The 72,089-nt window shown below is 48.4% G+C and overlaps 2 protein-coding genes across 3 annotated transcripts; one reads left to right on the forward strand and one right to left on the reverse strand.

Annotated features, from left to right (window-relative positions):
• Positions 1-4,651: 4,651 nt before the first annotated feature.
• Positions 4,652-21,126, reverse strand: LOC142918288 (protein LSM14 homolog B-like). 2 transcript variants are annotated; one of them, XM_076062429.1, is made up of 8 exons: positions 20,423-21,126; positions 17,059-17,216; positions 15,298-15,505; positions 12,277-12,429; positions 11,407-11,559; positions 9,851-9,956; positions 8,397-8,646; positions 4,652-5,306 (listed from the first exon to the last, which is right to left on the reverse strand). In XM_076062429.1, exons 1-7 carry the CDS (start codon positions 20,541-20,543, stop codon positions 8,439-8,441), a joined length of 1,107 nt encoding a protein of 368 aa, XP_075918544.1. In that variant the 5' UTR covers positions 20,544-21,126; the 3' UTR covers positions 4,652-5,306; positions 8,397-8,438. The 2 variants fall into 2 exon arrangements, with proteins under 2 accessions (XP_075918544.1, XP_075918543.1); XM_076062428.1 differs by having other exon boundaries at positions 20,408-21,126.
• A 7,100-nt stretch (positions 21,127-28,226) lies between these two features.
• Positions 28,227-41,972, forward strand: LOC142918289 (hydroxylysine kinase-like). Its single transcript, XM_076062430.1, has 8 exons — positions 28,227-28,371; positions 28,678-28,824; positions 29,289-29,413; positions 33,436-33,763; positions 36,756-36,898; positions 38,317-38,497; positions 39,646-39,954; positions 40,632-41,972. The coding sequence occupies exons 4-8, from the start codon at positions 33,439-33,441 to the stop codon at positions 40,700-40,702; spliced, it is 1,029 nt and encodes a 342-aa protein (XP_075918545.1). The 5' UTR covers positions 28,227-28,371; positions 28,678-28,824; positions 29,289-29,413; positions 33,436-33,438; the 3' UTR covers positions 40,703-41,972.
• The last annotated feature ends 30,117 nt before the right edge of the window (positions 41,973-72,089 follow it).

A 72,089-nucleotide genomic window follows, 5' to 3' on the forward strand; every position in this document is an offset into this window, starting at 1 on the left:
TCATCCATAACAGAGGTGTGTGGGTTAGATCGCGTAAATATCTAAATGTCGTTAAACCCGCCACCACCCGACACAGCCAACAAGTAAGGTAAAACACCGTCGTACACGAATCCTTTAGTGATGGTCACATTAAAATAATATCAGAACGTTTATTTTGTTTGCCACCTTTGCTGTTGTTTTCCATTATTTCACGCCGTTTGTTTTCGACGTCACGGCAACGCATGGCGTGTGGCCCCGCGTCAGAGAAAGGGGCACCCGCAAGGTGACGTCCAGTGAATCGGCTTCCTGATCTACACAACAGGCACGCCTTTCGTACGCCCTTAAAAGGCGTCCGTCACAAGGCAATGATACCTTTGGAGCAAGAATGAATCAAAATGAAGTGAGACGTGCAGGAGAGCTCCATTCAGCGCATCCAGGGAGCCCACGGTGGGCCCTCCAGCCCAGGTCTCACTTCGGGTGGGTCCGCAGGATTATTTTGGCAATAAACATTTTTTTCTCTAGGTGCGGACCATTTTATTTACATGTGTATATTTACGCGTGTAGGGTGTGAAAGAAGATTCAATGTAACATGGGGGACTCACAGACGACCCGTAGACTTATAGATTCACCCATAAACTCACAACAGACACCCACACACAACAGACACCCACACACAACAGACACCCACACACAACAGACACCCACACACAACAGACACCCATGGGTGAGTCTATGAGTCTACGGGTCGTCTGTTAGTCCCCCATGTTACGTCGAAACTTCTTTCACACCCTAAAGCCGAGTGTGCGGTGCAACATCGGGGAGGTGATGGGGATTTGCCTCCCTGTGGAGAGGCAACAGGTGGAGTCCACGCCTCGTTGCCATGTCGTCATCTCCTGGCGAGCCAGGGGGGGCTGCGTGGCTTGTCGATTGACGCCCACGGTGAAGGGAGTTGGCACAGCATCATTTGTGGGGGTGGACGCCCACCTCCCCACTCCCCGTGAGCAGGCAGGGCGTGACGTCCACCCCCTCAACTCCCCCCTCCTCCTCCTCGTTGGCCACCTCTCGCCGGGCCCCCACCGATCGAGTGATCGCCCCCCCCCCCGCACCAGCTCCGAGGGACATCTCTACACGGCCGGCTCACCGCCGCCGGCGTTCTCCCGCGCACGCCGAGCGCTAAACAAAGAAATCGGCTGCTGCTGTCAGTAACACGCGCGCACCTCCTGGGATTAAGGCCTAATCCGCGTGCCCGCAATGCTAACTGAAAATAACTGGCGGCTGTATGAATATGTAGTGGAGCAGGAAGGTGTGTAGTGCAAACAGCGTGATTACATGATAACACAGACAGTACGGGTTATGTTGGGTCAGCCTGTAGCGAAGGCAAATACAGTGCAGGTTATGTTAGGGCAATTAAGCTGGGAGAGCCAAGGACGGCTGTGATTGTCTGGAGCTGTTGTTAAGGCTAGAGTGGCGCCTAAAGGTCTGGGTGAGAAACAGGTGCGAACGACGCGGAGCGTCGTTGGGGCACGGACTAATTAATTGGGGAGTAATGAGAGCGGGGATAAATTGGGGAGTCGGGAATTGGAGCGAAGTTGTTGAAGTTGGAGAGCTTGGAGTCAGCAGCGGGGAATTGAAGGGTGGAGAACTTGGCGACAGAGTTGGAGGGACAGAGTTGGAGAGACAGAGTTGGAGACGGAGCTTGGAAACAGCGTAGCGATAGCGGAGCTGAAGAGAAGCAGCCAGGAGTGGAGAGAGCGTAGCGATAGCGGAGCTGAAGAAGAGAAGCAGCCAGGAGTGGAGAGCATAGCGATAGCAGAGCTGAACAGAGACGAAGCAGTTAGCAGTGGAGAGAGCATAGTGACGGTGATAGCGGTAAATAGAGACGAAGCAGTTTGCAGTGGAGTGAACATAGTGACGGTGATAGCGGAGAGCAGAGGCAAAGTAGTTAGCAGTGGAGAGAGCATCGTGATGGTGATAGCGGAGAGCAGAGGCAAAGTAGTTAGCAGTGGAGAGAGCATCGTGACGGTGATAGCGGAGACGAAGAAGTTAGCGGTGGAGTAAGCGCAGTAATCGTGGGGAGTGGAGAGATAAAGGTGGCGAGCGAGCCGTGGCGACATGGATACTGTGAAATATTGAGGGCATGTGGAGAGTTGTAAATAAAGCAAGCGGTGTTCGAAGAAAGACAAAAGTTGGCCGAGTGAAATCGAGCACTACAAATATGCACACCCCCCCCCCCCCACCGTGGATAAGCCTTAATCCGCTGTGCACAGGTGCTAATGCAAGCGGGAAAGGAATGGCTGGGACCAGGCTATGGGGCACGCCTCACCGTTAACGCGAGCACGGCCGCTCCGTGTGCTGCAGTACACGGAGTGCCTCACGCGCACCGCGCTCAAATCACTCGCACGGCGCTGCAGACGCGCGTCTCACACACCACGCGAAACCCTCGCGTAAACCGTAGCGGGTCGTAGAGATGGCGATCTACGCGCACGGCGGTGGAGTGGATTTAGCGCACCCCGAACCCCACCTTAATCACTCACGCTGCGCTATAGATGCGCGTCTTCTACACACACACACACACACCGCGCGATACCCCGTGTAACCAGTGGCGGTCGTATAGACGGTAATAGATGTGTAGTGATGGTAGCATCACTACTGCGTACACACGCACACGTGTGACGTCACTATGCGGGGGAGCGTCACTACCACGCCGGTCTACACACACACATGACGTCATCCCGGCTGGAGGCGGGAATGACGTCAGGGCCGGTTCTGGACTCGGGAGGCCACGAGGGTGGTGTGAGGTCGTGGCCCTCTCTGTGACCAAGGCTGGACACGTGACTGGACCCCAGTGGGGGCCGGGGGCCTAGGGGGCACCTCGGGGGGCATGTGGACAGCAGGGGGGGGGGGGGGCTTCGAGAGGGTTCTTCGAAGGGAGGCGTGGCCAGGACGGAGCCGGGGCACGCCGAGGCCCATATAAGCAGCCTCCTCACGAGATTCGAGGCTGCCCGTATCAAGAATGAAGATGCATCGTGAAGACGCCAAGAGATCCATGTGTAGGTCCCAGCCGGAGGACTCTAGGATAGCGGTAGACGTGTAAGTCCCGCCAAGACAGGAGGCTGTACCTCCCTAGGGTATCTGAGAAGTGTGTGTTAGCTAGAGTAAGTCGGTGGTCACCACCCTATGCGTAATGTAAGAGTTAACTGTTGTGTTCATTAATAAAAAGTGTTGCCTCCCAAGAAGTTGTGTGTGCACCTAATTCGAATTCACTACAGATGCGCACCTCACACACCAACCCCGTGCCAACACTCTGCAGCCCTGCGCTCGCTCTCTCACGCACCCCGCCCCCCGCACGCAGTCGCTCCACTCAAAAATCACAGACACCACGCCGAAGTTCGCCCACACGCGCACACAGAAATCGCACCACACCGATCTTCTGAACTGAAGTTTATTAATGACGCGTCTAAAGAAAACCCTGTGCGGCCCTGTAGTAAATATTCCACGAGCAGCGTGTAGCCTATCCCTATTCAATCCCTGGGTGTACCCCCCACACTCTACTTCTCAACTCGCAGACGCACTCACGGTGTCGCACGGAAGCTGCGGGAGTCGGAGGGACGATGATCCAAGAGGTCTCCGCCTGGGGTCGAGTCGTAGCAGTGCTCGCCAGCGTCCCTCGGACGCCGCGAGCGGCCGGGAGTCAGACTGGGGTGGCTGGACGGCTGGAGGAGAACCACCTGAACGCTTTTTCACCTCCCTCCCTTTGACGCCCTGGGAATCCGAAGATCCAGGGTCACGTGGTGTTATCCTGCGCAGACCAATCGAGCGCCTACCTATCGATTTTAAACCGATGTCCCCGCCCTTACCTGGAGCGTGACTTTCCATTGCGCCTTGACCCATTGTCTACGCACCCCTCCTCCCCACCCCCTCCTCCCCACCCGGTCCTCCCCACCCCGCGGCGTGGCTAGGAACTTCCCTCCCACCTCCACGTCTGCGCTGCCAGCGGAGTGTTCTGCCCTCGAGGCCCCATCTCCCGTGTTGCGTGTGCTTCATTGCGGCCAGCCTGTAAAGCTCAAAGCTCTATGCGCCCCTGCGACTTTTTAAAGCTGATTTTAGGGGGGGCCGCCGTGTAATCCGGCCTGGGGGGGGGGGGGGGGTCAGCCAATCTCCTGGCAACGGGAAACCGGGGGACATCCCTGCTAGGGGCCCTTCGGATGAAAGCCCGTGGGCCAGGCACCCCCCTTCGAGACCCTACGTGAGTGTGTGTGTGTGTTTAGTGGGAGTGTGTGTACGTTCGTGTGGAGGGGTGCGAGGGGATGGTGGCGCCGGCGGAGTTGCTCCGTTGCTGTGGCACCACAGTATCTATGGAATCGATAGTCATATCTATTGACTATAGTATTATCAGCTGACTATAGCAGTGTCTGCTTACTCTATAACAGTATTTAATTACTCTAAAGTAGCATCTACTCTGCAGCAGTATCTACCGACTCAACAGTAATATATACCGACTCTATTGCAGTTAACTTCTTACTCAGAGTACCGTGGTGAGGCCTAGTCTCGTGCAGAGCCCCCGGCCTCACCTAGATTGCCCAGCCGGCCGAGGTGGCACCTTGGAAGGCTGTGGCTGGGCTGCCACACCACGCTGCATAACATACCAAGCACAGATTCAATTTTCAAAATCGGCCCTCAAGCTGGAACAGATGCCTCAATTTATTGAAATGCACTTTACTTTTTTCAAATACAGCAACCCCCCCCCTCCCACCATCCCCGATCCTGTTAAAGCCATGCATTGTACTACATTACGGACAAAGTTTACAGGAATCTAAAGCAATGCAGTAAAAATTCAACGAAGCAATGTTGTAAAGCTAACAGTTGGCCAACTTAATTATTTGCCGGCCATTTCACCACAGCGAATGCACCGATATAAATTCCGCAACATTTAATGCTGCCTTGTAAAATACAAACATAACTCAATTAAATTGTCATGTCCATGCTCATTACAGCTTAAGACCGGTCGCACAAAATAACCAATTTTAGGAGACAATTAAAGCTTTAAAGTTAAGTCCGACTTTACAGAAATGTTTTACCACACCCATTAGACTAAAGTTTAAAACTATACTTACAATTATAAATGTGTAAAGTGTTCAACTAAACGAGGTGTGTATCTTATTTACACACCATAGACATTAAAAGAATCGCATATCAATTAACACAACCCACATACAGTCCTTGCACTACCCCTCTACGTAACGTTTTTTCAGACCCAACAAATTTTAACTTTTTAAATCAAGCAAACCCCCAATATATGTACACTCTGGGAGGAAGTTCTCTGCAACCTGCAACAACAAAAGCAAGCATTGCCGACATCAAGAAGCAAAACCAACAGATCATCGTCGACCCCACAAAGGGCTCCATTCTCATTTGGAGAATTTGGTTTGCGTGGTCCCGATTTAGGCCAAGATTTGGTGACAAGGTGCCTCTCCAAACCATCCAATTCCCTTCGTCAATCTCTAAAATTGGGCACGAGAGCGTTGCCAACCAACTCCATTTGAAAGAAACTACTCTACATTTGTATTTTACCAGGTAAGGCCCACGGAGCTATGCAGCGCTCTTTCCGGAGAGACATGGCCACTGTTCTGCCCCACGGCAGATATGGGGCTGTGTTTACACAGGAACTTCCTGATATGATGGTGTCGAGTTTGGTCACGTGACCTGGAAGTGACGCGTTAAGGGTCTCGAAGCGACGAGGCAAGGCAGGGGTGTCAGTCATTACAAAGAGTACAAAATGGAGGCACAATTAGCATCTCAGCGAAGACGGGAGCATCTGCTCATTGTGGGAATTTAAGAATCATTGTCTGCAAGTTCGTTTATCTCCATATATATAAAAGGCAAAGTTGTGAATGTGTGCCTGTTCAAAATGTTTAGCGTACTTCCTGACTTGCAACCAACTGGAAATTGGCCATGTGGGTACTTACCAGACTGTACACCACGCAAAAATGATAAAAAATACACTTTTTTTTTTAGGGGGGGGGGCAGGGAGCTCAATAATGCATATTTTTTTTGCACGGCAAGTGAGCTGTGGCGTCAAATCTGTCACGTGACCCTCGCATGTGGAAGCGTAACGCATTGCAGTGTAGTGGTTAGCGCTACGCTGCGCTACGAACCCGGCGACCCGAGTTCGATTCCCGCTCGCGGCCACCAAACGAGTAACTGCTTGGGTGTCAACATCGCCACTGGGGAGATAAAGGCGGCAGGGCGTGCTGCTGGCCACCAAACCCCTTCGTGTTCTTATAATTACTGGGACTCGTGTTATGTTAGGATTGCCGTTATAATGCTGTAAATGCCTTTATAATGCTGTTAAATTGTTACGATAAATATGGAGGCCTGGTTAACAATGAAGCCTGCCACTTGCATTATTGTGGATAGTTGTTTGTAATTAGATAAGTCGAGCCAGACTTGTGCCCATGTAACTTTAATGCATTCTTGAGAGCAAGGATGAAGATGTATCTCGTCTACAGTTCAGTGTTATGTGCAGCAGCGCTGTACATTTGGGCTGCAGTATGGTGATTACACAAAGTGACCTTATTGAACATAGTAGCTTATTCTCTTGTTGTAGAGCTATTCAGTGCTAATGTAGGTGCCTGGTCCATCCAGGACCTATGATTGAGATTCATGTTGTCCAAGACAATGTTATGATGCTGCAGTGTTAATTAATTATATTGATATTGCAAGTATTAACAGATGCTCTATTTTGTGCTGTGTTTTCCCATGAGTTTTATGTCGTTCTATTCGTTAAATACGTTGGAGTCGGATGGTCACCCTGGCTCTGAAGGTTTACTACTCGGATAGTGATGCAACGCAGCGTAGTGAGGCCGAGACAGCCACCACAAATGGATAGCTCAACGAAGTGGCTTATCGTGTAGACATTTATAGCAGCAAAATACTCTAAAACGCATGCTTTTAAAAACATGGGAGGGAAAAAAAAACAGAGGACCCGGAGAAAAATCCACATGACCACGGGGAGAACTTGAAAACTCCAAATATGCAGCAGGCGTCGGGGTTGGGATGGAACCCCAGACCTCCTGCTGCATACCAGGCAAAGTGAGTTAACATCTCCTAGCCACCGTGGCATCCAAATAGAATCGTCAAGAGGACATTCTGACACTTGAAGAAAACCTGTACCAATCTTGGCCATAACCATTCTTGTACCTCTTGATCTTCCAAACATGTGTAGAGGTGTTACGGGAGGGTGACACGCGGTTGTATAACGGTGGCCACAAACACGTCCGCTACGGTCACCACCCTGGGGGGCTGTGGGGGATGCTGTGATCACTCCCAGCCCCGCCCCTCAGTGAGAGACAGTATAAAAGGTGGGACCCGGGGAGCTGAGAGGCAGTTCAACTCAAGCAAGATGAAGAGCCAGTGAAGAACGAAGATTGACTAGCCAGACCCTGGAACTCCTTTGATTTGCTGACCTTCTGAGGGCCGGGCAAAGCAAGCCAGGGTGCGACACCGGAGCCGCGAGGGCCGATGTCCCTCTGAGGGCCGAACTCGTGTGGCTGGTGATCGGGACCTGCGCCGAAGCTGGGCCAGGTCAGATAGCCTCCCGGGAGAGGAACAGGATAGAGGGAACCAGGGAGCTAGCGTGGGCTAAAGCTCGGGGAACGTTTCCCTCTATAAAGTACGGGTGAAGAGGCCGTTACCTCTTCAAGTATAAGACTCGCAACTGTAACAGAAGTATCTGTAATAAATACGTGTTGCCTCAAGTAAACAGTCTCCGACGTCAATAAGGCCACTACACATGTAGCCCTCCAGCAGGTCAGATCTAGTCATGTTTAAGATTTTATATAAATGATGATTGAGAAGTTGTTCACGATATAATACGCAAATTATATTACGTGAGCAAATGCGGTAGTGTACCCATACTCTTTGGTTCTATTCGGTAAAGTCACTCCAGCGCTGTCCTCGAGACAGCCTGATCCCTTCACCCAATGAAGGCCGCTTGTGTTGTGGCCAAAACGTCGTGATTTTTGTTGTTTTATTTTTTACCTACGTGACTTTACTGAATAGAACCAAAGAGTATGGATCCTTGCAGTCACGAAAGCTTTAAATCTAGAAGTGTACCCATGGCTACAACCACGAGAAGGCGAGTAGAGTCAAGGACGTAATGAATGGGAAGAGGAATAGAAAGGGGTAGAGGAGACAAATGGAAAAATGGGATCAGAGACAATACCTTAAAAGGGTCTCTTTATCATCCTCCACGGAGCAGGGTATTTTCACAGGGGGGGGGGGATTTTGGGGGCAGAGGGTAAGGGATTCAGCAGGGATGGCCACACAAGTCACGTGACTTCCTCAGGGAGGCACGAGCAGATTCTCGATATTGTTTTGCAGCTTAACGGGAGTGCAGGAACGGGAGCTGCCCTTACCTGCACGTGCTCCTCCTCCTCATCCTCATCATCATCATCTGTCTAGGCCTGCACCTTGGCCGGCAGAGGAGACCGCAGCCCTGCTTTGGGCATGCCCGGCCGCCCGTCCCCACCCCACAGGGTCCGGCGGTTGAGCCAGGACGCGTGGCCCCAGCTGTGCCAGAAGCGGCGAGCACGCGCGGCCGGGAGGTTCACCCCGAACGTCTGCATGTTCAAGCGCTGCTCCTCCGCCAACGTCATGCGGCAGTTCCTTACAAGATGGAAGGGGGGGGGCTGGGGTTGTGAGCACAGCTGGTGCATCTTGCCAGTCATCTCAGTCTATCCATGGCCACTTGAGGTCTGTCCCATGACCTCCTGTCAGCGAGCCTTCGAGATTCCACGTGTACCTTCACCGAGTAGTGAATGGCGCGTGTTGGTATTGGAGGTGGAGGGGAGGGAGGAGATAAAGACGCAGCGCTACAACTTCTTGCTCGTGCCACTACTACTGGCAGAAGGGCGACAGTAAGTCACTCATTTTCATTTTGGCAAATATCGCAGTTTTTACGCCGGCACACGAAAAATGCCTGCCACTTGTAAAACATGTCACGGGATTCTTTGAACGTTCTCTGCCAAGCAGCAGGCGTACATCCCTACGGTTAATGCGCCCGCAATATATAAAATCAGAGCAGCCACTAGATTTGCACCGCGAATAGTTTTGTTGTTATGCGACAACGACTTTGTCTGACGCTCCGAGCAGTGGCTCACCCCACAGCATGTTGAAGAGTGGCCTGTGGATGACGACAGATCACGGTACTACAGAATTGCTCGAGTGAACGTTAAACCCTACATTAGAGGTTCCCTGCACGGTTCCACACCATCCTGCGTTTTAGAGAAATGTTCGCCTCATGCCCAGTCAAATAATTACACGGTTCTTCCTCTTACTTTCGAGCTAGGATTTTTTCCCGAATCAAGCGCAACACCGCAATTCACGTGGCGTGCATTTTCTGCGCAGAGTAATTAAAGTTAACGTCACACATTTGCAACGCCCCAAAGTTTCCAGATATTCAGCAGGCGTAGTCAACCGCATACAAGTGAGAAGGCAGCCAGCAACGGCACCAACAATTGCCCGAGATCTGTCATCCTATATTGGGATGGTTAGGCCAACTCCATTTGTGAGTTTTTATTACACGAGGGACGAAACCAAAGAAAACCCACACGTGCAAAGGTGGGAGAGTGAAGGGGGGGGGGAACAGCAACCCCATCTCCGTACAGATGGAGATGAATCAACTTGCTGTACTGCTACCTCCTGGCAAGTCAGTGCACATGGCAGAAGATTGTGAACCACCAACCCGTTGCCTCCTCCAGGCGCTGTATATAAAAAAGGTGTGCCGCCACCACTGCCCGTCCGAGACCATCAACCCCGCGATGAGCAAGGAGACCCAATTAAAAATCACAGGTGGCAGAAACGCCATTACCTTGCGCCATCTATGGAAATGTTGTCAAAGAAGCATCTTGTTTTGTCGTAGAAGCATTTGTCAGGAAACACGGCAGAGCTCCTGCTGCTGGGACCCCTCTGCTTGTCTGCAGCACAAAGGGAGACGTCAATGTCAGAAACTAATTAAGGGATGGCCTGGACAATTAAAGACAAAGATCCCAACCCCGTTTCGCTTCAGACTATCAGGGCAAGTGCTCTTAGTGAGTGGCACCCCGAGGCCGGCACGGCACACGAAGGCATGGGTGGGCCTAGCACCATGCCCGGCCACCTTTGTCTCCCTCATGGCGATGGCTGAGGTGAGCCACTAGAGGGGGGCGACGGTACAGATTTGTTGAACCAAACTTTTCAACAGAAGACGCAGTGGCAGCAGTGGCAACAGGCCACCGTGATGGACGCTCGTGGAGATTGCTCCTCGTGAACAAAAATTGTCAAAAGTGCATCATGGTCCTAAAGGGAACAACATTAAGTACAGGGGAGTCTCCAAATTTTTTTACCATTTGTTAAAATACAACCATTCACCAATGCGAGTCAGGGCTAAAACAATACGACCATAAACTTTGCATTATATTTCAGGCCCATCAAGCTATATGGCTCTTTTTCAGAAGAGACCTGGCCACAAATGATAGCTCAACGAAGTGGCTTATTACATGAAAATTTATAGCAGGTAAACTCCAACAAGTGCACGTTGATTCTAAAATGTGGAGGGAAAAACCGGATGACTCAGAGAAAACAGGTTTTTTTGGGTTAGATCGTGATCCAACCCAAAAAAAAATCTATCATGGATATTGGTCGCAAAAGCCTACATGTTAAACCGACCCAGAGAAAAATCCACACTACCACGGGGAGAGAGACGCTTGCAAACTCCAAATATACAATGGTCAGGATTTGGGTCAATCCCATGAGGCAAGGGAGCCCCCCCCCCCCACAGCCGCCTAAAAATTTGTTGGGACAAGAGAGGTGGTGTAAGACAAATCCACTGTTGCACTGCACATCCATGCTGTACATTGTCCAAGCTCCACTCTTTCTGCAACCCACACCTGACCAGAGTGATGCGAGGCCCTCACCCACAAGTGCAGTGACAGCCAAGCTTACTAAAGGCTGTCAAATGCAGAGAGTTTCTCAAGTTATCATTCCTCATGATTACTCTAACTCGTATGAAAAAAAGGGCCTAATATAAATGTCCACATAAGCTACTTCGTTGAGCTATCATTTGTGACCTGGTCACTTCTGAAAAAGCGATTAGCTCAGTGATCTTTACCTGGTAAGACAAGATTAGTTGATTTTTATTTTTTCAAGCGATATGTTCACTTGACCTATAGACTGTGCACTCCCATCGTGTTTTTGTATTGTATGTTGTTACATTCTGACCCGCCCCTACTGAACATCTGTGGACAAAAAAACCTTTGTAGCGCATCGAAATCCCCCAGTGGACAAATAAATATTCTGATTCTAAAAGGAGACATCCCACAGGAGTGGTGGTGGTGGTGTGAAACCGGGTCCCTCAAAGTGCTCCTTTTAAAAAAAAAGGTCCACCACCTTCTCCTTGCTTGGCCTTGTTGTCCTGGAACTCCTTGTCCAGCTCCTCGCGGTCCAGCTGCGCGTTGCTGCTCTCAAAGTCAAACTCCGCCTGAAACTCATCGCCCAGGTTCAGGGCCTGTGCCTTCTGGGGGCGCCCATGGCGGCTCGAGCCTGCGGGGAGAGAAAAATAAACGGCAGCTCGGTTTGTGATCCACCAACGCCGTGGTGGTGGCGGTGGTGAGATGTTAACTACCTAGCCTGGTACGCAAGAGCTCGTGGGTTCTATCCCGACCCCCTGCTGTATACTTGGAAGTTTGCATGTTCTCCCCAAATGTGAAACATTTCCTGCAAACTTTCTCCATTGGAATAATGCATCAATGAGTACACCCTGCTGCAAAGAAAAAAAAAACCTTTGCTGGACCCTCATGGACAAATGTGAGTCTCTTACTTTCGACCCAGGTTTCCTGGGTAAATATTCACGACCATAAAAAAATAGCGCACCGGCTGCCCGGTATTCAGGTCGGCACCAGCGGCCAAGAATCTGTTATTCTCTCCGCCCTCTGCACATGTTCAAAAGGCCATTGCCAAAGTCCAGGCTAATGCACCGCGTCGCCTTTGAGGCAACGTCAGTGATAAAAGCGGCAAGGGGTTTTTGCCTTCCCACCGCGATTTACAAAGCCCCACGACGAATGCGTCCACAGAAGTTGTGCACGGTGAGCCTTCAATACGCAAACACATTAATTAGTCTCCGTCGGTACGAGACGCCGACTGTAAATTGGGACACGTTGCTTCAAAACGAACTTACAAATTTGATGAAAAGATGAATGACGGCATGGGGGGGTGGCGGGTGGGGAGGGCGAACACCACCCACACCACCCGTAGCCGTACCTGCAATCTGCTTCACGGGGGCCCTCCGCCACCGCCGCCGCCGCCGGGGCGCCGTCTGCACCCCCCGCTCCACCGTGCCGCTCTTCCTCGCCGGCTGCTGCGGCGTGGCGTTGACGCGCGCAGCGGGCGTGCCGGCCGTGGGCGCTGCCGCACCTGTGGGCGATGGGCACAGCCGGCGCGCACCCACCGGTCGTCTCGGTTCGTCAGCCCGTCGGGGGGGGGCCACGTGGGACCCTCCCGGTGCGTCCCGGCAACGACCGGCGACACTTCATCTGGCACGGGCGCCGTGGTGACGTCACCGTCACTTAGTGGCGAAAGGCGGCTGTTGGTATTATGGGGCGGGGGGGGGCGTTCTACAACAGCTGTGTGGGCAAGACACAAGTGCCATAGCCCTCCATCACCCATCGTGGTGTCAGTGTCATCATCATCATCATTACCACCACCACCCCTCCCCCCCTATCGTTCCTCACGACTGCAGGTCACACGTTTGTGTTGTCACCAGGCAGAGGGGCTCACCGCACACAAATCCCAGCGTATCCGAGCGTGCCATTTTTACGTCGCTTCGAGCGAGGCCGTCAAAACCGCACAGATCACTCAGCGGCCAAGCGCAGCGTTTGCCGACCACCCCGTTTGCGTCTCCAACATTTTCTAAAAGGAAACTCCGCTTTCATTTGCTCTTGATGCAACCAATTGCCATAGCCACGTAGGTAAAAAATAAAATAACAAAAATCACGTTTCGGCCACAACACAAGCGGCCTTCCTCAGGTGAAGGGACGAGACTGTCTGGAAGACAGCGCTGTCCTCCAGACAGTCTCGTCCCTTCACCTGAGGAAGGCCGCTTGTGTTGTGGCCGAAACGTCGTGATTTTTGTTATTTTATTTTTTACCTACGTGACTTCACCCAATAGAACCAAAGAGTATGGATCCTAGCAGTCACGAACGCTTTAAATCTAGAATTGCCATAGCACCACCATTCATATATTTTGTCAAAAATGATTATTTTGCACGGGTTTAAAATATAAAAATATTAGCACACGTTTGTCGTTAGGGGCGTTTGCGCGCAACTTTTATGGGTCGGGCAGCATTACATTGGGGGGGTGTTAACATTAATAAACGAGACGGTGGAACGAGGGTCACCGGGGCTCTTGTCCACAAGCCACGGCATACTTCACGACTCGTCCTCCCGCCTGCAGAGGGAGGCCTCGGCTGCACCAACACGGACGGCACGAGGATTCACGACGCTTCCGTTAAAGTCGGTGGCTGTTGTAACCTTTGCCGCAGCCTTGCAACCCCTTTGGTTCCCAATCGTTCACAAACAACGTGCAACGTCAACAGACGTAAGGGGTTTGATGAAACAAAGCGGTTGCACTCGGCCCGCGCGCCCGCACCCAATCTGTATTTCGATGATATACCTTCGAAAGAAATCCCCAGAAAGGGGATCTTGCAACCCCCAAGGGGTGCGTGCACCCCTGGGTTAAGAACCACTGGGCGAGACGATCGTGGGGTAACACAGTAATATCAATTTACAACTCACACCCCTTTCACGTCGTCGCTTTATTATGAACACCGCTAACACAATTTACGTCGGTGACAGCATCGATCCTTTCTCGTATCCCCATCGCCTCTTGCTTCACCTACCCTGTAAACTACCCTGTGGTGTTGCGCGCATGACGACATGTACTGTGCTTTCGATAACAAAATACATTATTGATGTACGGTATTTTGGGAAAAAATTGCTTAAATTTACGTCGCACATTTCAGGAACGCATCACCAATGTAAATTGGGGTACTGCTCTACAATGCCCAATGTTCTGCTACACCATCTGCCACCCAACAAATTAAATTTGTCACCTGGAGCACCACACCAATTTATGTGGTTTCGGCAAACCAGAATGTTGAAAAAAACCCAAAAAAACAATCATATTTCCGTACGACGTCTCATTGGACATTACAAAATCGGGCATCAGGTGTTTGGTAAAAGATGCAGGTGGAGATCCGATCAGAAATCCTCTCTTCTCTCAATACCCAGCCAGTGAACAGGGTGGCCACAACCTCAGCACCACGATAGCACCTCGTTGAGATCAATATAGCAAGTTGCCTCTGGCAACCTCGTTTCTCACAAAACCACAGATTTTAAAAAAGAAAGTCTTCGTTCATCATCGCCATGGAGAAATGCATCGTGCAGGACCTTGAAGCCGCAATTAAATTTTGTTGGTGCAAATCTTAATTGGGTTAAGTTGTGGAAGAGGGGTAATTTTAAAACGTTTTTATTTTTTATCAGGCAAGACACCGAGCTATATTTGCACTTTTTCAGAAGCCACTTTACCACAAATGATCGTTGAATAAAGCGGCTTTCTTGATAAACGCCGTTATTGCAAACAACAAAACCCATTTAGCACCACATTTGTATTATCTCGTGGTAGAAGAGTGGCTCTCGCACAACTACGAACCCAACGACGCAAAAAATAACTCGATTCTCAGCCATATCACGAGCGAATTATATCCAAATCGGTGGCTGGCTCCCCACCTTCCCATTCACCACAACCGCACAAGTGAAGCGTGGCAGGTGAAATAACCACCCCACCCCGCATGACAAGACAGCGCGGCCTTCGCCGAGCAGTTCATTGACAGGGCACCAAATAATAACGCTTTAAATGACGGGTTATTTTGAAAAGGCGACAATTTAAAATACAATCACTGGGTATCACCATCAAGCGCAAAGTAAAAACAAAAATGCTCGTCCGCATGCACTACACATTATCATCATCATCGAGCTGTCATACACAGAGCCTTTTATTTTCCTGCATGCGCTTACGGAAATAATTCCATGAAGATAGCTGTAACTCAACTGCGTTCAATTAAGATCGCATTGAAATCACGCAGTTGCCTCTAAACGAGCAAAAGGCGAAAACGACCCGAGGCAAGGCCACTGGGCAACGGAAACCACGTGGCATTAAGAGGGCAAAGGTGCAGCCCTGCAGTGCCGATGTTTACCGCACACCGCACCCCCCCCCTCCCGTACCCGCAGCTCCTCCGTACGCAGGCTGCACGAAGGGACGGTGCCCGACCGCTGTGGCCCAGGCGTCGTGCCGCGCGTGGCCCGGGTGGCCGCCCGTGGCACCGCGGGGGGGTCCGGTCGGCGTGCCCGGCGCGGAGTGGCAGCTCGCCGCCGCTCCGATACCGCACGTGTGGCAGCGAGCGGCGGCCCCCCCCGGGGTGCCCGGCGAGGACTGGACGGGGGGTGAGGGTGGGTTAGGCAGCGATTAGAACAAATCACGACGGACGACGTACGCATGTCAAACTTCTTATGCACCTTCTTGGTTCTTTCGGTAAAGTCACCACCACGTAGAAGGGAAACAATAAAATAATAAAAATATAAAACTTTAAAATTCTCACGACGTTTCGACTGCAAGACAAGCAATCATCATCAGGTGTAAAAACCACAGCAAGACATTTTTTTTTAAAAAGTGGCGGGTTTTTTTTAACGTTAGCACCACGGAGAGCGATTTGGCAGTTATTCAGATGGACAAGTCCATCTATGTTCGGAAAAGAGGGGGGAGACGAAAATGATGGATGCGGTCTGAAAGCCACCGTAAGCGTGAACAATCAATTAAGACCCGGAATGGTTTATCAAATCCTTCCAATGATTGCTAAGCCAGAATTCCTTCCTCTCGGTTGAAATTGTCTCTGTGTTTGTATATGTGGATAGCCTCATAAACGAATCTCTCATGGTAGCCAGATGGCTTACAGAGAACCTCTGCAAGCCATCAGGCTACCATGAGAGATTCTCCCGTTTCGGTCTTAGGAGGAGGGATAATTGCGATGTCATCACCCGAGAGCCAATCAGGTGCCAAGGGTTGCGCAATTCAGCCACTGGCACGCTGGCACCCGGGCTCGGATCTTGGTAGCCTCTTCCATCTCCTCCTCCTCAACCTGTAAAAACCCTCCACAGCTACCACTGTTAGCTAACTATTGTAACTCTCAAATGCAACTTTCATCAAGCCCCCCAAGTGTGAAGTGCAGTCTCCAACCTCGTATTCTCCACCATCTCTGGCTTCCTCGATTCCAGTGCCGTGAAGGGAAAATTTGCCCGAAATGCGGCCGATCAGCGTTGACTTTTTTTTCCACATTTTGTCAACATGTTGCCAAAGCTGTCCCTTAAAGGCTTAACGGACGTTCGGGGCAAGTGCAGTGCGAGCAACTACGAGGCCGGCAAAGCACACGGAGGAGGTGGGGAAGCCAGACCCACGCCCGACCGCCTTCTCCCCAGTGGCGATGTTTATACATCGCACCAGGTGCTCATTGGATAGACCTCAGGAAAAGCCCGGGACCGTTTCAGATAATCGTCACCTGGCGTTGGCCGTAAGTGGGAATCAAACCCCGGTGGGTCGTAGGCGGGTTTGTGGTGCAGCGCATCAACCACTGTGCCACCGCTCCCCTAAACCATGGCACTGCTGCAGTGGCAAGATGTTAACTACCTCGCCTGGAGTACAATAGGTCGTGGGGTTTGATCCAGACCCCCGACGCCTGCATATTTTTGGAGTTTTCAACGTCCTCCCCCGTGGTCACGTGGATTTCTCTGGGTCATCCAGTTTCTACCTCCACGTTTTAGAACCGACGTGCATTTGGAGTATTTGGCTGCTGGAAATGTCCACGCGATAAGCCGCTTCGTTGAGCAAATCATTTGTGGCCAGGTCGCTTCTGAAAAGAGAGTCAAGTAGCTCGGTGGGCCTCACATGGTACAATAAATAGTTTAATGGTAAAGAGCGGCTGCACCTCTCACCTGCACCATGGCCACGTCGTGGTGCAGAGCGGACAGCATGTACTCGCACGGGGTCAAGTCCTTGATCTCGCTGACGCGAAAGACGATGTATTCGAAGACCTCCTCACGAGGGGCGATGGGACGGTCGGCGGGGCGCCCCTCCGTCCTGCGCAAGCGCACTGCGCGCACACAAAGACGCCCGCCGCTGGTACAGACCTCCACGTACCCGTTTGGTCAAGCGTTGTTACGGTCGAGAGCACCTATGCAGGTCGGAGCAGGTGCGTGGTTGTGGGTTTTGGGCGCCACTGTGGTGAGAAGTTAACTACCTCGCCTGGTATATATCGAAGGTCATGCGTTTCATCCCAACCCTGACAACACCTGCTGTATATTTGGAGTCAGCGAGGTTTTCTCTTCCCATGGGTCGAGTGGATTTCCCCCCCCCCCCCTCCAGGTCCTTCGATAAGCCACTTCGTTGCGTTACCTACCATTTGTGGGGAGGTCGCTTCTGAAAGAGCAGTATAGTAAGTGGGCCTTACCCGCAACCTAAACAATTGTTTAAAATAGTTTCTAGCTGGTTCAGCTACCTTCATCCTCCCCAGTGCTGATTTAATCATCTTTTTTACTAACACACCGCACCAGGTAACTTCACTTGAAGGCAGTCTACCTACACGAAAACCAGAATGAGTTGGGATACAAGGCCACCACCGACGACGTTGTCTGTAGCCAGGAATCAAATCTAGCTCGCGGGGTTCCGAGCTGCACACATTTCTCAACTCTGCAAGCCAAAAATTGAGATTCATTTATTTCCTGCCAGAAGCTGTATTAAATATTCTTGTTTCTTTCGGTAAAGTCACGTAGAACGGAAATAATAAAAATAAAACATAAAATAAAAATGAAATTTATTTTATTTTTATTTAAATAAAATATAAATGAAATTTATTTTATATGTATTTTATTTTATTATGTCTTAGCTGTATTAAAACCAACCAATAGCCTGTCATCCATAAGCCATATGCCTGCAGGTATTGAATGTTTATGGGTATCAACATCACAAATCCCTATCATCACCGTCGCAAAGAAGTTCTCCATTGTGCCAATTTAATCCAGACAGGTGCCGTTGGCCCAGATCTGTGAACGAAGGCAAAAATGAATCTGGAACATTTCCAAATTAACTGTTTTGGGGCCTCTTCTTTGGTTCTTTCGGTAAAGTCACCACGTAGAATGAGAATAAAATAATAAATTGATAAAATAAAATAACACAATAATATTCTCACGACGTTTCGGCCACAACACAAGTGGCCTTCATCAGGTGAAGAGGTCGAGACTGTCTGGTAGGACAGCGCTGGAGTGTTTTGGGGCCGTCCAGAAATGACGTCACGCACCTGGGGGGGGGGGGTCAGACATTTGTGACGACGTGTGACGACTGGGGGGGGGGGGGAGTTTGATAAATGTGACGTCACATCAAAATGCGCAACTTTAAATATAGACAACACGTTCCACTTAATTAGACTTTTTAATGTTTTCTCCTACAAGATCAGAGTGCAGCGGCACATTAAATACGCACTACAATGACAACAATAGTTTAAAGCGATTTGAAGTGTGTTTTATTTTGGCGGGGGGGAGGGGGCAGAGCTTTGTGACGTCATATTTGAGGGCGGGGGGGGGGTCAAAAAAATCGTTCAGAATCGCGTGACGTCATTTATGGACGGCCCCTTAAGCGGCACCCTGCCGGGCTTTTTGGCCGGGGTCACGCGCCGTCTATGACCAGCCGCATCTCATTGCCCTGTGACTACCGACCCGGCTTCAACACTTGATTTTTGCGCGCAGCGTTTTAATACGTTGTTTTTGTGTGGAATTATTTGCTGGTTTATTCCAGAATGTTTCTGTTACGCGTCGTCGCTTTAAGATGTTCTGTGTTCAAATTTTGTTTGTTGCGGTTGCACCCCGACTTAAGATGCTCGCATGGCTCACAGGACTATACCTAATAAATGAAACTTGAACACGCGCACGCACCGAAACCACGAACTTGTTCAGGTCAACGGGGTTAATCGCGCGTTCGTGTTGGCATAGCTGTCAACCCCTTATCAGTGCCCCTAGATTGTTACAGATCGATTCAAACCCTTATTGGTCACCCCCTGCCCTTATAAATATCAACGTTTAGACAACGAGGTCCCGTCGCAAGGGAGAAACGCAAACAGACGGACGAAACAATGTGTGCCCGTATTGAAACGGCTGTGCACCCAATAACCTTCGTTGAAAAATACTTGAAACCACTGCGACCCAGAATCAGCAAGAACAACCTCAGAACATTCGTGATTAAGCGGGTGACGAGTTGAAGAACTTTGCCCCAGCACAGCTAGAGGCGCCGGCCATAAATGACGTCGCGCGATTTTGGACGATTTTTGCCACCCCCCCCCCCCCCCAAAAAAAAAAATATATAAAACACGCTTCAAATCTCTTTAAACTATTATCATTGTAGTGCGTATTTAATGTGGCGCTGCACTCCGATGTTGAAGGTGAAAACATTTATTAACAAGTCTATTTGATTAAGTAGAACGTTTCGATTTAAAGCTTTCGTGACTGCAGGGATTCATCTTATTGGCTCTTTCGGTAAAGTCACGTAGAATGGAAATAAAATAATAAAAATAAAACATAATAAAATAACATTTTATTTTATTAAAATAAAACATTATACAATTTTCTTAACAATAAAATGTTATTGCTTCATTTTTATTATTTTATTTCCATTCTATGTGACTTTACCGAAAGAACCAAGAAGATAAGTAGAACGTGTTCTCTATATTTAAAGTTGCGAATTTTCATGTGACGTCACATTTCTCAACTCCCCACCGCCCCTCGTCACACATCGTCACAAATGTCTGACCCCCACGTGACGCATCAATGGCTGTCATTTTAAACATTTCTGGGCAATTCCCACTGAGATTAAGGACTCTCTTACAAATCCAGGTTAATTGAAAACACAAAAGTACATACAGCAATCCAATACAATCATGATTTAATTTAGTTGTTTTCCTTTTTTTTAACCTACGTGACGTTACCGAAAAAAACCAAAGACTATCTTGTCGTTTGAGCATCTTAACACCTCCTGTTTGATTGCCCTGAAAAGGGTCAAACCCCTCCTTAATACCCCCCCACACATTGACCCCACGACACCCACACCAATCTGTCCAGAAGGCGACAACGTCGCCGACACGTTCACCTCCTCCTGGCAAACTTTCCCCAGCCCCAAGGCCTCCTCCTGCTGCTGCTGCTGCCCGAGCGAGTCGCCTGTTAGGACGACTCAAGCGGCTTCATTAAACCCTTAACCCGCAGCTTCGGGGTGTCCACAGTCATCCCGTGAACCACCCACCCCCCAGTGCGTAACCTTTCGCCAAGACGACGGTGGAGTCGTCCGTGTTGATGTCACAGAGGATGCCCTCGTAGCGGATGCCCGCCATGGAGAGCAAGCTCATCCTGACGCCCATGCAGGCCGCCCAAGTGGCCATGGTCGCCGGCTCTGGCTACGGGCGACGAGAGGGGCTGGTGGGGCCGCCTTGGTGGGGCCGGCCAGGAGGAGGGGGGGGAGGGGGGAACTTGGCCCGGATCGTGAGACGACGACGATGATGATGGTGGTGGTGTTGGTGGTGTTGATGGTGGTGGTGTTGATGATGGTGGTGGTGTTGGTGGTGTTGTTGATGATGGTGTTGATGATGGTGGTGTTGATGATGATGATGATGGTGGTGTTGATGATGGTGATGATGGTGATGTTGATGATGGTGGTGGTGTTGATGATGATGGTGATGATGATGGTGGTGTTGATGATGGTGGTGTTTATGATGATGATGGTGTTGTTGATGGTGATGTTGATGGTGTTGATGATGATGGTGGTGTTGTTGATGGTGTTAATGATGGTGGTGTTTATGATGATGATGGTGTTGATGATGATGGTGGTGTTGATGATGATGATGGTGTTGATGATGATGGTGTTGATGATGATGGTGTTGATGATGATGGTGGTGATGATGATGATGGCAACAACCCACCGCGTGGCCCCCACGTGTTCACGGACACGCCACTGGCACTGCAATGCACTCTGAGTAGCGCCAAGTGGGCGGGATTGTGGGGGGAGGGGGATTTGTTTCTCTTCCGCTCAACGTCGTGGGTTTTTTGCTTTGTGTTTCATTTTAGTCATTTTTTATTTAATTTTTATTTTCTATCTACGTGACTTTACCGAAAGAACCAGGAATGTGAACTGCATGAAATATAAAGTGGGTCACGTGCATGCCTCTCGACCAATAGAAATACGCGGCGTTTTTTTAAACCGAGGGGCAATTCCCCACCCCACCCACCCTGCCCCCCGTCCACCCCGCCCCTTACACCCCCACCCCGCCCCCTTACACCCCGCCCCCTTGCACCGCCCCGCCCTCTTCCACCCCGCCCCGCCTCCTTCCACCACGCCCCCTTCAAACCCCGCCCCTCCTCCACCCACGTCTCTCCGTGACGGTTTGAAGGCCCAGTTCAGTTTTCAGTTTATTTTAGCCCCGTGAGCGATTCGGCTCTTGAATCGGGTGCAACCACAACAAACAAAAAAAACAAAAACACGAACAAGAAAAACATCTTAAAGTGACTATGTGACTGTGCAAACAGAAAATCCATGAAAAAAACAGCAAAATATTCCTGAAAAAAGTAGCCGTACACCAACGCTGTGTGCAAAAAATCCCAGTGGGATGCAAGTCAAACAACAACCACAAAAACTTAGATTAAGGCCATCAGTTTAACTCCGTACTACAACAAAACAAACATGTCCAAACCTAAAAACGTTTTCCAAATCACCAAAAAATAAAGCCATAATTGCAGCGTAACAGTGATCACAGGGACTGTGACCGAATTTTTACAATTAACTACATAAATAACATGTAACACCAAATCCTAGAGCCATAGTTGGCTGCATGAGTTACTCCACAACAACAGATGCACCGGTCTGAGTATCAAATTACTCAATGTACCTTTAAGATCAGCACGCTAAATCAAAATACAGATAATACTTTGCAGCGTCATCCGGAGCGAAACATTTTATTTTATGTTACGCCAATGAATAGCAGTGGCAGCTAGGGGTGTACAACTCCTCGAGAGCAGTTTTGAGAGAAGATCTCATTGGTAGCGATTCAAGTTGCAGTTTATTGGCAATAGCATTCCAGACGCTGGGGGCATCAATAGCAAAGGCCCTTCCTACGGCAATAGGGAATGTGAAGCTGGTAAATGAGCGAAGACCTGAGGTCAAATTTGTTATTTGAAATAGAGTGGAGATCCAGCAGGTAGTCTGTGGATTTTTTTGTAAGTACATCGTGAATAAATAAGATCTGGTGCACAAGCCGTCGAACATTAAGAGACGTTAAGTTTGACCCAATGTAGAGATCACAGTGGTGAGTCCTATATGTGCAGTTCAATGTAAATTTTAAGGCCGAGTGATAGATGGAATCAAACTTCTTCAGTACAGTACTTGGGGCTGATTTATACACGATGTCACAGTAGTCAAGTAGAGACAGTATGGTAGCTTTTATCAATTCCAAACGGAACATTGGGGGGAAGCAGTGCTTGTGTCGATACAGAAAACCAATTTTTATTTTTGTCTTTTTACCAATATAATCAATGTGATCTTCAAAATTCAGTTTTGAATCCAGGATGACCCCAAGATACTTATAGATCTTGACTTGCTCTATTTTATAATTATTTAAGGAATGTAATTGGGGAAACATGACTTCCTGCTTCAGTCCTGGTGAGAAGCATAGCACCTTGGTTTTGTAGGTATTCAGGACTAGTTTAAGAGCAACTAGCTGATGTTGTAGTTTGTTGAAATCACCCTGTAGCTTAGCAATCACGTCATCCGGAGAGCGGCCAGCAGTAATCACTATTGTGTCATCTGCAAAAAGATTTACCCTGGAATGATCCAGGTCAGTGCCCAAGTCATTGACATAAAGAGAGAAGAAAAGGGGGCCGAGGATGGAACCCTGTGGAACCCCTTTTGTTATCTTAACACTGTTTGACCTCCAACCATCTGTGAATACAGTTTGGGTGCGAGAAAAGAGGTAATTTTGTAACCATTTTACTGTGTTTTCGGAAAAACCGAGGCAACTTAATTTACTAAGCAGGGTGTTGTGGTCTACTGTATCAAAAGCTTTGGACAGGTCTAGAAAAAGACAGGTACAGTACTGCTTATTATCAAGGCTACTGTAAATGTGATTCAGAGAGTCTAATGCAGCAGATGTGGTGCTGTATTTTTTTCCGAACCCAGATTGTTTCAGATGTAGTAGATAGTTGGTGGACAGGAAACTGCTAATTTGGTAGGTCAATAATTTTTCAAAAATTTTCATCAATGGGGACAAAATTGAGATAGGTCAGTAGTTATTTGGATCATCTTTAGGGCCCCCTTTGTGAAGTGGACGGACATAGGAATGTTTCCATTCTAGAGGAACTGATGCTTCTTTGATGGACAGGTTGAAAATATGGGCTATATGTTTGTATATTAGGTGACCAACAGTTAGTAGAGCAAAGACGGGAATACTATCTGCTCCGGAAGAGGAAGACCCTTTGAGGTAAGACAGTTGTTTCAGAACATTACTTTCGTGGATTGTCTGGAAACTAAATTCGTTTAATGTTTGGACAGGGGTGTAGGAATTTGCATGAGCAGAGGTGACTCCCAATACATTATAAAAAAAGATTACCAGCTTCAGAAAAATGAAGGTTAAAATTGTCAACTATTTTTTTGGGATCTGAAAAATATTCCCCATTTCGGTTAAGCTCAACGGGCAGATTGTCTGTTTTGGATGCCTTTTCGATATATTTGTTTTCAAGAAAATCCTGGCATTTCCATGTGATTCCAGGAGAGTGGAGGAAAAGTAGGCATTTTTTGCATGCCGTATTTTTTTGACGTATCTATTCCTTAAAATCCTGTATTCTAGCCAGTCATTGACCAAATTACTTTTCTCAGCACATGCCCAAGCCTTGTCCCTAGTTTTCATTAGCTTTGTAATCAAATGATCAAACCATGGTGGGCGGTTGCATTTAGTTTTAAATCTAACCAACGGAGCATGTTTGTTAAGAATTTGGAGAAACGTGTACCTGAAAGTCTCCCAAGCCGTAATCAGGTTGGGGATATCACAGACCTTGTCAATATCCGAGTGAAGCACATCATTAGCAAATGCCTGAGTGCTGAAGTGTCTCATAGAGTGCTTCTCAACCAATTTAGGGGGGCTTTGGGTCTGGCTGATGATCTCACTCCAAAAATGAAGGAGTGATCACTAAGGTTATTACCCAGAACACCAGTCAGTGTGAAATTGTGAGGGGCATATGTCAATAGGACGTCAAGCAGAGTTGACTGTCCCGAATATTTTAGGTTGGGTCTTGTGGGGACATTTATTAATTGAAACAGATTAAATTCATCTGCAAAATGTGTGGCCACGGCCGGCGGGTTTAGCCAATTCCAATTTAGATCACCCACTAAAACTATTTCACCTTTAGGGAGGTGCCCAAAAAGCTCTCTCAGTGCAGACGCAGCTTCAACATCCTTCCCACTAGGCGGTCGATAGCAGCACACTACCAATATCTGTTGATTATTTGGGAGCGTTATTTTGAGAGCGAGACCTTCAAAGCAACATTTTTTAAACAAGGAGTGAGCTAGTGAACAAGCTCCTCAGCCGCCACCATTTCAGTCTCCGACCGCCAGCGCTTCCTCTGCGTCTTCGCCATCAACAACTCCAAGTCCTTCGAGGACATCCACCAGTACAGGTGGGTCGGTGTGTGTGTGTGTGTCGGACTTAACGCATCCACAAGTACAGGTGGATGTGTGTCGGACTTAGTGCATCCACAAGTACAGGTGGGTCAGTGTGTGAGTGTGTCGGACTTAGTGCATCCACAAGTACAGGTGTGTGTGTCGGACTTAGTGCATCCACAAGTACAGGTGTGTGTGTGTGTGTGTCAGACTTAGTGTATCCACAAGTACAGGTGGATCGGTGTGTGTGTGTGTCGGACTTAGTGCATCCACAAGTACAGGTGTGTGTGTGTGTCGGACTTAGTGCATCCACAAGTACAGGTGTGTGTGTGTGTCGGACTTAGTGCACCCACAAGTACAGGTGTGTGTGTGTGTCGGACTTAGTGCATCCACCAGTACAGTGGGTCGGTGTGTGTGTCGGACTTAGTGCATCCACCAGTACAGTGGGTCGGTGTGTGTGTGTGTGTGTCGGACTTAGTGCATCCACAAGTACAGGTGTGTGTGTCGGACTTAGTCCATCCACAAGTACAGGTGTGTGTGTGTCGGACTTAGTGCATCCACAAGTACAGGTGGGTCGGTGTGTGTGTGTGTCGGACTTAGTTCATCCACCAGTACAGATGGGTCGGTGTGTGTGTGTCGGACTTAACGCATCCACAAGTACAGGTGTGTGTGTGTGTGTGTTGGACTTAGTGCATCCACAAGTACAGGTGGGTGTGTGTGTGTTGGCTTAGTGCATCCACAAGTACAGGTGTGTGTGTGTCGGCTTAGTGCATCCACAAGTACAGGTGTGTGTGTGTCGGACTTAGTGCATCCACAAGTACAGGTGTGTGTGTGTGTGTCGGACTTAGTGCATTCACAAGTACAGGTGTGTGTGTCGGACTTAGTGCATCCACAAGTACAGGTGTGTGTGTCGGACTTAGTGCATCCACAAATACACGTGGGTGTGTGTGTGTCAGCGGTGGGTGGCTTACTGCAGCTACCATATCATGCGTCTTGTGCTGGAAGAAATAAAGCCTCCAGTTAAATTTTTGACTTGTTACACTGGTCTACAGCCAAAATGCTTTCGAGAAATAAACATGTAGTCCAACTTTACTAATTCTGTGTCACTGAGCTGTCCACTTGACACCACCTGAAGAAGGAGACTTGTGTTGCCTCCTAAACGTCGTGATTTAATTGTTTTCTTTTGTTTTATTTTATTTTTCCTCCGTGACTCCACCGTACAAATTCTCAACATTGTTTCGTGAGGAGTCGACTCCTTTTTAATCGCATTAAGAATCGACTCCCATTGACTTGCACGGGGAATCGGATTGTTGAGTTGTGTTAGAAATCGATTGCTCATTGAATTGCATGAGGAATCGACTTAGGGTCTGAATCAATTCCTTGTCGACTTGTGTTTGGAACCGGTTCGTCGTGTGGAGTTGGATCCGGGTCCGGGGGGTTCAGCATTGCCTGGTGAGTTTACACTCAACACTCACCACTACTCACCACTAGTACACTCACCACTACTCACCACTACTCACCACTCACCACTAGTACACTCACCACTAGTACACTCACCACTACTCACCACTAGTACACTCACCACTCACCACTAGTACACTCACCACTAGTACACTCACCACTACTCACCACTAGTACACTCACCACTAGTACACTCACCACTACTCACCACTAGTACACTCACCACTAGTACACTCACCACTACTCACCACTCACCACTACTCACCCCTAGTACACTCACCACTACTCACCACTAGTACATTCACCACTACTCACCACTAGTACACTCACCACTCACCACTAGTACACTCACCACTACTCACCACTAGTACACTCACCACTACTCACCACTCACCACTAGTACACTCACCACTACTCACCATTCACCACCAGTCACCACTAGTACACTCACCACTGGTACACTCACCACTGCTCACCACTCACCACTACTCACCACTACTCACCACTAGTACACTCACCACTAGTACACTCACCACTAGTACACTCACCACTCACCACTAGTACACTCACCACTACTCACCACTAGTACACTCACCACTCCCCCACTCCCCCTCCCTCCCCCCCAGGACGAGGGACTTTGTCACCACCATGGCCAACACGGCCTTCCTGTCTCACGCTCCGCGCCCTGTCCCTGATGCTGCCCCTGCTGCTGTCCCTGCTGCTGTCCCTGCTGCCCCTGCTGCTGTCCCTGCTGCTGCTGCCCCTGCTGCTGTTGCTGCCTCTGCTGTCCCTGCTGCTGTCCCTGCTGCTGCTGTCCCTGCTGCTGCTGTCCCTGCTGCTGTCCCTACTGCCCCTGCTGTCCCTGCTGCTGCTGTCCCTGCTGTCCCTGCTGCTGCTGTCCCTGCTGCTGCTGTCCCTGCTGCTGCTCCTGCTGCTGCCGCACTGCCGCTTGGCTCCCCGCTGTGCCGCTGGTGGCTCGGCTTCCTGGGCGCTCTCAGACGCTGCTGCTGCACCACCAACACCACCGCCGCTGGCTGTGGTGTTGGTGGTGGTGGGGGTGGTGTTGGTGGTGTTGGTGGGGGTGGTGGTGGTGTTGGTGGTGGTGGTGTTGTCGGTGGTGGTGGAGGTGGTGGTGTTGGTGGTGGTGGTTGGTGGTGGTGGGGGTAGTGGTGGTGTTGGTGGTGGTGGCGTTGGTGGGGGTGGTGGCCGTAGTGTTGGTGGTGGTGGGGGTGGTGTTGGTGGTGGTGGCGGTGGTGGTGGTGGTGGTGGTGGCGGTGGTGTTGGTGGTGGTGGTGTTGTTGTTTGGCCGGATTGAGGGGGCTAAGCGGGCGCGGCACGGGCTAGAGAAGAGATGGAGTGATGTGGTACAGGAGGACGTGGAGCTGAGTGGACTTGCCGATGACTGGTACCAGCGGTGTCAAGATCGGCCTCTGTGGAGGAGGCTCGTGAAGGATGCTACTGGGCAGTTGGAGGCAGTCGCCCTCCAACAACAACGGAGGGCGGAGGAGCGACGCTCACAACAGCGAGCGGAGCGCCGGGTGGCTAAAGCACAGCAGGTTGGCACAGTAGGGGGCACAGGTGGTGCATCAGCCAGTCATCTCAGTCAGTCGACCCGTGGCACCTGGGTCTGCCCCGTGACCTCCTGCCAGCGGGCGTTCGACACTTCACGTGGCCTCAGGGTGCACATAGCCTGGCACAAGCGTCGTGGTGACGTCACCGCCACTTAGTGGCGAATGGCGGTTGTTGTTGTTGTTGGTGGTGGTGGGGGTGGTGTTGGTAGTGGTGGTGTTGGTGGTGGTGGTTGCGGTGGTGGCGGTGGTGGTGGTGGTGGCGTTGGTGGGGGTGGTGGCCGTGGTGTTGGTGGTGGTGGTGTTGGTGGGGGTGGTGTTGGTGGTGGTGGTGTTGGTGGTGGTGGTTGCGGTGGTGGCGGTGGTGGTGGTGGTGGTGGCGTTGGTGGGGGTGGTGGCCGTGGTGTTGGTGGTGGTGCTGGTGGTGTTGGTGGTGGTTGCGAGTAACCCGAGAAGTGGGCGGTGGGGGTGGTGAGGGCGGCTGGGACGCTGCGCTCACTCCTCACGCTGCTCACTGACCGTGAGGACGACGACCAGGTGAGACCACGCACAAGGATATGTGTCTGTGTGTGTGTAGGTCGACTCAGCCTCAAATGAGTACCTGGAGCGATGTGTAAACATCGCCGCTAGGGAGACAAAGGCGGCCGGGCATGGTGCTGGCCACCCACCCCCTCGTGTGCCGTGCTGGCCTTTAAAGGCGCTCGCTAACAGCACTTGCCCCTACAGTCTGTTAAGGCTATACGGGGTATCTTTGTCTGTGCGCGGCACGGGCTAGAGAAGAGATGGAGTGATGTGGTACAGGAGGACGTGGAGCTGAGTGGACTTGCCGATGACTGGTACCAGCGGTGTCAAGATCGGCCTCTGTGGAGGAGGCTCGTGAAGGACGCTGCTACTGGGCAGTTGGAGGCAGTCACCCTCCAACAACAACGGAGGGCGGAGGAGCGACGCTCACAACAACGAGCGGAACGCCGGGTGGCTAAAGCACAACAGGTTGGCACAGGAGGGGGCACAGGTGGTGCATCAGCCAGTCATCTCAGTCAGTCGACCCGTGGCACCTGGGTCTGTCCCTTGACCTTCTGCCAGCGGGCGTTCGTATTATGAAATAAAAGGCATAATTTTTGTATGTAAATATCTTATCTATAAACGTCTCCGCGCGCGTGCGCTTGCGAGGGATTTGCCTCTCGAACCGTGGGGTTGACATCGAAAAAAATGTGCCAGCCAGCACGCCCTAAGCCCCACGGTGGGAATAGGCTCTTCCTTTTTCATGTCCGTCACCTTTAAATTAGTCACAGCGATTTCGTGGGATTTCGCTATATGAATTTATTTACTGCGCGACATTGACCGTACCAACTCACGCCAATTGCTTGGGGGGGGGGAAGGGGGCGGTGGACCGCGCCAAGTGTTGTGCGTTCAGTGGAGCTCACACCGGACATTTTATTTCACGTGTTTAACAGAACACCCGGCAGCCGCCTCCCCCCAGGAGGGACCCCGGCGGATCCCAGGACACCCAACAGCCCCCTCCTGCTACGGGGCAAGGGATATTGCGACTGCCCCTACTGGACTATGTCAGTCCTTACAGGTAAGTTGTACACAGACCGTCGCTACACATAGCCCATACACGCCCCTCCCTACACTATTATCAAACAAATAAGTTGCCAAATATTACAATGATAATGTTCGTGCGCAGATAATAACTCGGGTTCATTGTTTACTATTCCCAAACAAATAAGTTGTCTGATATTACAATAATAATAATGTTTGTGTGCAGATAATAACTCGGGTTCATTGTTTACTATTATGAAACAAAGAAGGTGGCAGATATTACAATCACTTTCTTTGTGTGCAGAAAAATACTTTTTAAATTCTTAGGTTGCTACATGTTTCCTTTTTGAGCTGTGTTTTTATGACGCTGAGACCGTGCACTGCCAGTCTGTGATGTGGCTTGTTGCCTGCTGATTAATTCACGCCAGTGCACCGCCGCTATTATACACACTGCTAATTTAGCTTTTGCCCATTATGAGTGTATGCCAGTCTATAATCTGTTGCCTGCTTCTTTACCTCACTCAGTGTACTGCCAGCCTTTCATGTCGACTGTATCCTGATTTTTCAGCTGCTGCCCATATTGCCAGCTTTTTATGTCGACTGTAGCTATGCTTATGTCATTGAGTCGACATACTGCCACTCTATAATCTAGACTGTAGCCTGCTTCTCAACTTACCTGTGCATACTGATGCTCATTCATGTACACTTATTTCAGCTGATTTCTTCTATGCATTTCTACTATTTCGATTGCTCACGTCACACTATTTGCTGATACGTAGTACTGCGATGCTCATAGCTGTGCCATCATCGGGGATTGCTGTGCACGTCGATGTGTGTGTGTGATTTGATGTGGGGAGCGATAGTGTAGCGGTTAGCGCACTGCGCTATGAACCTGGCGACCTGGGTTCGATTCCCGCTCACAGCCAACACCAGTGACGATTATCTGAACCGGTCCCGGGCCTCCCCTAGGTCGACTCAGCCTCTAAATGAGTACCTGGTGCGGTGTGTAAACATCGGCACTAGGGAGACAAAGGCGGTCGGGCGTGGTGCTGGCCACTCACCCCCTGGTGTACCGTTCCGGCCTTCATAGGTGCTCGCTAACAGCACTTGCCCCTACAGTCTGTTAAGGCTATATGGGGGATCTTTGTTTGTGATTTGATGTGTGTGTTTGAGTCCATACGTGTGTGCGTGTAGGACCATGCGTGTGTCTGTCTTTTTCTAACGGACAACCCCCGATGTGTGTGTGTGTAGGTCGATGTGTGTGTGTGTGTGTCAGTCCAAGGGTGCGTGTCAGTCCATGTGTGTGTATCAGTCGATGTGTGTGTGTGTAGGTCGATGTGTGTGTGTGTGTCAGTCCAAGGGTGCGTGTCAGTCCATGTGTGTGCATCAGTCGCTGTGTGTGTGTGTAGGTCGATGTGTTTGTGTGTGTGTGTCAGTCCAAGGGTGCGTGTCAGTCCATGTGTGCATGTCAGTCGCTGTGTGTGTGTTAGTCGATGTGTTTGTGTGTGTGTTAGTCAATGTGTGTGCATGGCTCCATGTCAGTGTGTAAGTCAATGTGCGTTTGTGTGTCTATGTGTGTCAGTCGATGTGTGTGTGTACGTCCATGTGTATGTGTGTCAGTCCATGTCTCTATGTTAGTCCACATGTGTGTGTGTAAGTCCATACATGTGTGTGTGTGTAAGTCCATGTGTGTGAGTTGATATGTGTGTGTAACTCCATGTGTGTGTATCTAAAGTAGAGTCCATATGTGTGTGGGGCAATGTGTGTGTCAGTCTATTTATGTGTGTGCGAGTCTATGTGTGTGTGTGTAAGTCAATGTGTGTGCGTGGGTCCATGTGTGTGTATATATACGTCCGTGTGTGTGTGTGTCTTACTCGATATGTGTGTGTGTGTAATGACGTGTTTTTACGTCAATGTGTGTGTGAGTTCACCTTTGTCTGTGTGTGAATCGATGTGTGTGTGAGTCGCTGTATGTGTGTAACTCCATGTGGGTGTATCTAAAGTGGATGTCTATGTGTGTGTAAGTTCATATGTGTGTGTGTGTAAGTCGATGTCTGTCTGTGTGAGTCTATATGTGTATGTGTGTGCGCGTGTAAGTCGATGTGTTTCTACGTGTGTGGGTCGATGTCTGTGTGTAAGTTGATGTGTGAGTCTATCTTTTTCGCCCGGGCAACGCCGGGTACTTACCGCTAGTAAAATAATAAAATATAAAACAATACAATTGTAGTTTTATAAAACAATACAATTTTATTGTTTTATAAAATTGTATTCTATGCTAATTCCTTTGTCAAAGGGTACCTCTGCGGATGTGTATACTTTAACTTAGCTATTTCAATGAGCCATTTCAATGCTAAATTATATGATAATTCCTTTGTCAAGGCGCTTTGTGTTTTTCTTCTCACACAGCTTAAAGGTCGTGATCTGAGCGTGGCTTCTCACACTCCAGCGCTGTCCTCCAGACAGTCTCGTCCCTTCACCTGATGAAGGCCGCTTGTGTTGTGGCCGAAACGTCGTGATTTTTTGTTATTTTATTTTCACCTACGTGACTTTACCCAATAGAACCAAAGAGTATATTTTATACTTTTTGCATTGTTTACAGTCTGGAAGCTACCCACATGGCAAATTTCAAGTTTGTTGCATGTCGGGAAGTATGCTAAACATTTCGAACAGACACACATATTCACAAATTTCGCTTTTATATATACAGACGAAGGGGTGGGTGACAGCACCACGCCCGGCCGCCTTTGTGTCCCCAGTGGCGATGTTCACACACCACAGCAATTACTCGTTTGAGGCTGAGTCGATCTAGGGGAGGCCCAGGAGCGGTTGAAATAATCGTCACCGGTGGTGGCCGTGAGCGGGAATTGAACTCGGGTTGCCGGGTTCGTAGCGCAGTGCGCTAACCACTACACTACAATGCGTTAAGCTTCCACATGCGTGGGTCACGTGACATATTTGACGTCACAGCTCACTTGCCGTGCAAAAAAAATGCATTATTGAGCTCCCCCCCTCCTCCCCCCAGAAAAAAACACAAAAGTGTATTTTAATATTTTTTGCGTGGTGTACAGTCTGGAAAGTACCCACATGGCAAATTTCAAGTTTGTTGCATGTCGGGAAGTACGCTAAACATTTTGAATAGACACACATAATCACAACTTTGCCTTTTACATATGTATGGAGATAATTTCGGCCAGGGCTGCTCTGTGTCAGCGACTCTGAAAAATCTGCTGACACCCGGCACACCACGTCCAGTGTGTACCTTTCGCTATCGCCGTGGCTACCGGGGCTGTGCTGCCCACTCCACTCCGCACCAGCGACCCGGAAAATATTCAGTGACAGATTAAGCCCTGATTATTATTCACACAATTACACATCCAGTGGAATTTGAACACGTGATTTCGTGCTTACGGGACAAGGTGTTTACTCGGTGGGCCATAGCTGCAGCTCCCCAATGCTGCATAAACCCACGGTTCTTGTTATAATTCCAGTTACAGTAATGCTACTTTATCAGGCACTGGCTGTATTTCCACTGAAATACACAAGGATAATTCTCTGTTATTACGAATCTTATATCTGACATGTTTAAGTGGTGCTTTTCTGTTCGGTGAAATGTGTTGCTATTAAATGTGATGCGAGCAAAGAGACTTGTTTATTGATCGCTGATCGATCGATTGACTTCATGGCCGAGCGGTAGCGCGTTGCAGATGTTTGTGGTACGAGCCCCACGACCACCCCGGTTAACGCTGTGGGTGTATGAACTGTAAATATTGCGGACTGTCTGCTTCACAGTCGGATGCTAAAGATCTCGGAGATGTAATTTAAATCAGTAGTATGCCACGTGTGTCGGCACAATTCTGTAAATGCGACAACTACTGTGGGCTGTCCGTGAAGCGTAGCGCCTCCAGGGTGTAGCCTCGTGTGTACGCTGAGCTTGTTTCGCACCGTACGTAGCCAACCGTGCTCATCGGAGGCGCCTTGCGCTGCACGAATGGAGCGGACGCCAACGTGCACTTGCAAAACCCAAAAGCTTTTTGATTGCCCTCGTTTTGTCCGTTGAAGACGATGCAAGCCGCGCCGCAGGACGATGGCAGCGAGCACGAGAAGCCGTGCCTCAGCGAGTCCCGCGCGGCGGAGCTGGTGGAGCGCCTCTACGGGGTGAGCGTGGCGGGGGTGAGCCCGCTGGCGAGCTACGTCGACCAGAACTACCGTGTGCTGGCGCGCGACGGTCGCCAGTTCGTGCTCAAGGTCACCAACACGCGGGACAGCCAGCGGCCGCAGATGCTCGAGGTGCAGATGGCCATGATGAGTTTCCTGCGGGAGAGGGGCTTCCCCATGCAGGAGGTGGTGGACAACGTCAGCGGGAAGATCATGTCGCTCGAGAACATCGGTGAGCTGCGCCCGCGTGGGTCCCGGGAGCAGAGACATTGGAGAAGAGATGTACGTAATACTAAATCTTGTTCTACTTGATGTGCGTCTCCATCTCCCTTTGTCTCCCCCTACATGCTAAGGCCTCGGCACAGAGACCCTATCTCTCTGTGCTCCGTACGTTGTGTCTCTCTTTGTGTCTCTGTGTGAACTCCCTTCTACTTAGGTGTCTGTATATATATCTGCGGTTCTGTGTTTCCTCTCTCTTAAATTTAGCTCTTCTATGCCTGATGATGATTGCTTGCGTTGCAATCGAAACGTCGTATGCTATTATGTAATTTTATTATTATTTCTTATTTCTACGTGACTTTACCGAAAAAACCAAAGAGTCATTCCTGCAGTCACGAAAGTGACAAATCAAGTTTAATAGATGTACAGTGCAGTACAATTGATTTTGCTGCAACTGAACTCTGGCCCCCACAACATAGCACCACGCAGCAGCCTGTGATGCCTGTTTAATGCACGATTGTAACCCATAGAAGCCCTAATCCAGGCTCAACCTGCTTAGCTTTCAGATCTTATGATAGGGCACATTCCAGGTGATTTAGTCATAGGCTGATAGTAATCATACGAACACAGCATTGGTTTATACTTGCAAAGACAACGATCAATATCCGAGCATGAGGCGGTGGTATAATACTGGGTCTCACTCCACTGACGATAAGTGATGTAAAAGGATCGTACTTTTTAGTTTTTGTGAGGTTGGTGGATGTAACGCACTGCTTGTTGGTACTGGCCCAAGGTCCACATTGTGATATTTTGTAAATTCTTCATATATATATAAAAAAAAACAATGTTTGGTGTGTGGGATGAAACTGGAATGACTGCTCACAGCAAAGCCACACGGACGAGACGATAACATCTGTGGTGAGAGATCAGAAGCACACTTGCTGTTTTCTCATCTACTGACCTGCAAGTTGGTAGATATAATGTTTGTACAGTTCACCGACGCCGCCATTCGCCAACTGCACAGTGTGTTCCACCTCCCCACACCTCCGATGAGCACGGTTGGCTACGTACGTATGGTGCGAAAGAATTTCAACATACTTACAAAACCTAAATCGTAATTTTTGTTTCTGCTTATCTTCCCACGAGACCCTGAGAAGCAAACGTCAAACTCTTTGCATCGAGTTCCGGATTGGCTGACAAGGGGAACACGTCAAACCAAAACCATGTATTACATGAACAAGCATAGACGGGAAAGATATGTCACAAGTGATATATTGTAGAGATATGAGAGAGATTTATTCATGATAAAGGTTTTTGGGTGAGATCACGTTATTTATAAATGTGTCATAACCCTCCACCACCCGACACAGCCAAACAGTAAAAAATGTGTCACGTTGACAACACATAAAATAGTTCACTACTTTAGCCCACCGGTGTGATGAAGAGTGAATCCACAACATTTACAATATTTGAATACGACGTTTCGCTGGTAATTACATCCAGCATCATCGGGCAATTCGCCAGAATGGTGAAGCCCTCACTTGCTCCCGGTCTTAAATAGAGCAGCAGGGTGATGTCATCATTTAACTCATTCAGAGAGAGATTTAATCAGAAATATGATATTTATATGGAAGAGATAGGAGAAAGATCTATCCGCAAGAGGAGAGATTTAGAGAAATGCAAACATGTCGATACAGAGCTTATCTCTCCCCCACACCCACTCCGGCCTCCTGCATCGCATCACTTCTATTAATATTATTATTGTAATCATCATCGTTACACTTGTTTTCACAGCAGAGCCTCACTGAGTATCGGGAGGGTCTTGTCAAACTTTTCAGTTGGGGGGAGGGCGCGGGGGCGACGGTTGTCGTGTGTAATTTCAAGTGAGTATTGCTGACTGAGACATGTACTTAATTAGTTCTTGTAAGGCGTGGCGGGATAGTTGTCCTGTAGACCAGAATGAATTAATTTTGGTGGTTCGGGCTTGGCTGTAGTTGGGACAACACTGGGCTGCTAAACATTTGTAAAGCAAAGTGCTTCATAGCTCATCGGATTCCTCCAGTAAAAGTACATATTCTGATTATAATGCCTGGGCTAGCAGCGCTCCTTTAAACCCAGGCTCGGGGTTCATCGCATGAGCTGACATCGCCGCCCAACGCCGTGTTTGGAATGCGAAGATCACGGAATGCCGCTGACCCTTATATTTACGTGATGGAACGAGCGATAAAAGTCGCCTCCTGATGCAGATGGGGCCCCCATTCACCCTGCTCCTAAGTAATTTGCTCAAGCTGAACCCAGGGAATTCAGCTAGACTCGTGGTGCTGACGTATCCATTCTGGCCCGAACCTGGGCGAATTGCCCCCGGTTCCGGCCAGCGTGCGCTAAGGCGTGAGGGTTGCGTGCCACGTTGCAACTTTGGCGGATGCCTTACGCATGGGTGTGGTGAGGTATTATTCCTCTCAAATGCTTTATTTAGCTACAGCGGTTTAGACAACAAGGCCATATAGGAATGCGAATTTCGGAATGCGTTCTTGTTATTAATTTCTGCGTTAATAGTATCGTGAAAGAAAGTCATGAGGAAAAAATCACTCCAATTTACTATTGTTGGGGGGGGGGGGAACAGAAATACTCGATTCAAGTTGCTTGAGAGATTGGCGTTTTAAAGACTACACGAATTTTATGTGCGTTATATATGGGACTTAGCACGTTCATTATTGTTATTAACCATTTAATGCTGAGCAGCAAATTGTCGCTTAATTTCCTAAAAAAAGAATAGTAGCCTTGGCTATCAGTTGAGCAATTCATCAGAGACCCTGTGTAGTATAGCACGTGGGTAATGAACACAGGGCGCAAAGTGGTGAGTTGACACTTTGGCCAGACCTTGGAGGTTCCGATATCAGCTTCCAAACAGCTTTTTATGTTCCAGCAAAAGGAAGCGACGGTGAGATTTCACTAACCGTGGTGACCTCTTGACCTCGGTGGCGACTCCTGCTGTGAATTCTCAGACTGCGGCGAAGGAGAGAAGGAGTTCAACGTGCGGCTGCTCACGTACCTGCCCGGCGTGCCGCTGTCCAGGGTGCTGGCGGATGGCAGCCTGTACTACCAGGTGGGCAAGCTGGCAGCGAGCATCCACCAAGCCCTGCAGCAGGTACGAGCGCACGAGCGCCTCTTGACAGGTGACGTGAGACTGCAGGGATTCATATTCTTGTTGCTTTCGGTAAAGTCACCACGTAGAAGGGAAACAATAAAATAATAAAAAATATAAAACAATAACATTCTCACGACGTTTCGACTGCAACACAAGCAATCGTCATGAGGTGTGAAAACCACAACAAGGAAATAAAAAAAAAATTATTGTTGTGGTTTTCACACCTGATGATGATTGCTTGTGTTGCAGTCGAAACGTCGTGAAAATTCTATTGTTTTATATTTTTATTATTTTATTGTTTCCCTTCTACGTGACTTTACCGAAAGAAACAAGAATATGAGAATATTCGACAAAGTAAAGAGGCAAAAAAGAAATAACTCGCAAATTACTTCATTGGGAAATGCGGAGCGATAGTTTCCCCAACCCCTTACTGCGACAATCTTAAAAAAAAAGTCTTGAGTCTCGGCGAGCCTTTTCTCTCGGTAAGCAAGTGTAATGTGACGTAACGAGCCCACTCGCTCAGAACGTACGCAGCTGTTCATAATTAGCAATGTGAGAGTCCTTTCAAGTGATCGAATGGCTGGTTTTCAAGCAACGTATTTTTGTTTCCCCCCCCCCCAAATTTTATTCCAAGCGTCGGGGTGGAGCGGTGGCGCAGTTGTGCGCACACTGCGCTACGAACCCGGCCACCTGAGTTTTATTTCCGGCCACGCCTAACATTCGTGGCAAGTGATATCTGAACCAGTCCTGCCCACCCCCCCTTGTCCTCTATCCTTCACCAACCTACACTGACCAGTTTGGCGAAGTATGGTCAAACACCCTACATGACCAACACTGAATACGGCAGTGCCTTGATAAGGGCTGTATGAGTTGTGCTAATTGGTGCCATGTCATGAGATGGAAAAAAACATCTCATTCTGTGCATCACCTCTGGTTAGAGAATGGCCCGCAGAAGGTGATCTCACAAAACTACTTCTCAGATCCATTCAAGTGTCCTGTTACTCACAAATACCAATCAAACATTTGCCAGCCGCACGCAGGACTTGGGCAGCCCCACCCTCAGCTGCATAATAAGTCTAGATTTTTAGCTTTCGTGACTGCAAGGATTCATACTCTTTGGTTTTTTCGGTAAAGTCACGTAGGTAAAACTATAAAATGATAGAATTTTTAAAAATGTAGTTGTTTTTTCATTTATTCTTTTATTTTATAGTTTTACCTACGTGACTTTACCGGAAAAAAAAAACAAAGAGAAAATAATAAGTCAAGGAGAACATCTTTTTTGAAACGAAGACTATCCTTTGCTAGCTTGACGTTTTGCTGCCTTTAACTTACATGTGTACTCAACTGGCCAATGCGATGTTAATCTCGTATTGCATTTTTTGTCATCTTACCGCCTTCGTTTTTAAACATCTGCATAGTTTGAGCACCCGTTCCTGCACTCCCTGCAACTAGACGATTTCATCTGGAACCTGTCAAACACCCACCTGCTCGAGCCCTACCTCTTCACTCTGGACGGCGACCCCAACCAGGGTCTGGTCAGGGAGGTCATCGCCAAGTTCCGCGAGGAGATCCAACCCAACCTGCACAAGTTTACCAGATGTACGCTCGCCTCGCAGCTTCACCCGGGACGTAGCTCCATGCCTCAGGGGGCGAGGGGCGCTTCAGGCCACCGACGAGGCCTTGAAGCCACGACGGGTGCCGCGTACGTGTGTACGTTGAACTTCTTTCGCACCGTACATAGCCAACCGTGCTAATCGGAGGTGCGGGGGAAGGACAACAAACTAAACACAAAAAATCAGTTCAAAAATAAATTAGTGTTCAATCTAGGTTTAAAAGTGCATAGCTCCAGTGCTTCCTAATATCGGAAAGAAGAGCTTTTCAGACGGCCGCAGAAGTGCATCTGAAAGCGCGCGATGCGGTGACCGTCTTTGTTTGTTCGATGGTTAGCCAAAAGCCGCTGCGAGGATCACCCGAATTCGCGTGATGGTTTATGCTGCTTGACGAGATCAGCAAGGTATTGTGATTCATTTGTGGCAAGCATTTTCTTTGCAATGTGCTTTACGTGATTACTTTTACCCAGCATACACAGATGCATTACAAGGCATGCATGTAATGGGGGACACTCGCACAGACACTGATCACAGGTGAAATCAAATGACAGGGTTATTACATTCAGACGCTACTGTATATAAATCATAATTGTAATTTCTACCAAATCATTTTTCAATGGATGCTAAATCGTGTTCAACAGTTTTTGTTACACATATCCTCATAATAATAATGTACAGCCCTTTGTCAATGCACTATCTGGACGAAGGCATTCCCAGGCTGTGTAGGGTCATGGGGGTTGTTTTGCCTCCTTCACCATGCTGGTCGGTGAGGAGGTAGGTAGGATCCCAGGACTGGTTCAGATATCAGTGATGTTCTCCATGGCCGGGAATCAAGGGCTCGTGATGCGGTGTGCATACCACTACACACCGCTCCATATCTTGCCCCCGTGCAGGGTTGTACGACGCTGGTGGGTTATTGTAATTCTGTGCCTTTGAAGGCAGGAGAAGAAGTCGGTGATTCACTGAGACTCTGCGGGGGCCGTTCTTAGACTCGCACACGCGGCTTGCGCAACACCAATCGTGCGGCCGGAATAAAAACGGCACGGGCACGAACGATGACGACGGCGACGAGGGGAGGACGGTCAACAATAAAAGACAACGGACGAAATCAAATTCGACGTTTCCCCCTCGCCGCAGGCATAATCCACGGTGACTTCAATGACGACAACATCCTGGTGCAGGAGGTGGCCGCGGGAAGCGAGCAGCAGCAGCAGCAGGGGCCCAAGTCGGCGGAGGGAGCGCCGCGGCACCGCGTCTCCGGCATTGTGGACCTCAACTCGATGATGTTCGGCTACCACGTGTACGACCTGGCCATGGCCATCATGTACATGATGGTGGAGAGCGGAGAGGCGATGGAGGCCGGGGGTCACGTCCTGGCCGCTACGAGAGCGTGCAGGCCCTCACCGAGGACGAGAGGAGGGCCGTTTACTTCCTGGTGGCGTGCAGGTGAGAGCGGAGGTGGGGAGGGGGGCCGGGGCAGGTCGGGTCGGGTCTGCCCGGATCGCCGTTGGCCGCATCGGGAAACGTTGGCTTCAAAAACCTGTGGCGGTTGCGTAACGAGAATTAATCCAGGTCTGGCGAGAATCCGATAAACTCGATGATTGTGCGGCAAAAAAAAAAAACACGTGCTTTATTATTTATTTAAAGCTCTTCATCAGACCAATGATGAATGAAGGTCTTGCCAATGCCATGTCGATCGTCGCGGTGGTTGACCATACTTCACCATGCTGGTTAATGTGTATTGGTGAACGGGGGGGATCAGTAACAGTTTAGACATAATGCTGATTACCATGATGTTGCTAACAGCACTTCTACGGATGCTGCTGATGACGGTGATGATGATTATAGAAAAGACACTCATAGCAATGTTGTTTACGATCATGTTGCTGATCACGCTGCTGCTGCTGCTGCTGGAGACGAGGAAGATGAAGACGGCGACTTTCCTTCTGCTGGCACTTCTGCTGCTGACCACGAGACTTGATCCAACTATGACTGCGATTCCTGGACGCTAAAATCCCAGCCGATCAACAAGTCGGCAGCAAAAACCCTCTTGAATAACAAACGATATTAACCGTCACGACAGCAACGGCGACAACAACAACATGGTCTACTTTTCCCCGCAGGTTCTGCCAGTCGCTGGTCATGGCCCGCTACACGATCCTGCGATACCCGCAGAACGCCGACTACCTGCTGATAACGGCGCGCACCGGCTGGGTGAAGCTACGCGAGCTCTGGACCAGGGGCCTGGAGGACATGCAGAGGCTGTGGTCCGATGTTGCGGCACGGTACAGAAACTAGAACCGCGGTGGAGATCGAGACGGACGGCGAGGAGAGAGAAGGGGGAGTTTGGGGTGGGGGGGGGCCCACCGTGAGACACGTCCTCCCACTCGCCCCACCGGTACCTCCCGAGGCTTCGCAAGGAACCGGTTTCAACTTGAACGTGGCGCCGTTGGTTTTGGACACGTGCGATCTTTGAATACGGAATCTGAAAAATGTGAATTGCTCATGCCAGGCACTTAATGCATAGGGGAGGTTTTTCGTGGCTTCAGGTTAGGAACGTATTGTTGCTGCATCCAGCGCTGTTGACAAAACGGCGTTCACATGCGCATCCGTGGGTGATAATAATAATAGTACTGTCAGAATATTTGTTTCCCGTTCATTTACTCAGGAAATCCTGACTGTTTCTGAGATTTTGTATTCATGAAGTTCCAGCGTTCAGATGTTCGACCAATTCCTTTGTAGCTTGTTTGGCTCGTGAGAGGAAACCGGAGTAACTCGGAGATTACCTGTGCATACGAAAGGTGGTGGGGGGGGGGTAACACTCGACAACTGCATAGATGTTTTATATTTTTATTATTTTATTGTTTCCCTGCTACGTGACTTTACCGAAAGAACCAAGAATATAAAAAGCGTCACCGTACACCGACATCTGTTGGCCAACTTGCAGCGCAAGGCCTAAAACGTCTGCTTTTCCCAGACAGTCTTCAAATTAAGCACTCAACCCAGGCTCTTCCCCGGTTGAGCTTCAAAGATCTGACGAGATTTGGTGCATTCTGGGTTAATTTTGTTATTTTGTGAGTTGCAGTTGCATTCAGATATTTTTTTAATCTAAACTACAGTTGACCTTAGAACCCTCAGACATGGGCGTGGGGAGTCCTGGCCTCGTGAAAGATCAGTCGACTTTCTTGCGTTGCCATGACCTTCCACTCGGCGGACTTTGGGAACGGTAGTGGGGTGGGGGTGGTGGGTGTTTGATGATTTTGCTGTAAAGGTTTCCTCTACAAAAGTGGGACACTCCTGGGTTTTGCCACCAAGTACTAAGTCATGTTTTGCAGAGGGGTCAAATACTTATTTCCCTCATTAAAATGCAAATCAATTTATGAAATTTTTGACATGCGTTTTTCTGGATTTTTGTTGTTGTTATTCTGTCTCTCACTGTTCAAATAAACCTACCATGAAAATTATAGACTGATCATTTCTTTGTCAGTGGGCAAACGTACAAAATCAGCAGGGGATCAAATACTTTTTTCCCTCACTGTAAGTTCGATTACAGGGAATGACTATAACATGAATTGAAAGTGATATCTGGACCCCTTCAAACAAACCGCATTGACCAGTGTGGTGCAGTATGGTCAAGTAACCCATATAATATGGGGAAAGGCATCATCCAGCAGTGGATTGATCTGAAGCTGTGAAAATTGGCTAAGCCTCAAACGCAGATGCACCACGTATACACTGCCGCCTCCTGTCTTATGCCATTACCGACGAGAATGTTGCCCTCTCATACTAAATTAAAACTTTTTTATTTTACCAGGGCCCACTGAGCTGTAAAGCTCTTTTTTTTAGAAGCGACCTGGCCACAAATGATAGCTCAACGAAGTGGCTTATCGTGTGAAAATTTCTAGCAGCCAAATACTCCAAACACATGCTTCTGAATTGGGAGGGAAAAACCGGAGGACTCGGAGAAAAAGCCACACGATCAAGGGGAGAACATCCAAATATACAGCAGCAGGCATCAGTCGAGATCGAACCAATGACCTCCTGTATACCAGGCGAGGTAGTTAACATCTGGCCACTGTGCTTGCAGCCCATCTTACCCGAGTGAATGTGAGCTTGCATTCTGTGCTCTGGTAACCCGTAATTGTACACAAGCGAGAGTGAGAAAGTACACCGCCAGTTTTTCAGGTCGCCCTATCCGATGAGAGCGATCAAACACAATGTGCGATTCTCAGAGACAGCAATAATATAATCCCATTCCTCTAGAATTACTGTCAGCTGTGCCCCTATGATAGGAAAGGTTATGCCACTCTTCAGAGGTATGGGGTGCTCTCCTTTCCTTCTCACCTCATCTATGCCAACCGTGTCACGATGTATTTATTTCAATTGTGCCTCTCGTTCGCCAGTCTGATTCTTCAGCTTGTGTACGTCTTGTATCGAGTAGGTGGTGTGGCCAACACCACGCCAAAGGGGTCGTCCATAAATGACGTCACGCACCTGGGGGGGGGGGGGGTCAGACATTTGTGACGATGCGTGACGAGGGGGGGGGGTGAGAAATGTGACGTCACATCAAAATGCGCAACTTTAAATAAATATAGACAACACGCTCCACTTAATTAAATAGACTTGTTAATAAATGTTTTCTCCTACATCAGAGTGCAGCGGCACAATAAATACGCACTACAATGACAATAGTTTAAAGCGATTTGAAGCATGTTTTATCTTTTTTTTTGGGGGGGGTCAGACATTTGTGACAATGACGAGGGGGGGGTCAAAAATCGTCCAAAATCGCGTGACGTCATTTATGGACGGCCCCAAAGCCGCTTTTGTCGCCCCAATGCTGACGTAATCCACAGCACACCAGGTACTCATTTAAGTCTGAGCCGACATAATTGAGGCCCAGGAAGTCACCGTTGTGACCACATACACACGCACGAACATTCGCCAATGCGTCATCATCGCCACTCCGATCACTTAGCGGCCGACGACAACGACGACGACAACGATGTCTGGGGCCGCTCTACCCGATGCAAGGATTCTGCCGACGGCTAAAGGCTCCTCCTCCCGTGCGCCTCTGGCGATGCCCCCCGAACAGCGCTGTGCCGAGATGGCTGCGTCAACGGCGGGCGCTGCGCGGCTCCCTGGCGTGTGCACCTGCAGGGACGGCTACTCGGGGCTTCGTTGCCACAAGCGTACGGCCACCATCTGCTGCTGCTGCTGCCGCCTCTCAAATCCCCGCCGTCAACTCTTCGTAGAGAGAGATTGGGGGGGGGGGGGGTATCCGATCGGGATTTCCTTGGCATTTTTCCATCCAGTCCTCTGCATTCTCAAACTGAAGTTTGTGGGCCAGTCTTCCACGGTCCATTCGCATCTCCCATTAGTCGCCATTGAAGTGTAAATTGGACCGTATCGCTGCATTGTATTGCAGGCTGCTGATTTTGTGGGAAGTGAAAAGTGGGCCGCAGAAAGGTGTATCTACTGGCTTTACGAAACACCTGTTGTAGCCTATAGTTACCTGTGTACTAGAGGACATCGAAAGAACGGGTCAACTCCTTGGTAGGTCGGTAAGCTGTACAATGTGGTTATTTATATAAGCATCGTGTCTATCTGTTGATTTGAGAGCTGGAATCGAGACATTCTTCCATATAAGCTGGTATGCTTGATTTGTCACATCGTGTTCCCTGAGATATCACAAATAGTGGCATCAAATGACTGCATCTAACAGAGAAATCCATGTTTAGAAGTCTGTCTCCTTCCTGTTTTATTTCCTCGTAATGATGAATATTTCAAATTTTCAGATTCAGGTTAATGTATCAAGATGCGTTAAAATTGTGGGGAAGATATGTGACCGTTAGTCATTATACCCTGGTCAATGCAGGTTGGTGAGGAAACTCACCCGACGTGGATAACCACACACCACTTGCACTCAGATGACCCCAACCACTCGGGACTCAAGCAGGTACACGGATAGCACCGGGAGGTCTTCATCCAGCTGTGGATTGATCGTGGTCAATGATGACATTCAATGTTTAAGGTGTAGTAGCGGTGCAATTGTTAGCGCAATGCACTATGAACCCAGCAGCGACTCAAGTTACTGATCACGGATGACATCAGTAGCGAGTGATATCTGAACTAATTCTGGGCACCTACCTGTCCTTCACCAATCCACACTGACCAATGTGGTGAATGATGGTCAAACAACCCCCATGGCAGAAACATCGTGGTGGAGGAATTTATCCAGCAGTGGATCGACAAAGGTCTTCACATTTAAATAAAATGTTTAGTGCCAAGCGATTGGACTACACATTTTAATTCTAGATTTAAAGCTTTCGTGACTGCTAGGATCCATACTCTTTGGTTCTATTGGGTAAAGTCAGCGCTGTCCTCCAGACAGTCTTGTCCCTTCACCTGATGAAGGCCGCTTGTGTTGTGGCCGAAACGTAGTGATTTTTTGTTATGTTATTTTCACCTACGTGACTTTACCCAATAGAACCAAAGAGTACTACACATTTTACCCAGCAGAATGGCGGTGATTATCGCACGCGCAAAACGAAATCGTCTCGCAAGTTCACAGTGTCACATTGTGCGTCTTCATTCTTTGTGCCGTCTGCCTTTTGCTCAGGCCAAGCGCGACATCCCGTGTAGTCACGGCGCTGTCACTGATCACCAATCGATTATATAATTACTGCACCTGAATGAGTTAAATGAAGACGTCACCCTGCTGCTGCTCTATTTAAGACCGGGAGCAAGTGAGGGCTTTACCATTCTGGCGAATTGCTCGATGATGCTGTATGTAATTACCAGCGAAACGTCGTATTCAAACTGTAAATGTTGTTGATTCACCCTTCAACACAGCGGTGGGCTGATGTAGTGAACTCTTTTGTCTTTTGTCAACGTGACACTTTTTTTGCTGATTGGCCGTGTCGGGTGGTGGAGGGTTACGACACATTTATAAATAACGCGATCTAACCCAAAAACCTTTATTATGAATCACGACACTAATTACACCATAACTAGCTACGTGTCCACCAGGCTAACTACACTAATTACACCGTAATTAGCTACATAACCACCAGGCTAACTACACTAATTACACCGTACCTAGCTACGGAACCACCAGGCTAACTACAATAATTACACCGTAACTAGCTACGTGACCACCAGGCTAACTACACTAATTACACCGTAACTAGCTACGTAACCACCAGGCTAACTACACTAATTACACCGTAACTAGCTACGTGACCACCAGGCTAATGACACTAATTACACCATAACTAGCTACATAACCACCAGGCTAACTACACTAATTACACCGTAACTAGCTACGTGACCACCAGGCTAACTACACTAACTACACCGTAACTAGCTACGTAACCACCAGGCTAACTACGCTAATTACACCGTAACTAGCTACGTGACCGCCAGGCTAACTACACTAATTACACCGTAACTAGCTACGTGACCACCAGGCTAACTACACTAATTACACCGTAACTAGCTACGTCACCACCAGGCTAACTACACTAATTACACCGTAACTAGCTCCGTAACCAACAGGCTAACTACACAAATTACACCGTAACTAGCTACGTAACCACCAGGCTAACTACACTAATTACACCCTAACTAGCTACGTCACCACCAGGCTAACTACACTAATTACACCGTAACTAGCTACGTCACCACCAGGCTAACTACACTAATTACACCGTAACTAGCTCCGTAACCACCAGGCTAACTACACCAATTACACCGTAACTAGCTACGTAACCACCAGGCTAACTACACTAATTACACCATAACTAGCTATGTCACCACCAGGTTAACTACACTAATTACACCGTAACTAGCTACGTCACCACCAGGCTAACTACACTAATTACACCGTAACTAGCTCCGTAACCAACAGGCTAACTACACAAATTACACCGTAACTAGCTACGTAACCACCAGGCTAACTACACTAATTACTCCCTAACTGGCTACGTCACCACCAGGCTAACTACACTAATTACACCGTAACTAGCTACGTCACCACCAGGCTAACTACACTAATTACACCGTAACTAGCTCCGTAACCACCAGGCTAACTACACGAATTACACCGTAACTAGCTACGTAACCACCAGGCTAACTACACTAATTACACCGTAACCAGCTACGTAACCCCCAGGCTAACTACACTAATTACACCATAACTAGCTATGTCACCACCAGGCTAACTACACTAATTACACCGTAACTAGCTGCGTAACCACCAGGCTAACTACACTAATTACACCGTAACTAGCTACGTAACCACCAGGCTAACTACACTAATTACACTGAAACTAGCTACGTGACCACCAGGCTAACTACACTAACTACACTGGGAGTAGCTACAACGGACAGGACCCCAGCTTGGGTCCAAGTCCACGTGTTGGTGACTCTTCACGGACGTCGAATGTAGATCTTCAGGATGACAACAGCAACTCTGGGGAACCCAGCTTATATCCTCCGTGGCCGTGGCTGGCCCCACCCTTGGCCACGACCACCTTCTAGAATCCACGAGCAGGATCTCGCCCCGACACGTGACCACCCCTAGCCCCCCACTTGGGGACCCTGTGTAGACTTTACCAGTCACGTGTTCTCCGGGGTCAATCCGAGTGCCATGGCCTAAAGTAACCCGATTCCATGGCTGACACTCTCACACCCCATCCTGTAGGGGTCGGCAATGCACACCTGAGCGTGGTGTCACTCAGCGCTATGACTCAGCGCTCACAGAGCCCCTCTAGCGCCAGCACGACACCCGCATACAAGTGGTGTCCACGATGTGAGTACATCGCACACCGTGCCCCTCTAGTGCCGGCATTACACAGCGACGTCTGCGACGTCAGTACATCTGCATTCCTCTTTCCATCCCAGAGTAACTCTCAGCATGCACCGCTCCACGCTTTTTTCCTAAATACTTTTCAGCTTTTGTTCCATGTTCTTGTTTGATAATTCTTATTTATCACCGGTGCTATGGTATAAGCCATGGTGCTTGTGTATTCTGTGCAATGGCATGGACCATAAATAGCTCGGCACACACCCGGCTTGTTGATGTCCAATTGAACGATGCAATGCGGTGGCACTGGAACCTTAAAGCAGGATCCAAAATCCTGGCTTCTCGAGTTGCCACGCATCACTTCCCCATCCATTTGCCTCAATACTGCAACTGTCCGGGAAGCACAGCAAATCGTGGAAAAACGAACGTCTCCCCATCCATTCGGATCTCAATACAGTCCCTCGCCAGCACTCGAGTCGCGCAAGCCTTTTTGGACCCACGCGCTTAACCTTCAACAATGTAACTTCAAACGTGATATTCTTGGGTCTTTCTGTAAAGTCACGTAGATAGGTTCAAAGAAAATAACAAAAATAACAAAAAAAATTGCAACGTTTCGATCACAACACAAGCAATCGTCATCAGGAGAGCAATCTTATTATCTCTGAGATCAGGGCTAGGCCAGCCCTGAACAAGATCCGTCGACTCGATCAAGTCACTCACATTTCTGAAGAGATGCCGCGACACTAAGGTAATACCGATCGCCTTCACACTGACATCTGCTGTTGTCACTTCTCCCAATGGTAAACGGATCTTGTTCAGGGCTGGCCTAGCCCTGATCTCAGGGATAATAAGATTGCTCTCCTGATGACGATTGCTTGTGCTGTGATCGAAACGTCGTAGTTTTTTTGTTATTTTCTTTGAACCTATCTACGTGACTTTACCGAAAGACCCAAGAATGTGAATTCCTGCAGTCACGAAAGCTTTAAGTCAACATTCAAACGTGATTCTTGGAAATCCGAATGAAGTCCACAAGACACAAACACCTCATGAAAGACCCGATGTAAAAGGTACCTGGCTTCGATCTTCCGTAAAGCTTACGGGCTACCCTAAACAACATCCGGTCGATGCACAAAAAAGGAAAACAGAAAAAACTCTCCAGTGTGCGACTGGGCTCACCCAGAACCATGGAACATATAACAATTCAATGCCCGATTCACAAACATAATGGAGGCATTACAGTGATACAATCTGCTACAGCTGACGCAGTCATCCGGCTCTACCACCTCAAATAAACATTATTGTAGTTGCTACACGTCTGCACATACGAATAAGAGGTTTGTGAAACTTGAATCGATGTGGTCATGCTATATAAAGCTGCTGCACTGGCTGAAATTGTCAGTTTGTATTTATGCATGTTGTTGTTGCAACGCGTTTTCTCAGTGGTCCGTGAACAGTACACGTCGTGTTGAGTGACCAGAACGACACGTACTGCCCCTTCGAGCTTAGTTGTTCCCCTAACTGATAAATGGAGGCCAATGAAAACACTGTTCGTACAGACGTGTCTAATGCCAGACAAGACATTGATTTATGGCACCAATTACCGCAAATGCGAGCTGTTACCTGAGCAAAATGTAACCAAGCAAAAAGTACATTTAAAATGAATAAATCCAACACTCAGTTCAGCAGAAAATACTGAACGTATGACCACCAAAAATAGAATGCGACTTCTAGATTTGAAGCTTTCGTGACTGCAAGGATGAAATTGTCAGTTTGTATTTATGCATGTTGTTGTTGCAACGCAACAACGCAACAACAACATGCAACGCAACAACAACATGCATAGTGGTATTCCAAACTCCCAGGGTGGTGTATTATCATCTTGTGCTAATTCCAAGCTTTGTCAGTGGTGCGTTTCATGCTAATTTCCTTTGTCAGAGCGTTTGCTGTTTGCCCCCTCACAGCTTAAAGGGAGGCGACCAGCGCTTGGCTTTCTTCACTCCAACGCTGCCCCCTGGACAGGTTGGTCCCTTCACCTGATGAAGGCTGCTTGTGTTGTGGCCGAAACGTCGTGATTTTTGTTGTTTTAATTTTTCTACCTACGTGACTTTACCGAATAGAACCAAAGAGTAAGAATGCCACTTATAATTATACACATTAAACAGGATGTAATTGAATAGAGTGGTGGCACTAGGAAACTGACGAAACAACCAGTTAAATTCCCAGCCACAGTTAACATCAGTGGGTGAAGAATGACCGACATGGTGTGGTGAGGCCTTCGTTTAAGCAGTGGGTTGACAAAACGCTGTAAATGATGAACAGTGAACACATTACAATTCTCCAGTGAACTGTTTATCAACACATGGTAAACATGCCTTTAAAAGTGGCAAGGCTCCAAAATACAACTTGTTAAAATGTTGTTGGGTGTCAATTGAAATTTGACATATCCACATATCTGTAACATTCCCAGAGTAAAGAACATGACAACTTAAACTGGACATATTTCCAGGTACATTCATGTTTATTCAACTTTTAAATACACTGCAAAATAGATTCAAAGCTTTCGTGACTGCAGGAATGACTCTTTGGTTCTTTCGGGTAAAGTCGTGTAGTAATTTCTTTCGACGAGACTTTACCGAAAAAAAGTGTAACACTGCAAAATGTCATAAATGAAAATATTAACATTATCAAAAACAATTTTAATGAAAAAAATGTGGAATAAGTGGTGCAGAGCTAAAAGCAGCTTTTTTTCTTATATCCAAATACTGATTTCTAGAAGAGATCAGATAACGGTAATTGTGCTGGTTGTATTGTATAGGTGACTTCCAAGTGAGCCATATTGCTTGGGGGACATTGTGCTGGTGGCCATGTTCTATAGGTGACTTCCAAGTCAGCCATATTGCATGGGGGACATTGTGCTGGTTGCCATGTCCTATAGGTGAGTTCCAAGTCAGCCATATTGCATGGGGGACATTGTGCTGGTTGTCTTGTATAGGTGACGTCCAAGTCAGCCATATTGCTTGGGGGACATTGTGCTGGTTGCCATGTTCTATAGGTGACTTCCAAGTCAGCCATATTGCTTGGGGGACATTGTGCTGGTGGCCATGTTCTATAGGTGACTTCCAAGTCAGCCATATTGCTTGGGGGACATTGTGCTGGTTGTATTGTATAGGTGACTTCCAAGTCAGCCATATTGCATGGGGGACATTGTGCTGGTTGTATTGTATAGGTGACTTCCAAGTCAGCCATATTGCATGGGGGACATTGTGCTGGTGGCCATGTCCTATAGGTGACTTCCAAATCAGCCATATTGCATGGGGGACATTGTGCTGGTTGTCTTGTATAGGTGACTTCCAAGTCAGCCATATTGCTTGGGGGACATTGTGCTGGTTGTATTGTATAGGTGACTTCCAAGTCAGCCATATTGCTCGGGGGAAATTGTGCTGGTTGCCATGTTGTATAGGTGACTTCCAAGTCAGCCATATTGCATGGGGGAAATTGTGCTGGTGGCCATGTTCTATAGGTGACTTCCAAGCTAGCCATATTGCATTTGGGACATTGTGCTGGTTGTCTTGTATAGGTGACTTCCAAGTCAGCCATATTGCATGGGGGACATTGTGCTGGTTGTGTTGTATAGGTGACTTCCAAATCAGCCATATTGCATGGGGGACATTGTGCTGGTTGCCATGTTCTATAGGTGACTTCCAAGTCAGCCATATTGCATGGGGGACATTGTGCTGGTTGCCATGTCCTATAGGTGAGTTCCAAGTCAGCCATATTGCATGGGGGACATTGTGCTGGTTGTCTTGTATAGGTGACGTCCAAGTCAGCCATATTGCTTGGGGGACATTGTGCTGGTTGCCATGTTCTATAGGTGACTTCCAAGTCAGCCATATTGCTTGGGGGACATTGTGCTGGTGGCCATGTTCTATAGGTGACTTCCAAGTCAGCCATATTGCTTGGGGGACATTGTGCTGGTTGTATTGTATAGGTGACTTCCAAGTCAGCCATATTGCATGGGGGACATTGTGCTGGTTGTATTGTATAGGTGACTTCCAAGTCAGCCATATTGCATGGGGGACATTGTGCTGGTGGCCATGTCCTATAGGTGACTTCCAAATCAGCCATATTGCATGGGGGACATTGTGCTGGTTGTCTTGTATAGGTGACTTCCAAGTCAGCCATATTGCTTGGGGGACATTGTGCTGGTTGTATTGTATAGGTGACTTCCAAGTCAGCCATATTGCTCGGGGGAAATTGTGCTGGTTGCCATGTTGTATAGGTGACTTCCAAGTCAGCCATATTGCATGGGGGAAATTGTGCTGGTGGCCATGTTCTATAGGTGACTTCCAAGCTAGCCATATTGCATTTGGGACATTGTGCTGGTTGTCTTGTATAGGTGACTTCCAAGTCAGCCATATTGCATGGGGGACATTGTGCTGGTTGTGTTGTATAGGTGACTTCCAAATCAGCCATATTGCATGGGGGACATTGTGCTGGTTGTATTGTATAGGTGACTTCCAAGTCAGCCATATTGCATGGGGGACATTGTGCTGGTTGTCTTGTATAGGTGACTTCCAAGTCAGCCATATTGCTTGGGGGACATTGTGCTGGTTGTATTGTATAGGTGACTTCCAAGTCAGCCATATTGCATGGGGGACATTGTGCTGGTTGCCATGTTGTATAGGTGACTTCCAAGTCAGCCATATTGCTTGGGCGACATTGTGCTGGTGGCCATGTTCTATAGGTGATTTCCAAGTCAGCCATATTGCATGGGGGACATTGTGCTGGTTGCCATGTCCTATAGGTGACTTCCAAGTCAGCCATATTGCATGGGGGACATTGTGCTGGTTGTCTTGTATAGGTGACTTCCAAGTCAGCCATATTGCTTGGGGGACATTGTGCTGGTTGCCATGTTCTATAGGTGACTTCCAAGTCAGCCATATTGCATGGGGGACATTGTGCTGGTGGCCATGTTCTATAGGTGACTTCCAAGTCAGCCATGTTGCTTGGGGGACATTGTGCTGGTTGCCATGTTGTATAGGTGACTTCCAAGTCAGCCATATTGCATGGGGGACATTGTGCTGGTGGCCATGTTCTATAGGTGACTTCCAAGTCAGCCATATTGCATGGGGGACATTGTGCTGGTTGCCATGTTGTATAGGTGACTTCCAAGTCAGCCATATTGCATGGGGGACATTGTGCTGGTTGTATTGTATAGGTGACTTCCAAGTCAGCCATATTGCATGGGGGACATTGTGCTGGTTGCCATGTCCTATAGGTGACTTCCAAGTCAGCCATATTGCATGGGGGAAATTGTGCTGGTTGTCTTGTATAGGTGACTTCCAAGTCAGCCATATTGCTTGGGGGACATTGTGCTGGTTGCCATGTTCTATAGGTGACTTCCAAGTCAGCCATATTGCATGGGGGACATTGTGCTGGTGGCCATGTTCTATAGGTGACTTCCAAGTCAGCCATATTTCATGGGGGACATTGTGCTGGTTGTCTTGTATAGGTGACTTCCAAGTCAGCCATATTGCATGGGGGACATTGTGCTGGTGGCCATGTTCTATAGGTGACTTCCAAGTCAGCCATATTGCTTGGGGGACATTGTGCTGGTTGTATTGTATAGGTGACTTCCAAGTCAGCCATATTGCATGGGGGACATTGTGCTGGTTGCCATGTTGTATAGGTGACTTTCAAGTGAGCCATATTGCTTGGGGGACATTGTGCTGGTTGTGTTGTATAGGTGACTTCCAAGTCAGCCATATTGCATGGGGGACATTGTGCTGGTTGTCTTGTATAGGTGACTTCCGAATCAGCCGTGTTGCATGGGGGACATTTTGCTGGTTGTCTTGTATAGGTGACTTCCAAGTCAGCCATATTGCTTGGGGGACATTGTGCTGGTTGCCATGTTCGGTAGGTGACTTCCAAGTCAACCATATTGCTTGGGGGACATTGTGCTGGTGGCCATGTTCTATAGGTGACTTCCAAGTCAGCCATATTGCTTGGGGGACATTGTGCTGGTTGCCATGTTGTATAGGTGACTTCCAAGTCAGCCATATTGCATGGGGGACATTGTGCTGGTGGCCATGTTCTATAGGTGACTTCCAAGTCAGCCATATTGCATTTGGGACATTGTGCTGGTTGTCTTGTATAGGTGACTTCCAAGTCAGCCGTATTGCTTGGGGGACATTGTGCTGGTTGCCATGTCCTATAGGTGACTTCCAAGTCAGCCATATTGCATGGGGGACATTGTGCTGGTTGTCTTGTATAGGTGACTTCCAAGTCAGCTATATTGCATGGGGGACATTGTGCTGGTTGCCATGTCCTATAGGTGACTTCCAAGTCAGCCATATTGCATGGGGGACATTGTGCTGGTTGTCTTGTATAGGTGACTTCCAAGTCAGCCATATTGCATGGGGGACATTGTGCTGGTGGCCATGTTGTATAGGTGACTTCCAAGTCAGCCATATTGCATAGGGGACATTGTGCTGGTTGCCATGTTGTATAGGTGACATCCAAGTGAGCCATATTGCATGGGGGACATTGTGCTGGTTGCCATGTTTTATAGGTGACTTCCAAGTCAGCCATATTGCATGGGGGACATTGTGCTGGTTGCCATGTTGTATAGGTGACTTCCAAGTCAGCCATATTGCTTGGGGGACATTGTGCTGGTTGCCATGTTGTATAGGTGACTTCCAAGTCAGCCATATTGCCTGGGGGACATTGTGCTGGTTGTATTGTATAGGTGACTTCCAAGTCAGCCATATTGCATGGGGGACATTGTGCTGGTTGTCTTGTATAGGTGACTTCCAAGTCAGCCATATTGCATGGGGGACATTGTGCTGGTGGCCATGTTGTATAGGTGACTTCCAAGTCAGCCATATTGCATGGGGGACATTGTGCTGGTTGCCATGTTGTATAGGTGACTTCCAAGTGAGCCATATTGCATGGGGGACATTGTGCTGGTTGCCATGTTTTATAGGTGACTTCCAAGTCAGCCATATTGCATGGGGGACATTGTGCTGGTTGCCATGTTGTATAGGTGACTTCCAAGTCAGCCATATTGCCTGGGGGACATTGTGCTGGTTGTATTGTATAGGTGACTTCCAAATCAGCCATATTGCATGGGGGACATTGTGCTGGTTGCCATGTTGTATAGGTGACTTCCAAGTCAGCCATATTGCATGGGGGACATTGTGCTGGTTGCCATGTTGTATAGGTGACTTCCAAGTCAGCCATATTGCATGGGGGACATTGTGCTGGTTGCCATGTTGTATAGGTGACTTCCAAGTGAGCCATATTGCTTGGGGGACATTGTGCTGGTTGTGTTGTATAGGTGACTTCCAAGTCAGCCATATTGCATGGGGGACATTGTGCTGGTTGTCTTGTATAGGTGACTTCCAAGTCAGCCGTGTTGCATGGGGGACATTGTGCTGGTTGCCATGTTCTATAGGTGACTTCCAAGTCAGCCATATTGCATGGGGGACATTGTGCTGGTTGCCATGTTGTATAGGTGACTTCCAAGTGAGCCATATTGCTTGGGGGACATTGTGCTGGTTGCCATGTTGTATAGGTGACTTTCAAGTCAGCCATATTGCATGGGGGACATTGTGCTGGTGGCCATGTTCTATAGGTGACTTCCAAGTCAGCCATATTGCATGGGGACATTGTGCTGGTTGTCTTGTATAGGTGACTTCCAAGTCAGCCATATTGCATGGGGGACATTGTGCTGGTTGCCATGTTGTATAGGTGACTTCCAAGTCAGCCATATTGCATGGGGGACATTGTGCTGGTTGCCATGTTGTATAGGTGACTTCCAAGTCAGCCATATTGCATGGGGGACATTGTGCTGGTTGTGTTGTATAGGTGACTTCCAAGTCAGCCATATTTCATGGGGGACATTGTTCTGGTTGTATTGTATAGGTGACTTCCAAGTCAGCCATATTGCATGGGGGACATTGTGCTGGTTGTATTGTATAGGTGACTTCCAAGTGAGCCATATTGCTTGGGGGACATTGTGCTGGTGGCCATGTTGTATAGGTGACTTCCAAGTCAGCCATATTGCTTGGGGGACATTGTGCTGGTTGCCATGTTCTATAGGTGACTTCCAAGTCAGCCACATTGCATGGGGGACATTGTGCTGGTTGTGTTGTATAGGTGACTTCCAAATCAGCCATATTGCATGGGGGACATTGTGCTGGTTGTATTGTATAGGTGACTTCCAAGTCAGCCATATTGCATGGGGGACATTGTGCTGGTTGTATTGTATAGGTGACTTCCAAGTCAGCCATATTGCATGGGGGACATTGTGCTGGTGGCCATGTCCTATAGGTGACTTCCAAGTCAGCCATATTGCATGGGGGACATTGTGCTGGTTGTCTTGTATAGGTGACTTCCAAGTCAGCCATATTGCTTGGGGGACATTGTGCTGGTTGTATTGTATAGGTGACTTCCAAGTCAGCCATATTGCATGGGGGACATTGTGCTGGTTGCCATGTTGTATAGGTGACTTCCAAGTCAGCCATATTGCATGGGGGACATTGTGCTGGTGGCCATGTTCTATAGCTGACTTCCAAGTCAGCCATATTGCATTTGGGACATTGTGCTGGTTGTCTTGTATAGGTGACTTCCAAGTCAGCCATATTGCTTGGGGGACATTGTGCTGGTTGCCATGTCCTATAGGTGACTTCCAAGTCAGCCATATTGCATGGGGGACATTGTGCTGGTTGTCTTGTATAGGTGACTTCCAAGTCAGCCATATTGCATGGGGGACATTGTGCTGGTTGCCATGTTGTATAGGTGACTTCCAAGTGAGCCATATTGCTTGGGGGACATTGTGCTGGTTGTGTTGTATAGGTGACTTCCAAGTCAGCCATATTGCATGGGGGACATTGTGCTGGTTGTCTTGTATAGGTGACTTCCAAGTCAGCCGTGTTGCATGGGGGACATTGTGCTGGTGGCCATGTTCTATAGGTGACTTCCAAGTCAGCCATATTGCATGGGGGGCATTGTGCTGGTTGCCATGTTGTATAGGTGACTTCCAAGTCAGCCATATTGCTTGGGAAACATTGTGCCGGTTGCCACGTTCTATGGGTGACTTCCAAGTGAGCCATATTGCTTGGGGGACATTGTGCTGGTTGCCATGTTGTATAGGTGACTTCCAAGTCAGCCATATTGCATGGGGGACATTGTGCTGGTGGCCATGTTCTATAGGTGACTTCCAAGTCAGCCACATTGCATGGGGGACATTGTGCTGGTTTCTTGTATAGGTGACTTCCAAGTGAGCCATATTGGTTGGGGGACATTGTGCTGGTGGCCATGTTGTATAGGTGACTTCCAAGTCAGCCATATTGCTTGGGGGACATTAAGCTGGTTGCCATGTTCTATAGGTGACTTCCAAGTCAGCCATATTGCATGGGGGACATTGTGCTGGTTGTGTTGTATAGGTGACTTCCAAATCAGCCATATTGCATGGGGGACATTGTGCTGGTTGTATTGTATAGGTGACTTCCAAGTCAGCCATATTGCATGGGGGACATTGTGCTGGTTGTATTGTATAGGTGACTTCCAAGTCAGCCATATTGCATGGGGGACATTGTGCTGGTGGCCATGTCCTATAGGTGACTTCCAAGTCAGCCATATTGCATGGGGGACATTGTGCTGGTTGTCTTGTATAGGTGACTTCCAAGTCAGCAATATTGCTTGGGGGACATTGTGCTGGTTGTATTGTATAGGTGACTTCCAAGTCAGCCATATTGCATGGGGGACATTGTGCTGGTTGCCATGTTGTATTGGTGACTTCCAAGTCAGCCATATTGCATAGGGGACATTGTGCTGGTGGCCATGTTCTATAGCTGACTTCCAAGTCAGCCATATTGCATTTGGGACATTGTGCTGGTTGTCTTGTATAGGTGACTTCCAAGTCAGCCATATTGCATGGGGGACATTGTGCTGGTTGCCATGTCCTATAGGTGACTTCCAAGTCAGCCATATTGCATGGGGGACATTGTGCTGGTTGTCTTGTATAGGTGACTTCCAAGTCAGCCATATTGCTTGGGGGACATTGTGCTGGTTGCCATGTTCTATAGGTGACTTCCAAGTCAGCCATATTGCATGGGGGACATTGTGCTGGTGGCCATGTTCTATAGGTGACTTCCAAGTCAGCCATGTTGCTTGGGGGACATTGTGCTGGTTGCCATGTTGTATAGGTGACTTCCAAGTCAGCCATATTGCATGGGGGACATTGTGCTGGTGGCCATGTTCTATAGGTGACTTCCAAGTCAGCCATATTGCATGGGGGACATTGTGCTGGTTGCCATGTTGTATAGGTGACTTCCAAGTCAGCCATATTGCATGGGGGACATTGTGCTGGTTGTATTGTATAGGTGACTTCCAAGTCAGCCATATTGCATGGGGGACATTGTGCTGGTGGCCATGTTCTATAGGTGACTTCCAAGTCAGCCATATTGCTTGGGGGACATTGTGCTGGTTGTATTGTATAGGTGACTTCCAAGTCAGCCATATTGCATGGGGGACATTGTGCTGGTTGCCATGTTGTATAGGTGACTTTCAAGTGAGCCATATTGCTTGGGGGACATTGTGCTGGTTGTGTTGTATAGGTGACTTCCAAGTCAGCCATATTGCATGGGGGACATTGTGCTGGTTGTCTTGTATAGGTGACTTCCGAATCAGCCGTGTTGCATGGGGGACATTTTGCTGGTTGTCTTGTATAGGTGACTTCCAAGTCAGCCATATTGCTTGGGGGACATTGTGCTGGTTGCCATGTTCGGTAGGTGACTTCCAAGTCAGCCATATTGCTTGGGGGACATTGTGCTGGTGGCCATGTTCTATAGGTGACTTCCAAGTCAGCCATATTGCTTGGGGGACATTGTGCTGGTTGCCATGTTGTATAGGTGACTTCCAAGTCAGCCATATTGCATGGGGGACATTGTGCTGGTGGCCATGTTCTATAGGTGACTTCCAAGTCAGCCATATTGCATTTGGGACATTGTGCTGGTTGTCTTGTATAGGTGACTTCCAAGTCAGCCATATTGCTTGGGGGACATTGTGCTGGTTGCCATGTCCTATAGGTGACTTCCAAGTCAGCCATATTGCATGGGGGACATTGTGCTGGTTGTCTTGTATAGGTGACTTCCAAGTCAGCTATATTGCATGGGGGACATTGTGCTGGTTGCCATGTCCTATAGGTGACTTCCAAGTCAGCCATATTGCATGGGGGACATTGTGCTGGTTGTCTTGTATAGGTGACTTCCAAGTCAGCCATATTGCATGGGGGACATTGTGCTGGTGGCCATGTTGTATAGGTGACTTCCAAGTCAGCCATATTGCATAGGGGACATTGTGCTGGTTGCCATGTTGTATAGGTGACTTCCAAGTGAGCCATATTGCATGGGGGACATTGTGCTGGTTGCCATGTTTTATAGGTGACTTCCAAGTCAGCCATATTGCATGGGGGACATTGTGCTGGTGGCCATGTTCTATAGGTGACTTCCAAGTCAGCCATATTTCATGGGGGACATTGTGCTGGTTGTCTTGTATAGGTGACTTCCAAGTCAGCCATATTGCATGGGGGACATTGTGCTGGTGGCCATGTTCTATAGGTGACTTCCAAGTCAGCCATATTGCTTGGGGGACATTGTGCTGGTTGTATTGTATAGGTGACTTCCAAGTCAGCCATATTGCATGGGGGACATTGTGCTGGTTGCCATGTTGTATAGGTGACTTTCAAGTGAGCCATATTGCTTGGGGGACATTGTGCTGGTTGTGTTGTATAGGTGACTTCCAAGTCAGCCATATTGCATGGGGGACATTGTGCTGGTTGTCTTGTATAGGTGACTTCCGAATCAGCCGTGTTGCATGGGGGACATTTTGCTGGTTGTCTTGTATAGGTGACTTCCAAGTCAGCCATATTGCTTGGGGGACATTGTGCTGGTTGCCATGTTCGGTAGGTGACTTCCAAGTCAGCCATATTGCTTGGGGGACATTGTGCTGGTGGCCATGTTCTATAGGTGACTTCCAAGTCAGCCATATTGCTTGGGGGACATTGTGCTGGTTGCCATGTTGTATAGGTGACTTCCAAGTCAGCCATATTGCATGGGGGACATTGTGCTGGTGGCCATGTTCTATAGGTGACTTCCAAGTCAGCCATATTGCATTTGGGACATTGTGCTGGTTGTCTTGTATAGGTGACTTCCAAGTCAGCCATATTGCTTGGGGGACATTGTGCTGGTTGCCATGTCCTATAGGTGACTTCCAAGTCAGCCATATTGCATGGGGGACATTGTGCTGGTTGTCTTGTATAGGTGACTTCCAAGTCAGCCATATTGCATGGGGGACATTGTGCTGGTTGTATTGTATAGGTGACTTCCAAGTCAGCCATATTGCCTGGGGGACATTGTGCTGGTTGTATTGTATAGGTGACTTCCAAGTCAGCCATATTGCATGGGGGACATTGTGCTGGTTGTCTTGTATAGGTGACTTCCAAGTCAGCCATATTGCATGGGGGACATTGTGCTGGTGGCCATGTTGTATAGGTGACTTCCAAGTCAGCCATATTGCATGGGGGACATTGTGCTGGTTGCCATGTTGTATAGGTGACTTCCAAGTGAGCCATATTGCATGGGGGACATTGTGCTGGTTGCCATGTTTTATAGGTGACTTCCAAGTCAGCCATATTGCATGGGGGACATTTTGCTGGTTGCCATGTTGTATAGGTGACTTTCAAGTCAGCCATATTGCTTGGGGGACATTGTGCTGGTTGCCATGTTGTATAGGTGACTTCCAAGTCAGCCATATTGCCTGGGGGACATTGTGCTGGTTGTATTGTATAGGTGACTTCCAAATCAGCCATATTGCATGGGGGACATTGTGCTGGTTGCCATGTTGTATAGGTGACTTCCAAGTCAGCCATATTGCATGGGGGACATTGTGCTGGTTGCCATGTTGTATAGGTGACTTCCAAGTCAGCCATATTGCATGGGGGACATTGTGCTGGTTGCCATGTTGTATAGGTGACTTCCAAGTGAGCCATATTGCTTGGGGGACATTGTGCTGGTTGTGTTGTATAGGTGACTTCCAAGTCAGCCATATTGCATGGGGGACATTGTGCTGGTTGTCTTGTATAGGTGACTTCCAAGTCAGCCGTGTTGCATGGGGGACATTGTGCTGGTTGCCATGTTCTATAGGTGACTTCCAAGTCAGCCATATTGCATGGGGGACATTGTGCTGGTTGCCATGTTGTATAGGTGACTTCCAAGTGAGCCATATTTCTTGGGGGACATTGTGCTGGTTGCCATGTTGTATAGGTGACTTTCAAGTCAGCCATATTGCATGGGGGACATTGTGCTGGTGGCCATGTTCTATAGGTGACTTCCAAGTCAGCCATATTGCATGGGGACATTGTGCTGGTTGTCTTGTATAGGTGACTTCCAAGTCAGCCATATTGCATGGGGGACATTGTGCTGGTTGCCATGTTGTATAGGTGACTTCCAAGTCAGCCATATTGCATGGGGGACATTGTGCTGGTTGCCATGTTGTATAGGTGACTTCCAAGTCAGCCATATTGCATGGGGGACATTGTGCTGGTTGTGTTGTATAGGTGACTTCCAAGTCAGCCATATTTCATGGGGGACATTGTTCTGGTTGTATTGTATAGGTGACTTCCAAGTCAGCCATATTGCATGGGGGACATTGTGCTGGTTGTATTGTATAGGTGACTTCCAAGTGAGCCATATTGCTTGGGGGACATTGTGCTGGTGGCCATGTTGTATAGGTGACTTCCAAGTCAGCCATATTGCTTGGGGGACATTGTGCTGGTTGCCATGTTCTATAGGTGACTTCCAAGTCAGCCATATTGCATGGGGGACATTGTGCTGGTTGTGTTGTATAGGTGACTTCCAAATCAGCCATATTGCATGGGGGACATTGTGCTGGTTGTATTGTATAGGTGACTTCCATTCAGCCATATTGCATGGGGGACATTGTGCTGGTTGTATTGTATAGGTGACTTCCAAGTCAGCCATATTGCATGGGGGACATTGTGCTGGTGGCCATGTCCTATAGGTGACTTCCAAGTCAGCCATATTGCATGGGGGACATTGTGCTGGTTGTCTTGTATAGGTGACTTCCAAGTCAGCCATATTGCTTGGGGGACATTGTGCTGGTTGTATTGTATAGGTGACTTCCAAGTCAGCCATATTGCATGGGGGACATTGTGCTGGTTGCCATGTTGTATAGGTGACTTCCAAGTCAGCCATATTGCATGGGGGACATTGTGCTGGTGGCCATGTTCTATAGCTGACTTCCAAGTCAGCCATATTGCATTTGGGACATTGTGCTGGTTGTCTTGTATAGGTGACTTCCAAGTCAGCCATATTGCTTGGGGGACATTGTGCTGGTTGCCATGTCCTATAGGTGACTTCCAAGTCAGCCATATTGCATGGGGGACATTGTGCTGGTTGTCTTGTATAGGTGACTTCCAAGTCAGCCATATTGCATGGGGGACATTGTGCTGGTTGCCATGTTGTATAGGTGACTTCCAAGTCAGCCATATTGCATGGGGGACATTGTGCTGGTTGCCATGTTGTATAGGTGACTTCCAAGTGAGCCATATTGCTTGGGGGACATTGTGCTGGTTGTGTTGTATAGGTGACTTCCAAGTCAGCCATATTGCATGGGGGACATTGTGCTGGTTGTCTTGTATAGGTGACTTCCAAGTCAGCCGTGTTGCATGGGGGACATTGTGCTGGTGGCCATGTTCTATAGGTGACTTCCAAGTCAGCCATATTGCATGGGGGGCATTGTGCTGGTTGCCATGTCCTATAGGTGACTTCCAAGTCAGCCATATTGCATGGGGGACATTGTGCTGGTTGTCTTGTATAGGTGACTTCCAAGTCAGCCATATTGCTTGGGGGACATTGTGCTGGTTGCCATGTTGTATAGGTGACTTCCAAGTCAGCCATATTGCATGGGGGACATTGTGCTGGTGGCCATGTTCTATAGGTGACTTCCAAGTCAGCCACATTGCATGGGGGACATTGTGCTGGTTTCTTGTATAGGTGACTTCCAAGTGAGCCATATTGCTTGGGGGACATTGTGCTGGTGGCCATGTTGTATAGGTAACTTCCAAGTCAGCCATATTGCTTGGGGGACATTAAGCTGGTTGCCATGTTCTATAGGTGACTTCCAAGTCAGCCATATTGCATGGGGGACATTGTGCTGGTTGTGTTGTATAGGTGACTTCCAAATCAGCCATATTGCATGGGGGACATTGTGCTGGTTGTATTGTATAGGTGACTTCCAAGTCAGCCATATTGCATGGGGGACATTGTGCTGGTTGTATTGTATAGGTGACTTCCAAGTCAGCCATATTGCATGGGGGACATTGTGCTGGTGGCCATGTCCTATAGGTGACTTCCAAGTCAGCCATATTGCATGGGGGACATTGTGCTGGTTGTCTTGTATAGGTGACTTCCAAGTCAGCAATATTGCTTGGGGGACATTGTGCTGGTTGTATTGTATAGGTGACTTCCAAGTCAGCCATATTGCATGGGGACATTGTGCTGGTTGTATTGTATAGGTGACTTCCAAGTCAGCCATATTGCATGGGGGACATTGTGCTGGTTGTATTGTATAGGTGACTTCCAAGTGAGCCATATTGCTTGGGGGACATTGTGCTGGTGGCCATGTTCTATAAGTGACTTCCAAGTCAGCCATATTGCATGGGGGACATTGTGCTGGTTGCCATGTCCTATAGGTGACTTCCAAGTCAGCCATATTGCATGGGGGACATTGTGCTGGTTGCCATGTTGTATAGGTGACTTCCAAGTGAGCCATATAGCTTGGGGGACATTGTGCTGGTTGTTTTGTATAGGTGACTTCCAAGTCAGCCATATTGCATGGGGGACATTGTGCTGGTTGTCTTGTATAGGTGACTTCCAAGTCAGCCGTGTTGCATGGGGGACATTGTGCTGGTTGTATTGTATAGGTGACTTCCAAGTCAGCCATATTGCATGGGGGACATTGTGCTGGTTGCCATGTTGTAAAGGTGACTTCCAAGTCAGCCATATTGCATGGGGGACATTGTGCTGGTGGCCATGTTGTATAGGTGACTTCCAAGTCAGCCATATTGCTTGGGGGACATTGTGCTGGTTGCCATGTTCTATAGGTGACTTCCAAGTCAGCCATATTGCATGGGGGACATTGTGCTGGTTGTGTTGTATAGGTGACTTCCAAATCAGCCATATTGCATGGGGGACATTGTGCTGGTTGTATTGTATAGGTGACTTCCAAGTCAGCCATATTGCATGGGGGACATTGTGCTGGTTGTATTGTATAGGTGACTTCCAAGTCAGCCATATTGCATGGGGGACATTGTGCTGGTGGCCATGTCCTATAGGTGACTTCCAAGTCAGCCATATTGCATGGGGGACATTGTGCTGGTTGTCTTGTATAGGTGACTTCCAAGTCAGCCATATTGCTTGGGGACATTGTGCTGGTTGTATTGTATAGGTGACTTCCAAGTCAGCCATATTGCATGGGGGACATTGTGCTGGTTGCCATGTTGTATAGGTGACTTCCAAGTCAGCCATATTGCATGGGGGACATTGTGCTGGTGGCCATGTTCTATAGCTGACTTCCAAGTCAGCCATATTGCATTTGGGACATTGTGCTGGTTGTCTTGTATAGGTGACTTCCAAGTCAGCCATATTGCTTGGGGGACATTGTGCTGGTTGCCATGTCCTATAGGTGACTTCCAAGTCAGCCATATTGCATGGGGGACATTGTGCTGGTTGTCTTGTATAGGTGACTTCCAAGTCAGCCATATTGCATGGGGGACATTGTGCTGGTTGCCATGTTGTATAGGTGACTTCCAAGTCAGCCATATTGCATGGGGGACATTGTGCTGGTTGCCATGTTGTATAGGTGACTTCCAAGTGAGCCATATTGCTTGGGGGACATTGTGCTGGTTGTGTTGTATAGGTGACTTCCAAGTCAGCCATATTGCATGGGGGACATTGTGCTGGTTGTCTTGTATAGGTGACTTCCAAGTCAGCCGTGTTGCATGGGGGACATTGTGCTGGTGGCCATGTTCTATAGGTGACTTCCAAGTCAGCCATATTGCATGGGGGGCATTGTGCTGGTTGCCATGTCCTATAGGTGACTTCCAAGTCAGCCATATTGCATGGGGGACATTGTGCTGGTTGTCTTGTATAGGTGACTTCCAAGTCAGCCATATTGCTTGGGGGACATTGTGCTGGTTGCCATGTTGTATAGGTGACTTCCAAGTCAGCCATATTGCATGGGGGACATTGTGCTGGTGGCCATGTTCTATAGGTGACTTCCAAGTCAGCCACATTGCATGGGGGACATTGTGCTGGTTTCTTGTATAGGTGACTTCCAAGTGAGCCATATTGCTTGGGGGACATTGTGCTGGTGGCCATGTTGTATAGGTAACTTCCAAGTCAGCCATATTGCTTGGGGGACATTAAGCTGGTTGCCATGTTCTATAGGTGACTTCCAAGTCAGCCATATTGCATGGGGGACATTGTGCTGGTTGTGTTGTATAGGTGACTTCCAAATCAGCCATATTGCATGGGGGACATTGTGCTGGTTGTATTGTATAGGTGACTTCCAAGTCAGCCATATTGCATGGGGGACATTGTGCTGGTTGTATTGTATAGGTGACTTCCAAGTCAGCCATATTGCATGGGGGACATTGTGCTGGTGGCCATGTCCTATAGGTGACTTCCAAGTCAGCCATATTGCATGGGGGACATTGTGCTGGTTGTCTTGTATAGGTGACTTCCAAGTCAGCAATATTGCTTGGGGGACATTGTGCTGGTTGTATTGTATAGGTGACTTCCAAGTCAGCCATATTGCATGGGGACATTGTGCTGGTTGTATTGTATAGGTGACTTCCAAGTCAGCCATATTGCATGGGGGACATTGTGCTGGTTGTATTGTATAGGTGACTTCCAAGTGAGCCATATTGCTTGGGGGACATTGTGCTGGTGGCCATGTTCTATAAGTGACTTCCAAGTCAGCCATATTGCATGGGGGACATTGTGCTGGTTGCCATGTCCTATAGGTGACTTCCAAGTCAGCCATATTGCATGGGGGACATTGTGCTGGTTGCCATGTTGTATAGGTGACTTCCAAGTGAGCCATATAGCTTGGGGGACATTGTGCTGGTTGTTTTGTATAGGTGACTTCCAAGTCAGCCATATTGCATGGGGGACATTGTGCTGGTTGTCTTGTATAGGTGACTTCCAAGTCAGCCGTGTTGCATGGGGGACATTGTGCTGGTTGTATTGTATAGGTGACTTCCAAGTCAGCCATATTGCATGGGGGACATTGTGCTGGTTGCCATGTTGTAAAGGTGACTTCCAAGTCAGCCATATTGCATGGGGGACATTGTGCTGGTTGCCATGTTGTATAGGTGACTTCCAAGTCAGCCATATTGCATGGGGGACATTGTGCTGGTTGCCATGTTGTATAGGTGACTTACAATTCAGCCATATTGCACGGGGGAAATTGTGCTGGTTGTCTTGTATAGGTGACTTCCAAGTGAGCCATATTGCTTGGGGGACATTGTGCTGGTGGCCATGTTGTATAGGTGACTTCCAAGTCAGCCATATTGCTTGGGGGACATTAAGCTGGTTGCCATGTTCTATAGGTGACTTCCAAGTCAGCCATATTGCATGGGGGACATTGTGCTGGTTGTGTTGTATAGGTGACTTCCAAATCAGCCATATTGCATGGGGGACATTGTGCTGGTTGTATTGTATAGGTGACTTCCAAGTCAGCCATATTGCATGGGGGACATTGTGCTGGTTGTATTGTATAGGTGACTTCCAAGTCAGCCATATTGCATGGGGGACATTGTGCTGGTGGCCATGTCCTATAGGTGACTTCCAAGTCAGCCATATTGCATGGGGGACATTGTGCTGGTTGTCTTGTATAGGTGACTTCCAAGTCAGCAATATTGCTTGGGGGACATTGTGCTGGTTGTATTGTATAGGTGACTTCCAAGTCAGCCATATTGCATGGGGACATTGTGCTGGTTGTATTGTATAGGTGACTTCCAAGTCAGCCATATTGCATGGGGGACATTGTGCTGGTTGTATTGTATAGGTGACTTCCAAGTGAGCCATATTGCTTGGGGGACATTGTGCTGGTGGCCATGTTCTATAGGTGACTTCCAAGTCAGCCATATTGCATGGGGGACATTGTGCTGGTTGCCATGTCCTATAGGTGACTTCCAAGTCAGCCATATTGCATGGGGGACATTGTGCTGGTTGCCATGTTGTATAGGTGACTTCCAAGTGAGCCATATTGCTTGGGGGACATTGTGCTGGTTGTTTTGTATAGGTGACTTCCAAGTCAGCCATATTGCATGGGGGACATTGTGCTGGTTGTCTTGTATAGGTGACTTCCAAGTCAGCCGTGTTGCATGGGGGACATTGTGCTGGTTGTATTGTATAGGTGACTTCCAAGTCAGCCATATTGCATGGGGGACATTGTGCTGGTTGCCATGTTGTAAAGGTGACTTCCAAGTCAGCCATATTGCATGGGGGACATTGTGCTGGTTGCCATGTTGTATAGGTGACTTCCAAGTCAGCCATATTGCATGGGGGACATTGTGCTGGTTGCCATGTTGTATAGGTGACTTACAATTCAGCCATATTGCACGGGGGAAATTGTGCTGGTTGTCTTGTATAGGTGACTTTTAAGTCAGCCATATTGCTTGGGGGACATTGTGCTGGTTGCCATGTTCTATAGGTGACTTCCAAGTCAGCCATATTGCTTGGGGGACATTGTGGTGGTTGCCATGTTGTATAGGTGACTTCCAAGTCAGCAAAATTGCTTGGGGGACATTGTGCTGGTTGCCATGTTGTATAGGTGACTTCCAAGTCTGCCATATTGCATGGGGGACATTGTGCTGGTGGCCATGTTCTATAGGTGACTTCCAAGTCAGCCATATTGCATGGGGGACATTGTGCTGGTTGTCTTGTATAGGTGACTTCCAAGTCAGCCATATTGCATGGGGGACATTGTGCTGGTTTTGTTGTATAGGTGACTTCCAAATCAGCCATATTGCATGAGGGACATTGTGCTGGTTGTATTGTATAGGTGACTTCCAAGTCAGCCATATTGCATGGGGGACATTGTGCTGGTTGTATTGTATAGGTGACTTCCAAGTCAGCCATATTGCATGGGGGACATTGTGCTGGTGGCCATGTCGTATAGGTGACTTCCAAGTCAGCCATATTGCATGGGGGACATTGTGCTGGTTGTCTTGTATAGGTGACTTCCAAGTCAGCCATATTGCTTGGGGGATATTGTGCTGGTTGTATTGTATAGGTGACTTCCAAGTCAGCCATATTGCATGGGGGACATTGTGCTGGTTGCCATGTTGTATAGGTGACTTCCAAGTCAGCCATATTGCATGGGGGACATTGTGCTGGTGGCCATGTTCTATAGGTGACTTCCAAGTCAGCCATATTGTATTTGGGACATTGTGCTGGTTGTATTGTATAGGTGACTTCCAAGTCAGCCATATTGCATGTGTTGCCATGTTGTATAGGTGACTTCCAAGTCAGCCATATTGCATGGGGGACATTGTGCTGGTTGTGTTGTATAGGTGACTTCCAAGTCAGCCATATTGCATGGGGGACATTGTGCTGGTTGTATTGTATAGGTGACTTCCAAGTCAGCCATATTGCATGGGGGACATTGTGCTGGTTGTATTGTATAGGTGACTTCCAAGTGAGCCATATTGCTTGGGGGACATTGTGCTGGTTGCCATGTTCTATAGGTGACTTCCAAGTCAGCCATATTGCATGGGGGACATTGTGCTGGTTGTGTTGTATAGGTGACTTCCAAGTCAGCCATATTGCATGGGGGACATTGTGCTGGTTGTGTTGTATAGGTGACTTCCAAGTCAGCCATATTGCATGGGGGACATTGTGCTGGTTGTATTGCATAGGTGACGTCCAAGTCAGCCATATTGCATGGGGGACATTGTGCTGGTTGCCATGTTGTATAGGTGACTTCCAAGTCAGCCATATTGCATGGGGGACATTGTGCTGGTGGTCATGTTCTATAGGTGACTTCCAAGTCAGCCATATTGCATTTGGGACATTGTGCTGGTTGTCTTGTATAGGTGACTTCCAAGTCAGCCATATTGCATGGGGGACATTGTGCTGGTTGTGTTGTATAGGTGACTTCCAAATCAGCCATATTGCATGGGGGACATTGTGCTGGTTGTATTGTATAGGTGACTTCCAAGTCAGCCATATTGCATGGGGGACATTGTGCTGGTTGTCTTGTATAGGTGACTTCCAAGTCAGCCATATTGCTTGGGGGACATTGTGCTGGTTGTATTGTATAGGTGACTTCCAAATCAGCCATATTGCATGGGGGACATTGTGCTGGTTGCCATGTTGTATAGGTGACTTCCAATCAGCCATATTGCATGGGGGACATTGTGCTGGTGGTCATGTTCTATAGGTGACTTCCAAGTCAGCCATATTGCATTTGGGACATTGTGCTGGTTGTCTTGTATAGGTGACTTCCAAGTCAGCCATATTGCTTGGGGGACATTGTGCTGGTTGCCATGTCCTATAGGTGACTTCCAAGTCAGCCATATTGCATGGGGGATATTGTGCTGGTTGTCTTGTATAGGTGACTTCCAAGTCAGCCATATTGCATGGGGGACATTGTGCTGGTTGCCATGTTGTATAGGTGACTTCCAAGTCAGCCATATTGCATGGGGGACATTGTGCTGGTTGCCATGTTGTATAGGTGACTTCCAAGTGAGCCATATTGCTTGGGGGACATTGTGCTGGTTGTGTTGTATAGGTGACTTCCAAGTCAGCCATATTGCATGGGGGACATTGTGCTGGTTGTCTTGTATAGGTGACTTCCAAGTCAGCCGTGTTGCATGGGGACATTGTGCTGGTGGCCATGTTCTATAGGTGACTTCCAAGTCAGCCATATTGCATGGGGGACATTGTGCTGGTTGCCATGTTGTATAGGTGACTTCCAAGTCAGCCATATTGCTTGGGGGACATTGTGCTGGTTGCCATGTTCTATAGGTGACTTCCAAGTGAGCCATATTGCTTGGGGGACATTGTGCTGGTTGCCATGTTGTATAGGTGACTTCCAAGTCAGCCATATTGCTTGGGGGACATTGTGCTGGATGCCATGTTCTATAGGTGACTTCCAAGTGAGCCATATTGCATGGGGGACATTGTGCTGGTTGTGTTGTATAGGTGACTTCCAAGTCAGCCATATTGCATGGGGGACATTGTGCTGGTTGTGTTGTATAGGTGACTTCCAAGTCAGCCATATTGCATGGGGGACATTGTGCTGGTTGTATTGTATAGGTGACTTCCAAGTCAGCCATATTGCATGGGGGACATTGTGCTGGATGTATTGTATAGGTGACTTCCAAGTGAGCCATATTGCTTGGGGGACATTGTGCTGGTGGCCATGTTCTATAGGTGACTTCCAAGTCAGCCATATTGCATGGGGGACATTGTGCTGGTTGCCATGTCCAATAGGTGACTTCCAAGTCAGCCATATTGCATGGGGGACATTGTGCTGGTTGCCATGTTGTATAGGTGACTTCCAAGTGAGCCATATTGCTTGGGGGACATTGTGCTGGTGGTGTTGTATAGGTGACTTCCAAGTCAGCCATATTGCATGGGGGACATTGTGCTGGTTGTCTTGTATAGGTGACTTCCAAGTCAGCCGTGTTGCTTGGGGGACATTGTGCTGGTTGTATTGTATAGGTGACTTTCAAGTCAGCCATATTGCATGGGGGACATTGTGCTGGTGGCCATGTTGTAAAGGTGACTTCCAAGTCAGCCATATTGCATGGGGGACATTGTTCTGGTTGCCATGTTGTATAGGTGACTTCCAAGTCAGCTATATTGCATGGGGGACATTGTTCTGGTGGTCATGTTCTATAGGTGACTTCCAAGTCAGCCATATTGCATGGGGACATTGTGCTGGTTGTCTTGTATAGGTGACTTCCAAGTCAGCCATATTGCATGGGGGACATTGTGCTGGTTGCCATGTTGTATAGGTGACTTCCAAGTCAGCCATATTGCATGGGGGACATTGTCCTGGTTGCCATGTTGTATAGGTGACTTCCAAGTCAGCCATATTGCATGGGGGACATTGTGCTGGTTGTGTTGTATAGGTGACTTCCAAGTCAGCCATATTGCATGGGGGACATTGTGCTGGTTGTATTGTATAGGTGACTTCCAAGTCAGCCATATTGCATGGGGGACATTGTGCTGGTTGTATTGTATAGGTGACTTCCAAGTGACCCATATTGCTTGGGGGACATTGTGCTAGTGGCCATGTTGTATAGGTGACTTCCAAGTCAGCCATATTGCTTGGGGGACATTGTGCTGGTTGCCATGTTCTATAGGTGACTTCCAAGTCAGCCATATTGCATTGGGGACATTGTGCTGGTTGTGTTGTATAGGTGACTTCCAAGTCAGCCATATTGCATGGGGGACATTGTGCTGGTTGTGTTGTATAGGTGACTTCCAAGTCAGCCATATTGCATGGGGGACATTGTGCTGGTTGTATTGCATAGGTGACTTCCAAGTCAGCCATATTGCATGGGGGACATTGTGCTGGTTGCCATGTTGTATAGGTGACTTCCAAGTCAGCCATATTGCATGGGGGACATTGTGCTGGTGGCCATGTTCTATAGGTGACTTCCAAGTCAGCCATATTGCATTTGGGACATTGTGCTGGTTGTCTTGTATAGGTGACTTCCAAGTCAGCCATATTGCATGGGGGACATTGTGCTGGTTGTGTTGTATAGGTGACTTCCAAATCAGCCATATTGCATGGGGGACATTGTGCTGGTTGTATTGTATAGGTGACTTCCAAGTCAGCCATATTGCATGGGGGACATTGTGCTGGTTGTCTTGTATAGGTGACTTCCAAGTCAGCCATATTGCTTGGGGGACATTGTGCTGGTTGTATTGTATAGGTGACTTCCAAATCAGCCATATTGCATGGGGGACATTGTGCTGGTTGCCATGTTGTATAGGTGACTTCCAAGTCAGCCATATTGCATGGGGGACATTGTGCTGGTGGCCATGTTCTCTAGGTGACTTCCAAGTCAGCCATATTGCATTTGGGACATTGTGCTGGTTGTCTTGTATAGGTGACTTCCAAGTCAGCCATATTGCTTGGGGGACATTGTGCTGGTTGCCATGTCCTATAGGTGACTTCCAAGTCAGCCATATTGCATGGGGGACATTGTGCTGGTTGTCTTGTATAGGTGACTTCCAAGTCAGCCATATTGCATGGGGGACATTGTGCTGGTTGCCATGTTGTATAGGTGACTTCCAAGTCAGCCATATTGCATAGGAGACATTGTGCTGGTTGCCATGTTGTATAGGTGACTTCCAAGTGAGCCATATTGCTTGGGGGACATTGTGCTGGTTGTGTTGTATAGGTGACTTCCAAGTCAGCCATATTGCATGGGGGACGTTGTGCTGGTTGTCTTGTATAGGTGACTTCCAAGTCAGCCGTGTTGCATGGGGGACATTGTGCTGTTGCCATGTTGTATAGGTGATTTCCAAGTCAGCCATATTGCTTGGGGGACATTGTGCTGGTTGCCATGTTCTATAGGTGACTTCCAAGTGAGCCATATTGCTTGGGGGACATTGTGCTGGTTGCCATGTTGTATAGGTGACTTCCAAGTCAGCCATAT

The sequence above is a fragment of the Petromyzon marinus genome, unplaced genomic scaffold (genome assembly GCF_048934315.1).
Source record: "Petromyzon marinus isolate PM22_M1 ecotype Great Lakes invasive population unplaced genomic scaffold, UKy_Petmar_22M1.pri1.0 PM_G_Scaffold_6, whole genome shotgun sequence".
NCBI classification, from domain to species: domain Eukaryota; kingdom Metazoa; phylum Chordata; class Hyperoartia; order Petromyzontiformes; family Petromyzontidae; genus Petromyzon; species Petromyzon marinus.

Bases quoted from the DNA above. Each gene is read 5' to 3' on its own strand.
- LOC142918289 (XM_076062430.1), top strand. From the start codon at position 33,439: ATGCAAGCCGCGCCGCAGGACGATGGCAGCGAGCACGAGAAGCCGTGC. The intron at 33,764-36,755 runs GTGAGCTGCGCC...GTGAATTCTCAG, and splicing joins CATGTCGCTCGAGAACATCG to ACTGCGGCGAAGGAGAGAAG. The intron at 39,955-40,631 runs GTGAGAGCGGAG...TTTTCCCCGCAG, and splicing joins TACTTCCTGGTGGCGTGCAG to GTTCTGCCAGTCGCTGGTCA.
- LOC142918288 (XM_076062428.1), bottom strand. From the start codon at position 20,543: ATGGCCACTTGGGCGGCCTGCATGGGCGTCAGGATGAGCTTGCTCTCC. The intron at 17,217-20,407 runs GTGGGTGGTTCA...GTGTGCGCGCAG, and splicing joins GAAAGGTTACGCACTGGGGG to TGCGCTTGCGCAGGACGGAG. The intron at 12,430-15,297 runs GTACGGGAGGGG...CATCGCCCACAG, and splicing joins TGCGTACGGAGGAGCTGCGG to GTGCGGCAGCGCCCACGGCC.